Below are 72,089 nucleotides of genomic sequence, written 5' to 3'. Positions count from 1 at the left end.
CAGCATTTTGTCAAACTGCACTTATTTAGAACCATTTTTAAAATAAAGTTTTAGTTCGCCTAACCAGTCTGCACTTATTCATTATGGTTTCCCTCACCTGCTATGCCTGTTTTTGGTGTCTGAAAAAACAGATATATTATTTTCCATATTTTATCCATTTTCCTAGATGTATATAGTGAAAAGAAAATTTTTTCTGCAAATATTCCATTTTGGTTGAATGCTATAATCAATAATATTTAAATATGCTAAATATATCTCCAGATTTTCTCAAGTAGCTATGCTTAAAACAAAGAAAATATCCTGAAATGAAAAACCATGGTCAGCTTCAAGAAAGCAAGAATAAAACCCAAGTATTTATCCTTAATGATGGCTTATAGATGATAAGTACAGAATAACCTCAAGATTTAAAGGAAAAAATAGTATTCAACCTGGTATTCTAAAATGAAGCAGATTGTCCATCAATGATAAATAAAAATAGATTTTCATAAATGATAAAAATCTAAAAAGCTATTTTCCATGCCTCATTTCAAAAAGAGTTACTCAATATAGAAGAAAAAAATTTTAAAAAAAGGGAGCAGACTTTGTGGACAGAAACAGTGGCTCTAACTGCAAAGCTCAAGAAAGTTATGCTGATTCTGCAGTAGACCTTGAAAATAGTTTTGTTAGCATACCTCAGTCCTACCTTTGAAATGATGGTTTAATAGAAATATTAGCTAGTGAGTAGTCAAGTGATTGAATGTAGCAAAAGTTAGAAGATTCTAGTGATCTATTTTTCTCATCACAAAAAAATGAATATTAGAAAATACAGGAAAAACAAAGTGATGAAAAAAGAAAGTAAAAATGCACTAAACACAAATAATGGAAAGCCAAGTTCTGTATATGAAACACAGTAAAATGGGCACTTTTTGTAAAATTTAATGGGATAGAAAAAAGTAGTATTGATTGTTCTTGATGGTAAGAACACCCCTCCATGAGCAGCATTCATGTCCTGATATTGGATGTCAGAAAGGCTAATAAATTAGAGAAAGAAATCATTCTTACTTCTGGTGTGTGTTTTGTGATGAAAAGTATCTTAAGGTCAAATTTGTGAAAATGCTTACGGGTTTTTAACCTTCATAAATTTTCTGTATACAAAGAATGCAACACATAATTATTTTTTAAAGAGAATAACTAACCAAGGAAGCATGAAAACAGGGACTTGTAACTATTAAAAAATAGAGTGGGGTGTGGTGGTCTGTACAGATGCTGATACTCAGAAATAATAAAGTGTCCAATGTAGATTAAGCAAGAAATCACAGAACACATACCGTAAAAGATAATCAATTAAACGCTAAATCCTTTTAATATTTGATTGATTCGGCCTGAAGAAAAAGAAGTGGCCCCATAAGTTAAATTGGTTTTCCTCCCTCTCTCAATGCAATTAGAAAAAGTAATGGGAATACCTAAAACATTGTATAGGGTCTTCTATTTAAATTTCAAGATTATGATCAATATAATCAGACAACTAGTAGTAGGTATGGCTAAATTTAGTTTCCTTTTAAAACTTTACATAGTTGCAGATAGAGTGTAGGCTGCTGATTTGGGTGTAAATGTTGGAAACTACTGTTTTATATGGCACTGGGGATTGAACTCGGGGTGCTTTATCACTCATATATATACAAAATTCTTTGATATTTTATTTTGAGACCTGGTCTCACTTAGTTACCAAGGCTGCCTTGAAGTTGTGATCCTTCTGCCTCAGCCTCTATGATATTTGGGATTACAGGTATGACATCAGGCCTGGACACTACTTTTTTTTTTTACATGCATCTAATAATCAAAAATATTTTAAATATTTTTGCATTTTCTTTGATATAAAATATTCAATACTATCTTACCAAATTGGTTTTGACCCTAATATTCTTTTCTTAAAAAGGCCAATATTCATGTTGAGTAGTTATACTTTTTTTTTCTTACCATAACAAGATTTACTCATTAGATTCTATCCTGAGTTAGCAAGTCAATCTTATCCATGTTTTAGAAAAACAAATTGCTATAAATTGTTCTGGTCATGGTTTTAATAGAAGTACCTTCCTCTTAATCAAAATAAAAAAAGATAGGAGAAAATTCAGTAAAGTCAAAAGCTAAGATCCAACAGTTGGCCAGTTCTTCTTTCAACCAGATGTTTATGATTTGATTGTTTCTATTTTAAATTTCTTCTTCTGATTACTCTGATGGCCTTTTCTATGATATTTAATAGTCAACTTCATTTAAAAGCACTACTTTATGTGAAAAGTGGATACTAAGGAAAATAAATATCTGGAACAAATTCATAGTACTCAATATGCTTCTCATGATTATATACAGTTTCCTCCCACAATTCTGGGATTGCAATTTATAGAGCTTTAAATGACTTCCATTCCTCACTATATTTCACTCTCAGCACATGCAGAAATAATTTCTCACCAAATTTATATTAAATAAGTAGCAATTTAGAGAAAACCAGATATAATTTACACCTGTAAAATTAAAACAATATATGTGGAAGTTTGCCAAAGAATACTTGGCATATTCAAAAAATAAAATGAAGAAAATTACCAGAATTGTTGCTTTCCTTTATGTGACAGGGCACAGTTTATTGACATGTTGTTTCAAAAAGACATTAATATTTTCCTTATGAAAAAATAGTTATTATTCTTTAACATAAATTTTACTTCATTTTTAAAAATTTTTACCCATTTATCTTGCACACTGAGAAGGTATTTGCTGGGGTAAAACACAGTGAGATACTGATCAATATATTGTATTTTTACTAATGTTGTAAAATGCATCTCTGACACATTTGTTTGTTTTCATTTTATATAATAGCATCATGCACAATCAGCATTAGAAGAGTTTGCTCATTAATTTTGGTATCAATAGTGGGTTAGGTTCATTGAAAAGATGTTGAGAAAATTACATCTATAATGGTGGAATCTCCCAATTCTTTGTTTTCATCTTTTCTGTGGTGCTTCTGCTCTTGATATTAGTATGTTAACTTTAATTTGCATTGTCCATATAGTTTCTTAAAACATAAGACACTTAGAATTGAGGAAATCACATACAGTAAGTTTATTTCATAAACTGATATAAGACTCAATGAAAGACTTCAGCATTATTAATGTACATTTTATCAAAATTCCACTATATCACAATGGTACATACAGTATTGAAATTTTATATAGCTAAAGTTTTTTTTAACAATGAATGATAGGCACCCTAAGCAAGTATGTAGTTCCAATTTTTCATTTACTGAGCTTCATTCATTCCTAATATAATAGTTGACAAAAACCACACATCAGAGTGTCTGTTTTTGAAAAAATTGGTGAATTAGGAACAATGCAGCATACAATTTCTATTTATTATTGGTTCATCAAACCCACATCTTACTCGCATAGTAAGATTGTTATAATATTCAATAAGTTGTAGCTAAAATCATGAAATACCACATATTATATTGTACAGATTATATAAATGCTCTTATTATTTCTTCATTCTTTTTCACAAATATTTATCAGGCACTTACTATATGCTAATTAGAAATAAGTTCATTATAATTATTTCAGATATTTTTAAAAAACTGTAAGACCTCATTTGAAAAAAGCAATATAGATTTCAGAAGTAACTACTGCTTCTCTAGTATGTGTATACAAATCTGCTAAGGTCTTGGGGTATGCAAATATATTTGAGATGCATCAGAGAGTATATATGAAAACACAGTACTATTTATTATGTTATTTAAATAAAATGAAATATCATAACAAAGGTTAAAAAATTAACTTTTGGGAAAAAAGCAAAAGGGTGGACTAGTATTTGAAATAATGTAATAATAATTTTTACTATAATAAGTTGTTTCTGAGTCTCAGTTCACTCTTAACTTTAATTATCTATCCATTGTGTTAAGAACTCCTATAGGTGTTAAACTATATAAGGTACATATATTGTGGTGTGAGGTGTTATTGGAAAATATTAGCATTCGGTGAATAATGCCATCAATTTTCTGTTTTGCAATATTAAAGAACTATTTCAGATTTATTGCAATGGATAGTTTTGTTTAAAGGTAACAGTAGTTTTTCAATGTAGAAATTACTAAGAAAAATTTACGTGTTCTCCAAAAGTCTGTAACAACCATATTTGATGAACTTTGTGTCATAATATATAAGAAAAGTTGCTTTCCTACCCCAAACCAGACATCATTGGAATAACCTTGTGTAGTATCAACACATATAAGTTTAGATGAGGACTTTTGCTTCTTTTCTCCTTTTACCTCCCACTTACAATATGGCTTATTTTTAATAAGCAATTTTCTATGCTTGTTAAACCTCTCACACATCTCAGAATTCTCTAGGAGAGATCCCTGACAATCTAGAAACAAACATATCTGGGATAGTGTATAGATTAACATATGAAAAAGTTCAAGAAAATATTGATTTGGCCATGAGATGGGGTGGTAAGTATATAGAAAGCTAAAAATTGAAATTGAAAGAAATATAATACTCCTGAGAATTACTATGAATCATGTAGTCTTTGGAAGCAGATATTTTAAGTAGGAAGCTGTTGAGACTGATGTCCACTGCATCTTTTATATGAATATTTGCTCTGGTTTTGAGGGCCACCAGATTTTAGCCAGTAAACTTTTGGCTTGATATAGCATAATCAGAAAGCCCAACATTCTCTTTTTATACCTAGGCATGGTTTACTAAACATTCATTGAGTTTTTGCACAAACTTTTCCCTTATTTTAATATACCTAGTCCATTAGTCTTGCCACATTCAAATTCATTCATTCTTCAAAAAGAAATTTAATTTAATTCCCTATTGTCTTTAAAATAAAATATCAACCTAAAATAATTTCTATACTCTAAAGCATTTTATTGTAGTATCTAGAATCTTTATAATTACTAAGAAATGACATTCTATGTCTCATTTTTACCATTGTCTCTCTCATATTACTTTCATTATGATTTGAGTATGTCCCCCAAATACTCATGTGTTTGGAACTTACTTTCAAAGGGAGAGAGTTGGAAAATAGTGGAATGTTTAAGAAGTGAGATCTAGTAAATTGTGGTTAGATCATTGGGGGAGATATTCTTGGAAAGGGTTAATATAAATTTCATGGGGCACATCATAGTTTTTATTAAAGCTGGGTGTTTCAAAAGAGCAAGCCTTTTTTATGTATTTCCTGACTTCCTGTCTCATTATGTTCTACCTCTCAAATGAGCCCTCACCATAATGCTACCTCATGTGTAATGCAGGTGAAGGAGCTGTCACAGGAGCTGAGAAGATTCTGGTAGAGTGCACTTAAATCTTCAGAACTATGTACTCAAAAATATTTTTATTTATTTACAAGTTGTAGTTGGACACAATACCTTTATTTTATTTATGTATTCATTTTTATGTGGTGCTGAGAATTGAACCCAGCTTCTTGCATGTGACAGGTGAGCACTTTACCACTGAGCCACAACCCCAGCCTCTCAGAAAATAATTTTTATGCATTTATATCTCTTTTTATACATTGGCCTGTTTCTGGTATTTTTCTATAACATTATAAAACAGACTAAAACAACCTGTGTCTTATTTCTAAAGAAGACAGGTGAGACTTTGCAATGTATTATCAAAAAATTCTGTAAAAGCTTTACAATAAGAACTGTTATGCATTCACTGAGTGACCTTTAGTGAGTGATTAAATATCTTTGAGTCTAAGGCATCTTACTATGAGAGTGAGTAGAACATCTAAGATTACATTTTAAAAGCTCTGGTATAGCTTAGATGGTAATGGCTTAGCATTTCTGATTCTTATTTTTATATTTCAAAGGTGATATCTTGTATTTCTTATATTCCTCATGGTGCTTAGTTTAATATATTGCCATTTACTTTGGGACTCAAATATGTGGAATTGATTTTGTTTAGTAAAGCAAAAGCAAGAATGGTTCCTTAGAATATAGCAAAGACTATATGAGAATGTTTTTTATTTTTAATGGGAAGAATTGTCTCATTGCTAATGATTATAGAGGGAATTCATATTTTGATGACACCCATTAATCAGAAATGGTCTGAACTGACTAGATCAAAACCACTTGGAAACCATGAATAAAGAAGCAGATTAAAAAAAATAGGTTTGGGGCTGGGGATGTGGCTCAAGCAGTAGCGCCCTCGCCTGGCATGCATGCAGCAAGGTTCAATCCTCAGCACCACATACAAATGAGGATGTTGTGCCCACCGAAAACTAAAAAATAAAATATTAAATAATTATCTCTCACTCTCTCTGTCTCTCACCCTCTCTTAAAAAAATAGGTTTGTCTAGCACCATTTTGAGTCTCCTATTAGAGTACAAATTATAGTATTTTACCAGTGAAAGGACTCAAATACATGTAGCTGCATTTAAAGCCTCCTGTAATCACACAAGTCACCATCAATTATAATACCATTGTAGGAAGATAAATGTAGATCTTCACAGGCAGAAAAATCAAATACAAAAATTGCAATTTGCCTTATGCAAAAAAGAGACCTCATTATTTATGTCATACTTCTTTTAGCTCGCAGGTTCCATCTATTTGAGCTCAAGATATTCAACCAGAAGAAAGTGGATTTGTTTTATGCTAGATGAGTTAAGAACTGATATAATTAGAATGTAGAGTAAACGTATTTTGATTTGGGGTTCAGTTGTTTTAAGTATGATGGCTTGCCCAGGAAAGCAATGCAGGAGATTTTGTCCTCCACTTCACCCAAATTGTATGGAAAAATTATTATTTGTTTAAATTAAAAGTGGAAGCCACAGGCAATCTAGAGCATGTATTGAAATGTCATGATGAGACATCAAACTGCAGTTTTTTTCCTCATGTTTTTGTATCATTGATTGCTGTGGAATTTGAATATTTGAAATATAAAAACTATATTTAAAAATAAACATTAATATTCTTTTGTATTTTAAGGTAATTTTAAGGCTCATAGCCTAAGGTCATAATATACAGTATAATTACCTCATATTTTTTCTAATGTAAACCCAAGACAAAGGAGTTGGAATCTATTTTTCATGAAAAAAAATATTTTTACTAAGTAAAATTACGTTGTTCCATGTATCATACTTTTCTATTAATAGAAGTGAATGCCTTGATGGGACTGCCAAAAGGTTTATATTATCTTGCCCTGTTGAATATTGTGGCAGAATATATGGATGATGAAACAGAAGATTTCTGAAATTGTGTATTTTTGTGGCTGGAAACTGTTGAAAGGTACATCATTGTTATTAATGAAAAAGACTGACTAAAAACAGCAATGTTGTTTAAGCGTACATACGTGAACAAATTCTTTGCTAAGCAAAAATGCCCTGTGCAGCCAGGGATGGCTGAAATACATTATAATTAGACTCTGGTAATCTCAGTTCTTTATTTTTTCACTCTAACTAGTAAATTTTTCTAGCTCAATAAATCTCTCTCTATTCCTTTTCTTGCTTTTAAAACCAGAGGGGCAATACTTGTCTTTTTTAACTTTCTGGATTGTTTCTCAATTTGACTGCAATAAAATATGCAGAAAATTTTTGGAAAATATTACAAAGCATACAAATGGAGGTGAATAATCTTTGCTTACTTTGTGACTCTTCTTCTTTCAAATGCTGTTGTAGTTCAAAGTGGGTAACTGATCTTTCTTCAATTACCTTTAACTGATTATATGTCCATTTTTCCCCTAGCATTTGGAAACCACACTTCATCCACTATTGGTCAGTTGCTTAAGTCTTTACAAGTTTTTATTTATATATTGTTGTGTGTTGATCCAATTGATTTTTCTTCTCATTTAGTGTAGTTTCATGTATAATTAAATTTGTATAAATATGTCTATATTGGAGAGTGTAAAATGTCCCTAGACCTTGTTCTTAGGCATATGTTGCTGTAAACTCAGGTCTTCATGAATTCTATGTAATCATGGTTAATAAAATTGTGAATGATGTTCAATATGATTTTTGTATGGATTCTGTGTATAATAAGCTTTTACCCTATTGTACCTGAAAAGCCAACATTTTATGATTAGAAACTTAATCTTTACATACAACCTTCTCAGTTTACCTCTTACTACTTGGTCCTCAGAAAATGAGACTATAAAACATAGCTCATTGATTATTTTGTCATAAGTATAAGGCCTCACTCAACTTTGACTCCACATCCATTTCTCCAATTCCTGCCCTGAAATAACACTACCTATAGAATAACAAAGATATCAGAATTTATTAATATACATGAAAACACTGATCATTGACCTCATTCACAGAAAAATGAAATGTCTCCAATGAGGATGAAGTCTAGAAGGCCATTATGCACACAAGAAAGATAAAGCTCTTCTCTCCTGTAAGAGCTACCCTTAAGTTTGTGGAAATTCAGTCTATTAAAATCACTAGGAAATGTTAAAAAGTTAAAATTTTAAAATTTATAAATCAAGATATGAAAACCTGGGGCTTATTTTCCTATATCTATATCCTTCTTATAACTCTTAATTTCACCATAAATACAAACAGAAAAAAATGTTCTGACTTATGCAAATTGTATTCCACATTAAGTTTGATTAAAATGTGTAAAAGTATTAACAGATGCTAGAGTATATTCACTCACCAGTATGTTTTACAGTTACATAGAACATTTAGTCAAGTGGAACACTATGATGTCTGTCATTTAACAACAGGATGCAATACATGAGTGTTAACATATAAACAAATATTCAGTTATAAAGACATATTGCATACATAAGGTAAATATAGGTTAAAAAATGCACTGTAAACCTGACATCATGGTCTATGCTTGTTATCCAAGCAAACTGGGAAGCTGAGTAATTTCATAAGTTTAAATTCAGCCTCAGCAACTTAGTGTGGTTTCAAGCAACTTAGCAATACAGTCTCAAAATTTGAAAAAAGTGGAGAGAGGGCTTAGGAATGTGGCTCAGTGTATAAAAATACCTAAACTTAAACTGAAATACAAAACAAATATTAGTTTAAAATATTACACTTCAGTGTTAAACATCAAAAATAGATTTCATATAATTCTTTTATCACTATTCAAAAGTGAAAATAGTAATTTTAATTTATAAAAACAATTATATTCTTTCAAAGATGAGGTTTCTTCACTATGCATTTGATATTTATGACTGATATTTCTACAAAATAACTTGATACTGCTTAATAAATTTAAGCAAAAGTTAAAGACATCTACTTATTTTCTAAACTTAAATGAGTTCTGTATTTTACTGATCCTCATATACATCAAGGTGTAATATATAGATAATAACTTTACTATACTCTCACATTTATTATAAATGTTTCATTGTTATATAAGGCATACATTTTGGACAAAATCTGTTCAATGTTCACTACTAGTATGAGTTTTCAGATGTTCAATGAATTTAAAATTTAAATACATTTTGGAAATGTTATTTAACTTTTTAGAGTTTCTGGGCACAATGAATTCTCCAAAAATAAGCAGTGTTTAAGAACATGTAGCTATATTTTTTCCATTTGTATTTTCTCTAACCAGTATGTATCCACAAGTGCTGAGTATTGGTGAATAAATTTTGGAGGCATTGTCACATTATCAATTTTCACATTTCAAAACTTTCTCTACACTATGGTTATTGTGGTGAGGATTAAACGTTGTCCCTTTCTTAGAGTAATGGTACAATGGTCTCATTTGTAGAGCTTTTCTCCAGTGTGTTTTCTCTCATGTCTAGTAATATATGATATAGAATTTAAAATTTTTTACATTCTCTACATTTAGATGTCTTCTTTCCAGAATAAATAGCCTAGTGGTGAAAAGAATTGATTTCTTATTAAAAGCTTTCCTGCATTGTTTCAATTTGTAGGGGTTCTTTTCTGTATAAATTCTGTTGTTAATAAGGTTTAGTCTTTCTTTTTTTAATGTTTATTTTTTAGTTGTAGTTGGACACAATACATTTATTTCACTTATTTATGTTTATGTGGTGCTGAGGATAAAACCCAGGATCTCACACATGCAAGGCTAGCACTCTACCACTGAACCACAACACCAGCCCCAAGGTTTAGTCTTTCTTTAAAAGTATTATCACTTTATTCACATTTCACAATCACCAGCATGTCTTCTGATGTGGTGAATAAAGTTTTATTTTTTATTAAAAGCTTTTCCACATTATTCACATTTGTAGGGCTATTCTCCAGCATGAGTTCTGTTGTGGTGAATAAGGCCTGTTTTATTGCTAAAAGCTTTGCAATAAATTGTAAGGCTTCTCTCCAGTGTAAATTATCCTGTGGCAAATAAGGGGTAAAATTTGAGTAAAATCTTTGTCACATACTTGCATTTGTGAGGCTTCTCTCCAGTGTGAGTTCTGTTGTGGCAAATAAGGTGTGATTTTTGACTGAACGCTTTGCCACATTCTTTACATTTGTAAGACTTCTCTCTAGTGTAAGTTCTGATGTGGCAAATAAAGCCTATTTTTTGAGTAAAAGCTTTGCCACATTCTTTACATTTGTAGGGCTTCTCTCCAGTGAGTTCTCCTGTGGTGAATAAGGTCTATTTTTTGACCAAAACCTTTGCCACATTCTTTATATTTGTAGGGCTTCTCTCCAGTGTGAGTTCTTCTGTGGTAAATAAGGTGTGATTTTTGACCAAAAGCTTTGCAAGAATCTTTACATTTCTAGGGCTTCTCTCCAGTGTGAGTTCTGATGTGGTGAATAAGGTATGATTTTTGACAAAAAGCTTTGCCACAATCTTTACATTTGTAGGGCTTCTGTCCAGTGTGAGTTCTGCTGTGGTAAATAAGGTGTGATTTTTGACTAAAAGCTTTGCCACAATCTTTACATTTGTAGGGCTTCTCTCCAGTGTGAGTTCTGATGTGGTGAATAAGGTATGATTTTTGACAAAAAGCTTTGCCACAATCTTTACATTTGTAGGGCTTCTCTCCAGTGTGAGTTCTGCTGTGGTAAATAAGGTGTGATTTTTGACCAAAAGTTTTGCCACAATCTTTACATTTGTAGGGCTTCTCTCCAGTGTGAGTTCTGATGTGGTGAATAAGGTATGATTTTTGACCAAAAGCTTCGCCACATTCTTTACATTTGTAGGGCTTCTCTCCAGTGTGAGTTCTGCTGTGGTAAGTAAGGTCTGATTTTTGACCAAAAGCTTTGCCACATTCTTTACATTTGTAGGGCTTCTCTCCAGTGTGAGTTCTGATGTGGCAAGTAAGGTATGATTTTTGACTGAATGCTTTGCCACATTCTGTACATTTGTAGGGCTTCTCTCCAGTGTGATTTCTGATGTGTCGAATAAGGTCTGATTTTTGACCAAAAGTTTTGTCACATTCTGTACATTTGTAGGGCTTCTCTCCAGTGTGAGTTCTTCTGTGGCAAATAAGGTGTGATTTGTGACCAAAAGCATTGCCACAATCTTTACATTTGTAGGGCTTCTCTCCAGTGTGAGTTCTTCTGTGGCAAATAAGGTGTGATTTTTGACCAAAAGCTTTGCCACAATCTTTACATTTGTAGGGCTTCTCTCCAGTGTGAGTTCTGATGTGGCAAGTAAGGTATGATTTTTGACTGAATGCTTTGCCACATTCTGTACATTTGTAGGGCTTCTCTCCAGTGTGATTTCTGATGTGTCGAATAAGGTCTGATTTTTGACCAAAAGTTTTGTCACATTCTGTACATTTGTAGGGCTTCTCTCCAGTGTGAGTTCTGATGTGGTGAATAAGGTCTGATTTTTGACCAAAAGTTTTGTCACATTCTGTACATTTGTAGGCCTTCTCTCCAGTGTGAGTTCTGATGTGACAAATAAGGTCTGATGTTTTACCAAATGCTTTGCCACATTCTGTACATTTGTAGGGCTTCTCTCCAGTGTGAGTTCTTCTGTGGTAAATAAGGTCTGATTTTTGACCGAAAGCTTTGCCACAATCTTTACGTTTGTAGGGCTTCTCTCCATTGTGAGTTCCTCTGTGGTAAATAAGACTTTTTTTTTTAATAAAAGCTTTGCAACATTCTTTATATTTGTAGGGCTTCTCTCCAGTATAAATTATCTGGTGATGGACAATGCCTGAGTTTTTATATGATTTCTGGTCTTCACTCTCACTTGTAGTTTTCCATATTTTCTTTTGTGGGAAATAGTCAAGATCACAACTTCTATATTTTGCACTTATCACTTCATGAAATATATGTTTTAGGCCCTTTTCTGGTGAATATTCTTGGATATGATTAGGAGTCATGGCTGAAATAAACAAAAATAAAAAAAAAAAAAACAATACTTATTAGTCAGGGATAAATATATTTTGCATACATAACATGAAATTAAGTTAAAATAAGTACATCAGGAGTGTAGCAGATTAGTAAGTCCAAAGTCACCATAATTCCAAAAAAATATATATTAGTTCAAAAAAAAAAGGAAAGAAAAAATTACCTTGAGAATATTATCCAAATTCTTGTAGAGACCACATTATCCAAGAGGACTACATCATTAAGAAAAGTAATACAATAAAGTGTAGAAAAGTATCATTAACAGCCTTTTGTCCTTCATAAGATAGTATTGTGTATTTGGGAAATATCTACCAGCTACCTTCACTGTCAGTAGAATCAGAGAAATGTAAAACATATATAAACATTTATGGTTTTTTCAAAGAGTGTCCAAAAATGCTTTTTGTCTACCATGACATGGAGACATGATAATAGCTAGTAGATTTTGAGTGATAATACCATAAATATTCAACAATGTTAAAGAGACAATGGACTCTTAAAAAGAAATAAACAAAAAATTTACTAAGAAATATACACATATGTCTATAAAATTTTTCATAAAAACATTTTAAAAGACAATAAACACCTTGCATACCCTATGGAAATAATATTTGGATGAATTCAACACATGACAGTCAAGTATAATAAATTGATTTTTATATTTTTACATTCATATGATGAGAATTTCCTTTATTGACAAATACAACTTTGTTTATTTATAAATATATCATGGTATTTTATACTATATATTCAAGGTAAAATGACTAAATAGAATTAATTAACAAAATCATTATTTCATATAATTATCAATTTTGTTCTTACAAGGTATTGTATTCCTTCTACTAGTATTTACGAAGAAAATAAAACACTCACTATGTGGTAAAATAAAACTCTTGACCCTATTATGCTCAATAAAATAAAAATATGGAGACTTTTACTATAATATCAACCCTACACAAAACACAGTACCTGGTAAGCAAAATTTTGCTCACTAAATTTCTGACTTCCACATGTGAATCAAATGCTCCTACAACTTAATATCTGCCTGCCACCTTTCACTGCATATATTTCTTATAACACTTTAAGAGACAAAATATTTTATAACTAAGTAATAATAGTATATAAGTACATATTTTTAAACATTTGACACTAATGGGCACACACTTTGAGTCCCTAGCTTTAATACTGAGAAAAAATTTGGCACTAAACACAAAAGTAGAGGTATCTCTTCGATTTTCTGATTTAATTGTTCATGGATACATATTTAGTACTGGCAATTCTGGATCTTTAGGTCATCCAACTTTTAGTGTTTCATATGTAATGCTTGAGATTACCCCAAAAATTCTATATCATGAACTACAACACAAGTCTTCTTAAAATTGTTTGAGCCATGCTGTTTCTAAATTTCTGTGACTTCTCTCAAATATGAAGTACTTTTGCATGGCCTCCCAATTAGCAAATATTACAAGGATGCAGCACTCTTCTTGCCTATTTTTATTTATTTAAGTCAATACTTTTTTTTCCTGAAAATGGACTATATAATCTACTGTTGGCTCTTTTAATGAACAAATAAAAAATAGTTCAGCAAATATAAACAAAGAGAAGCATGGCTAAATACAAGTTACACAAAAAGAAAAATAAAACATTAATAATTTAACATTAGGATAATGACAGTTATGAATTACTCAAAGAACACTAAATAACTATTTTTAAAAAGTTCAGAGACTGAAATTGAAAAATATTAACATTAATGAGCACAATGTTTATGTGAATAATTCTTTATGAAAAAATGAGAGGGCCATTCCTAGTGTGCAAATCTGAAATTCTACAAATATGGGAGAGGCTTATCAAGCAGTACTAAGTGTAAGACAAGTCTAAGCAACTTGTAAAATACTGTAAAAAATAAAAATCTATAGGATATATAAAGAGAAGTGGGATATATATATATATATATATATATATATATATATATATATATATATATATATATATATATGAAGTGTGAAAAGAATCCAAGCATGCCACATTAAAAAAACAATGATCCAGAAATTAAATCACTAATCAAAATTTAAAAAATAAAAAAAAATTAAAAAATTACAAAGTAGAAAGAAGTATAATGATTTATTCACTTCAAAATATTTATGATTACTAATGCATTATTGCAAAACACAAAACAAAAGAAAAAAATTACTAACAGAATTGAATCTAAAAAAGAAAATATCAAGTCAGTTCCAGCAGAGAGCATGGAAAGTAACCAAGCATGATCTGCTCCTAGAGGCCCTATTTGTTTAAAGATGGATAATGCTCCTGCCTTTACATCTCATCCTTTTGCACAATTTTTAATCAATGAGATATAGTTTTAAATCATGAAATTTCTCATTTCTCATAATTCTTTTGGACGAGCTTTTGTTGAGTGAGCAAATTGTATCCTAATACTTGCCTTTTAAAACAGAAACAAAGATCTAGCCTCTCTTTTATTAATATGCATTAAATATTGTTTTATTTACACTTAATGTGCTCAATATACAACATAAAGTTAATAGTCAAAATTGGTCATCTGCATTGAATAGACATTTTATTCTCAAACAGCCATTACCAATAAAATTATGTAATATATGAGGTTCCACCTGACCAGCATGCCAAGATCCTATGCCTTTGATCACGTGGAGAAAAGCATAGACTGCTACACTTATGCCAACATGTCCTGTTTGGACTCTAGCTTCATGCTTGAAAAATAGCAATTATAAATGTACATTAGGGACTTCACAAGCTGATTTCTAAGTTTCTTTTAACCCTGGAAGATAAGAGGTCATCCAAACAAGAGAATAATCATTCTCCTCAAAAGAGGAGAAACATTAAAAGAGGACCCGAAAATACTTGAATTCTAGTTACTTGGGGAGATATAAAACCATTAACAGCCTCAGCTCAAGAGGTGTTGGCTAAAATGGGGTTAGAATGTACTCTAGATAACTTTGTTACTGCTTTGATTGCTAAACTCACACAAAACTCTGTAAATGCTTTGGTCTTAATAACAATTTTGCTCTGTTTTTGTACACCACCTCTGGGAAATTCAGTCCTGTCAGATCCTGGACTTCTAGAACCCATTACAATATCTTGACTCACTTGCATAAAATTGTTATATACCTGCAAAAATGTCTCATAGTATTCATTGTTGTCTTAGGAGAATAATGTGTCCTTACCATCCACATAGTATTTAATAGGTCACCATCCTGTGCAATTTATTCATAAAAGATCTATTCCTCTTGATAAAAACTGTGATGATTCAGTGAAGCTTTTTTCTAAGGCATAATTTAATACTTTGACATTCTCCTTGGTTGGTTTACCTGGACTAGCTCTACCAGCTTATGAAATTACTATAAAACTCGCCTATGCTATCATAAACAGTATTATTCATGCCTCAATGGATGTAAATATGCTTAATGAAGAACAAAAAAAACATTGTAAAGCCATACTTGACAATCATGCTGCAATTGATTGTTATTGTTACATCATAAAGGATATCAGAAGTTTAGTACCATGTGTTCCTTCAATTTAAGTTATAAAACTGATTTTATTTCAAAAGACTTATATTACCTTAAAGATATAATTAATAAGGCTCAACAAGATGATGGATTTTGGACTTGTTGGATTGGTTAGCTTCATGTATACTTAATTTCATCTGGGCCAAAAATATTCATAGGTGGATGTTTACTGATGTTGGCACTTGCTGTTGTCTATGCCTGCCCTATTTTTTGCCCCCACCAGCATTAAGGAGATAAGTAATATTATTTATTCAAAAGGCCTTTAAAAAGAGAGGAGGTATTAGGTATTCTGACCATCAAATAGACAGGAAAATGTGGGGGTAATTGTAACTGGCACCCCGAGTCCCACAATTGTAATGCCCAGAAGTTTCTCCCTGAAGCTATTAAGACAACTCTACAGGTGCACTATCTAGTTTCTGTGGTAATGCCCTTAGGGAGAAGGGGCTCTATATTTGTATTAACTGTACATAATCTTTGTTAGCTAGCACTTGGGGTTAAAGAAACACTGGGTTAGAATGTAGTCATTGTATCAGAAGCTATGTAATTTTGGGGTAATATATGAACAGCTGTTAAGAGGGGTGGCCAGTTTTTCTTCTTTTTTTTTTTTCCTTTTCACTGTATGTGTGTGTCTCTCTCTTCTGTTTGCCCCTTTAGAGGTTTCCTCACAAGAAGATTTGAAACACATCATGCTGGTCCTCACAACAAAAGGTAGGTTTTGATGGTTAATCTGAATAAACTGGGACATCACTAAAGAAGAAAACAGAGAACAACAAGGAATTTGAAAAAGTGATAAATATAGGGCAGTATGTGTTAAATGATTACAATCAAAATTAATAAACCTAAGCTTCTAAAAATTTCTTCTGAAGGATAACTACTCTTTCAAAATTTTTTAGTTTGGTTTTCTCCTTGACATTTGAATGACTCAACTGTGTCCCCTGCTATGTGTAGTCTACAATAGTTTACATCACTAAATTATACTAGGTACTACTTATCTAAAGTTAAGGAGGATGTGTAACACACAAAGAAAGAGACAGATTAAGGAGTAAAATTATATATCTATAAATATATATATATATATATATATATATATATATATATATATACACACACACACACACACACACACACACACACAGAGAGAGAGAGAGAGATATCTGTACTAAAAATGCCCTTTTTCTTTGAAACATAAATCTGAAACTCATTTTTATAGAGAAGTTCCCAGAAGATACTCTGCAACAGAAGTAAATTAAATAATAGTTAGTAATTAATAATTTTAAAGGGAAATTAAACTTACCCAGGAAGGCCAAGTTTCTATAGTTCTCTAGCATCACATCTCTATATAAATTTTTCTGAGCAGGCTGAAGGCATTCCCACTCCTCTTCAGTAAAATCAATGGATATATCCATAAATGTTAACAGTTCCTAAAATAAGAATAGGTAAATAAATAACACATTGACTACAGGAATATTTGCACAGTCTGTAATGTAATTACAGTTGAAATTAGAGTTAGTAGACTATCATGTAGGTAGTGTTTTGTAACACAATGATACTATTATCTACTTCTGCAGAAAAAGTGATTTAATTTCACAAAAGTATACATACTCCACATTTATGAAACACAATATAAAACTCACGCATTATCACAAAAATGTATATTTTGTAATTTTTTATATCTTGATCTAAATTATACATATTTTTCAGATGAGAAAATCATGGTAATTAAGAAAGGGAATCCTCAAATTTTAAGTGTACAACCACTAATCAGAGATTTACTAATGTGTAGAATTTTATTTGTTATTTCTCTGATAGAACTGGCTATTCTGAATGTGTAGTGAGATCTCTAGTAATTCCAATATCAATGGTATAAGAGAAATTTTGAAATGTAACAAGGTAGACAGACCACTAAATGGAAATATTTAGTAGTTTATATAATTCAAACATTTTATGGTTTTTATGTATGTTATTAATATAAAAAAGCAACAATCCTCTTTAAATTTTCCTTTTTATAATTTTAACATTTTTCAACATACAAAATTGTGTATGTATATATATACAAACTTTGATCAATGTTTATATTGTATGCTATTTATAATGGAATATACATACAGCTCTTCAAACAAATATAATTTTATTTTTATTATTTTATTGGTTCTTTCTAATTCTACCTGACAGTAAAATAGATTTTATGGTATTATGCAAGCATGGGATATATCTTATCCTAATTAAAATCCTGTTCTTGTTGGTGGCTACGATGGTAGGATTCACTCACAGATATATATCTTTTATATTTCTATCCTTGTCTTTTATATTTATTTATTTATTTAGTTATTTTTGTTTACCATTGTGCAATCTACTGATCTTCTTTTCTTACCCTTCCCCACTTTATGAGCTTTAGATTTCACATATCAGCAATAACTTTCAACTTTTCATTTTATAGAAATTGTTTGTTTTACTTAGCATAAAATCTCCAGATTTATCCATTTCCTGGTAAATGTCCTAAAGTCATTCTTCTTTATGGCCGATTCATACTTTATTGTGTATATAAGCAACAGTTTTTTATCCTGTCATCATTAAATGGACCCATTCATCATTGAATGGTTGGTTTTATAGCTTAGCTATTGTGAATTGTGCTGCTGTAAACATTGTGAATTGTTCTGCTGTGGCTGTGTATGCTGATTTTATGTCATTTGGGCATATACAGTACAGTCAAAAACTGGGTAAAATTGTGGTTCCATTTCTTTAACAATATCCATAGAGGTTATTATGTTTCACTTAGACCTCCATACAGCTGGAAAAATTGGAATTCATCTATACCTGAGGTGAAAATAAAACATTCAAAAAATTAGTAAGCCAAAAAATGACTAGAATTTATTATCAAATTATCCATCCCAATAAAAAGTATAATTTAAAAACTAAAAATAAAGAAAGTCTTAAGCAAAAGAGCAAAATTAGAAGCTATTAAAGATAAACATAACAAAGAGTTACCAGTATCAATGTTGGTGCTTTTAAAAAGCAAATGAGCCCAGTCTAGTAATGGACAACTGTAGTTCCAGTGACTGAGGAGGATAAGAAAAAAGGATCATAAATTTTAATACAATATTATATATAATATTGTCATATATATATATATATATATATTTTTTATTGAGCAACTTAGTGAGGCACTTAGCAACTCAGCAATACTCTGTCTCTAAATAAAATATTGAAAAAGGACTGAGGATGTGGCTTTATTGTTAAGCACCCCTGGGTTTAATCTTCAGTACAAATTTTTTAAAAGCAGATACAACTTAAAAAGCACTAGCAAAATTGAAAATTCAACAAATAAAAATTATATCAATTATACAGTATATAATTACAAATATAGGCATATATAATGATTTCTCACTTGATGGAAATACACTATGGAAAATTTATCCTCAGAATCTTGTGCAATTTTCCAATTCTCTGAGTGCAATGACAGAATCTAGATGGTATAAACTCATACATGGATAAGATATTTGCTAGATACATGGTTGAACATAAAGTCTACTGCTGACCAAAATACCATGATGCCAAATGATTGATGCTATGAAGTAAAATGAATCAGAGTAAACCTCATAATAAAATAAATGGTGGAACTACAGAAAACACCAACAACAAAATTCTTAAAACATGCTAGGATATTCGGAAAAGAGTGTGATAATAAAATGCTATTTTATCCCTTCACTCATAAAACATAACAACATATTTTGACACATTAAATGCTGAATATAAGTTATTAATAAATAATACTTAAATATATAAGAAAGTAGAAAGCTCAAAAGTTTACATACAAAAGGTAGGGTTCATATGGTGGTGCACACCTGAAATATCTACTATTCTGGAGTCTAAGGCATGAAGTTCAAAATTTAAGGCCAACTGAAGAAATTGAGCCAACCCCATCTGGAAATAAAGTTTAAAACACAGCTGAGAATATGCTCAGCATTAAGACACTTTGGTTGAATCCCTAATATCACAATAGAAAAAAATATATTTTTTTTTTGTTTTCAAAATTACACAATATAATAGACTTAAACTTATGAATTACAAAATATTAATACAAAAAAATCTATTCATCAAATGATTACATTAAAAGCTGCAAAACTGACAAGTTAAAAAACCCTAATTTCCTCACATATATTCAAAGATATATAAGGAGAAAAAATACAACAGAATGCAAAAGAAAACCAGAAAATTCTTGAAGAATCACTTTAAAAAGGATATATCTAAGTGTTCAATAATCACAAAAACTCAAAATCTTTAGAAGTTAAGTAACATTGAATAAAATCACATCATATAGATGAATTAAATAGTACTGATGAAGATGTGGAATAAATGCATTCACAAAAAAGGAAAAATAATAATTTAAGCTTTTATTATCCATTTGTAGAAACTGTTTTGTAATCATATGTATATGATACACCCATACAGGAAACAGAGAGTAAAATTACAACAAATGTACATGAGAATACGGCCACATTCTTCCAGAGTTGAAACCAAGGGGCATGGCTAAAGAGGAAGAAGTAATTATTAAATTTTGTAAAATGTAAATTCTAGGAGCTAGAATTTTTGTTGATGTATTATATCTAGTTTGACAAATACTATAAAATACCATGTATGTTTTATGCTGATGTCACATGAATGTTGCATTTCATATGCAAGTATGTTTACAAAAGGAATATGCAGTATTTGAGAAAATAAAAATATAGAAAAGAACATAAAAGACTCAAATATTCAACATATTTAAAAAGGATAAAACTATTATAAAAATGATCATTTTTTCCCAAGGTACCCTTCAATAATAACTGGTCATAATTTTACCATTATTTACTTTTTGTTAAAGAAGAAATCAAAGCAAAAACTTCTAAAATTTTCCTGGAAAGATGAATGTATATAAAATTAGACAAGTACTCTCTCATACATAAGAGCAAATGTACTAGTGATCATTACCTGACACTAATGCAAGTTATAATACTACAACAATGTAGTAATTTTAAGATAAAGAAATCACAATAGAGAAAACTACATAGGACAGTTCATATGTATGCAAATATCTTTTTATTGTTAACAATTATAAGTATATAAATCAAAACATATCAATAAAATATTTAATGTGAATGAATGCTACAATCCAACCTCAAGGTAGATGTTAGAATAAAAGGCGTAGGGCTGGAGATGTGGCTCAAGCGGTAGCGCGCTCGCCTGGCATGCGTGCGGCCTGGGTTCGATCCTCAGCACCACATACAAGAATAAAAGGCATAGATTACAAAAGCGACTTGTGTGCAGAATGTGTGTGACACTGGAATTATACACAAGCATCAACCAAAGAGCAGATATAAAGAAAGATAATTTTAAAAAATAAAATAAAAATAAATAAAAGCAGAATATAAGCCTCCCTCCATTTATGAATACACCAAATAAATATATACTCCTGTTTTGAGTCCTTCTAAAAACTGTAAAGGAAATAGAGGCACACAAATTGGAAAACTGAAAAAAAAATATATCGACCAAGAGATAAGTAGAATGCACTTGAAGATTTTGCTGATTTGAGCAATATGCAAAATTACTGGAACAAAATGTCCAAATCCAGTGTTAATATAAATAAACGAAGATTGGTTTGGGTTTGAAATATATTATTTAACTCTAAATTGCCTGTAGTTTAAATGCTAATTTATCTGTACACACAGAGGAAGGAATAAGATATAAATCAGTATTTACTCCAGGGGGGAAAAATAAGTGGTTTTCTATGGCCATGTAAGATCCATGGGCTTTATCCCATTAGACCAGAGTGAATGAGGTGTTAAATCTTAAGGTAATCCCTTAATCCCTTAGAGGGATTTGCCAATATTCTCTAAAAATGCAAATAGCTGTTGCTGACAGTTGAACTTTTATCTAGACAGTACCAAAAAATTAACAGGGAAATATAGGCCACCACTGAAAGCCAAAGTGGCAGTTTAGCACTTCCTGAGCTCTCTCACCCAGCTCACTTTGCTAATAACACAAGACCTAACCAATTCTTTCTGTAAGTAATTTGTCCCAATATTAATTTTTCCATTCAATGGACTACATCTGAAACCTCAAAGCATTGAAAGCACTGGTAACTGTGCAGGTGCAAATCTCCATAGAACAAAAAGGAGTGTTTTCACATTGGTGTGCAAACACTATAATGGGCTAAAATCTCGAATATTAGTGAAGAAAAATTGTTACAATCACAGATCCCTCTTTGTTTCTAAAATAGATGCACATCAATATTTTTCCAGTGAGCATAAGGCACACGGGAATCTAAAAAGCTTGCATCAGAATTTTAGTGGACCATCCAACTATAAGATTTTCTGCATGAAGGGATTAAGGGGTTACCTTAAGATTTAACACCTCATTCTAACAGCTGTTAGAATGGCTACTCTCAAAAAGTGGAATGGTAAGTAGTACTCCAATTATATGAATATGGAAGAAAGAAACACTGTGCTAGACTATAAAATTAGTGAAGACATTTAAAAAAATGGAAGTTGAGAGTTCTCTTAGTTATTTCTTGGAGAAACTAAGCTCTCTACATTTATACTGCTCTTGAACAAGAAAAGCCCCAAGTACTGATCTGGATTTATGAGAGGCATTAGATGTGCCAGCTGTTGAATCCTCATATTACATAGTTCTGAAAAACACTTCCAGGAAAATACCAGAGTAGGGAATGAGAATGCTCTCATATACATTCCACAAAAGAAAATCTGAGCATAAAGACATTCTGACAGGTTGTCTGCCTTTGGAGACACAAAGGAAGAATAGAAACATATGATTTTTCCAAGATAAAGTGATTCTTCTTTACTTTTCAATCATATAAAATGCTCATAAACAACAACAACAACAAATTTTGCTTTTGATTTTTTTCTATGGTAGTGGGGATTTGAAACAGCAGCATGTTAATTCTGGGCTACATACCCAGCCATGTTTTAAAATTTTGAGACAGGTTTTTCTAATTGTCTAATTAGTCTACATAAATTCCTGATATTTATCCTGAAATTGCACTCTTACTGACTTAGCCACTTGAGTCTCTGGAATTAATATGCATGTATCATTGCACCCAGAGAGAAAAAAATACTTTAAAGTCTCATCCGGTTTTTGGTATAACAATTGAAAATACCATGTTCATTTGAAATACAATATGGGTAAAGTAACTGATAATACTGAAAAAATGTAACTGATAATACTGGAAAAGGGGGAAGTTGTCATTGAACAGGAAGCTAAAATTTTATATATAAATACAACTCACAATACTGGAACATAAATTTAAAATTACACTCAGCAACTGTTTGAAGATAAAAAAAATTAAAAAGTACCAGGTATGTAGCTAAGTGGTACAGTACCTCTGGCTAAATCCAGAATACCACAGTCTCCAAAAAGAAGGAGAATGAATTCAGGAGGAAAGAAAAACTGAGATATGTATAGAGTATCTCACCCCCCTCCTGGAGGAAAAAATACATGGAGTTGTGATTGTGATGATCTCCTCACTCCAGAATCCACAACACAATCTGAGAAGATTCACAAATATTGCCACAAATGTTCTCACATAGAATTTAAGGTAGGGACTGAAGATATTCTATAGGATACTATAGAACTTCCAGTGTCTACTGTTAATATATGGTCCAGTTGACTGGCTCATCAAAATTAAGGGCTGACCTTTCTCAGAAAAAGATACAGGACTGCAGAAACCAAAAATTACACCAGGGATTCTAGCCAACAATTGCCAGTTCCCACCATAGTCAGTGCAGCCAGTTTCAACCAGACTCACCATCCAGTCTCAGGATTTCACTGCACACTCATCATTTACTGTATTTTTGGAACCATGTGTCCTGTCTATAAATCACAAAGTACCTATACAGGAGAAAAAATCAGGTTCACTGAACATAAGTGAGGAAGCCTAGAAATGGATACCCACTCTGGCAGACTTCACACTAGATGGTCAAAACTTCTCTTTACTGAATATGAGTAGATTGGACAATAAGGGGTCCTGATTAGACACAACTTATGTCTTCATATGCTCAATCTGAGCCTAGTGATTTTTTTGAGAGTCAGGAGATAACTTCAAATCTAGAAACAAACGATGTCACAATTGTAGGGTCTTTTCTGTACATTTATTTATTTATTTATTCATTTATTTATTTTTCTTTTGAGGCTCTGGGAATTGAAATCCAGATCCTCAGGCTGCAGCAAATTTAAGGCAAGGTATCCTTGGAGAAGTAAAATAAAGCCAAACCAGAAAAGCATTTGCATTTAAACTTGCATATGAGGCCTTTTGAATTTGTAGATTATATATGTAAATATATTATTTATTGATGGAAATAATAGTGACAATCCTGTAAAATTTCAGTTAACTTCTCTGGTATGGAAATAGATTAAACATTAAAATTGTATGAGGTGGAAAGATAATTTTTTTTTAGAATTCATATAAAAATAGTAAAAATTGAATTTTATAGTATAACCCATAATTTCCACTATGTGAAAATTACCATTATGTATTTAAAATATTACTAATAAAGTATATGTATTTTTGGAACAGCACCCTCAAAACCATGTCAAGAGTCAAGAAAATCTCAGTTCACAGAGCCATATTTGAGAGTTGTGCTTGTCCTGAGTTCAGGAAGATGAAGGATTGATCACTTCTTTTTATGCTACAGGTGAAAGATACATTTATTTTTTAACCAATATTTCTCCTGAGATATAAAAAAAAAAAAAAACTAGAGAGAAACTGCCTGAGTGAGGGCAAGAAGATTTAACCAGAAAGTGTATGTTGTGTGTGTGTGTGTGTGTGTGTGTGTGTGTGTGTGTGTGTATGTTTTTCCCCAGATCCAAAGATTTGAGTCTATTATTTAAATTGATTAATGGTATATTCCTTATTTGATGCCATGGCCTTCGACCCAATGGCCTGTCTATAACATTTTCTTTTTCTTCCTAGGATGAAACCCTCTTAAGAAAGTGGGCTTGAAATGAAGATGAATTGTGTGGCTATCATGATGTCATACACCTGTAATCCCAGGTAGGGGATTTGAAATTTTGCTTCTTTAAGAATATTACTAAAGCACAAGAAATAGAAACAAGAGTCACTAGATGGGATGAATTCAAACTGAAAATATTCTTCTCAGCAAAAGAAACAATCAGTGAGGTGAAAAGTGATAACAGAGAATAGGAGCAAATTTTTACCACATGCACATCAAATAGAAACCTAATTTCCAGGATATATAAAGAACTTAAAAAAAACTTAATACCAAAAAACAAATTTCCCAATCATTAAATGAAATGGGCTAAGAAACTGAAGAGACACACTTCTTAGAATATAAACAATCAATCGATAAAAAAAAAATGTTCAACATCTCTAGCAATTAAAGAATTGCAAATCAAAACTACTCCAATAAGAATGGCAATTAATAAAAATACAAGCAAAAATATATGTTGGTGAGGATGTGAGGAAAAAGGCCCACTGTTACACTGTTGGTAGGACTTTAAATTGGTGACACCAATCTGGAGAAGAATAAGGAGATTCCTTAGAAAACTTGGAAAGAAACCAAAATTTACCCAGCTATCCCACTCCTCAGTTTAGACCAACAAGAGCTAAAAACAGCATAATACAGAGGCATATCCACATCAATGCTCATAGCAAAACAATTAACAATAGGTAAACTATAGAACCAATCTATATGCTCTTCAATAGATGAATGGATAAAGAAAATATGGTCTATTTACACAGTGGAATATTACTGAGCATTAAAAGAGAATAAAATTATGGAATTGGGAAGTAAATGGATGGAGTTAGAGAATATCATGTTAAGGCAAGTTAGCCAATCCTCCTAATCCAAAGACCTAAGGTTTTCTCTGCTAAGTGGATGGTGACCCACAACAAGGGAAGTGGGAGGTAGCATGGAAGAAATGAAGAAACATTGAATAAGACAAAGGGGAGGGAGGTGATGGGAGATGATATAGAGGTAGGTTAGATGGTGGAATGAGATGAAAATCTTGTTGTACAGAAAATAGTGTTACATGGGTTTTGTAACTATACTTTCTGTACAACAAGAGAAATAAAATTTTGTGCTCCATTTGTGTGCTATGAAGTGAAATGCATTCTGCTCTATTATCAAGTTAGAACAATTTAATAAATTAATTAATTTTTAAAAATTCAGGAAAGAGACTTGCCTTTCCCTAGATCTATATATAAACATATATATATATATATATAACATGCACATATTTAATGTATATAATTTATGAACAAATTTTTTTCATATTTCTATCGAGTTTTTTAAAGAAATGACAACAGAAGAATTACAAACCTTATTTCATGTATAGAACACAATTTTTCATATCTCTGGTTGTATATAAAGTATGGTGATACAAATTTGTGTCTTTGTACATGTACTTTTGATGATGGTCTCTATCACATTCTACTATTCCTACTAATCCCCTGCCCCTTTCTTTTCCTCCCACCCCTCTTCTTTATTGAGAATCCATCTATTTCTCTCATGATCACCCTCCCTACCCAATTATGAGTCAGGCTCTTATATTTGTTTTTTTTTTTTTTTTTTGAATTGGCTAGCATCACTTAGCATTATCTTCTCCAATGCTATCCATTTACCTGCAAATGCCAGATATGATTATATACCTAGAAGACTCAAAAAGCTCCACCAGAAAACTTCTAGAACTAGTAAATAAATTTAACAAAGTAGCAGGATATAAAATCAACACCCATAAATCAAAGGCATTTTGTATATCAGTGAAAAATCTTCTGGTAAAGAAATGAAGATACCTACCCCATTTACAATAACTTCAAAAAAATAAGATACTTGGGAAGTAACTTAATGAAAAAGGTGAAAGATATACACAAGAAAAACTACAGAACCCTAAAGAAAAAAATCAAAAAAGAACTTATAAAATGGAAAGATCTACCTTGATCATGAATAGGCAGAATTAATATTATCAAAATGACAATGCTACCAAGGTACTATACAGATTTACTGCAATTCTGATCAAAATCCTAATGGCATTCCTCATAGAAATAGAAATAGCAACCATGAAATTTATCTGGAAAAATAAGAGACCAAGAATAGCAAAAGTAATCCTTAGCAGAAAGAGTGAAGCAGGTGTCATCACTATAGCAGTCCTTAAACCATACTACAGAGCAATGGTAACAAAAACAGCATTACATTTACAAAAAAACAGACTGCAGATGAATGGTACAGAATAGAGGTCACAGAGACTAACCCACAAAATTATAATTATTATATATTAAACAAAGGTGTCAAAACATGCACTGGAGAAAAGATAGCCTCTTGAACAAAACACTATCTCTCACCAAGCACAAAACTCAACTCTAAGTGTATCAAGAACCTAGGAATTAAACCAGATACTCTGTGTCCAATGGAATAAAATACAGGCTCTAATCTTCATCAGGTGGGATTAGGCCCCGATTTCTTTAATAAGACACTGATAGCACCAGAATTAACACAAATAATCAATAAATGGGGTGGAATCAAACTAAAAAGTTTATTCTCAGCAAAAGAAACAATCTGTGAGGTAAAGACAGAGCCTACATTTTAGGAGGAATATTTTACCCCTCACATATCAGATAGAGCACTAATCTCTAGGGTATATAAAGAACTCAAAAAACTAAGCAAATAATAATAATAGTGATGATGGTGATGATGATGATGAGGAGGAGGAGGAGGAGGAGAAGGAGGAGAATAATAATAATAATAATAATAATAATAATAATAATAATAACCCAATCAAGAAATGGGCCAAGGATCTGAACAGAGAGTTCATAGAAGAGAATATACAATCAATCAACATATTTTTTTATATACCTGATTGGTTATGGTCCTCCCTTTTCAGGACCAAGAACAGTTCTGGGTCAGTTTCTAAGGAAGGGAAACACGAGCAAGAATTATTCTCAACTCTCCTTTATAAATTATCAAATACAATTATCTATGTCATTTTCTAGGTTTGGAGCAGAGAACATTTTTATTAGAAACACAGTGTAAAAGAAAGAAAATAAAAACATAATTATTTGTACCACATTGAACCAAAGAGAAACGAAACCTGGAATTCAGAAAAGAAAGATTCAAACTTTTATACCTGGGAATGTGGATGACATGGATGCCTAAAGTGAAAAAGTTATTACAAGCTTTTGAAAGGAAATTCATGTGAGTGGCAGATAATGGTTAACCAAATAGAATCTGCACAGTGTATTCCAGGGGACTTGTCAGCTGTGCACTACAGAACATTCAGGTATTCATAGCCTCCATGAAGAGCATTATTCATTTGTGCTCTCTAAAATTATTCCCCTAGTACAGATGAAAAATCATGGGTATCTGGATACTAAATGGCAATTTAGCAGCCCACAGAAAACTACCCAGAGACAGAACTGTATGAAATTTCTTCAAAGACCATCAGTGTATTGTTAGCTCCTGACACAGGGATGTCAGTCTGGGGAAATATTATTTTCTCTCCATTTTGAAGAGAGTGCATTGATAATACATTTCAGGGGCAATATAAATAATTTTTTTTTCATGTTAAAAAACTCTTCAGAAACAGAGCTCACAAGACAGATTTCTTAGAAGGGTAAATGCCTGGAGATTACAAAAAAAAAAAAAAAAAAAAAAAAAAAAAACACATCAGTGGCCCTGAGTGACTCAGTAAGGAAATAAATCTAAAAGGCTTACTAGAAACTTAAAAGCAAAAAAGTAACTATTTCTAAAAATAAATATGTTCACTAGTTGCTATCTCCACAACATGTCATTAAGTAAACAACAAATTATGTATGAATATATCTAGGATTGGCTAAATTTTATTCCACATGATTTTATATTAAAACCCAAAATCCAGATAATAGAATTCATGATTCACTGCCAAAATATTACAGAAAAAAATTTTTAAGGAGTGGCTGTTTAGTAAGTATGTCATTTAACAATTTTATTACCATATGATTTTAAAGAAAATTATTCATTTTCCTGCAGCCAGAGTGTAGAGAAATTTCTTATTTCTTTTTCCTGTAGTAACTAACAAAGATAATCCCTAGAATCCTATTTAAATAATCTACCCTTATAATCATACAAGAAACCTATAATAAATGATGAGTAAAGAAAAAAAATAAATTTAAAAAAATAATTTAAACCTTTTTCTTTGTTTTGAAATCAAATTCTAGCTGCATTTTTGGATCCTTTTTTCATCTTGTAAGCCAAAAATATATAAAAGCCAGAAGATTGAACTTCAAATTTATACATGAGATATGTTTATTAACTATAAAATTTCAAACTCTTTAGAAAGTTAAGAAATACAAAATAAAAACCCATCATGGGAAAAATTAAGTAATACTGATGAACATTTAAAAAATTAATAATCATTGATTCAAAAGGAGTTTAAATTAGTATCTATTTGTGGAAACTATTTTGCTATTGAATATACATGATACGCCCCATCACAGAGACTTACTGAAATTAGAGCATATGTGATCATGATAACATGTAAGTATGCAATGGTATTCACCCAAACACTTGAAGCCCAGGGGCATGGCTCAATACAATATACATCTTGGAAGAGATAAATAATAATCTGTAGGAAAAATGGTCACTGGGGCCAGTCACATTTCATAATATATCCAGTTTAAAAAAGAGCATAAAACACTATGTATATATTTTACATAGGTGCCTTATGCAAGTGGTATTTCACATGTGTACATTTTTAGAAACAAAATATGTAGAACTTATGAGAAAATAAAAGTCACAAAAAAGCACATAAAAGACTGAATTATACATCCCATGTAAATAATAAAACTCATCATTACAAAGGTGATAATTTTCCCCCAAATTAACCAACAATATATCTCACCAAAACTACTATGTACAAATATGAATATATCACAATGAAGTCTACTTTTATGTGTATTCTATAAAGCAATAATTTTTAAAAAACTATAAATAAATATACGATAGAAAAAAGTAGGAGAAAAGGGAAAGGGGAACTACTGGATACTTAAGGGGAGCAAATTATATTTCATGTTTTATGGCTATGTCAAAATAAACCTGACTATTAAATACAACAATAATGCAATAATAAAAAATCAGCAAGCTTTACTTTACATGAAGTAAGAAACCAAAGCATAAATTTTTAAAATTCTTCTACAAAGTTATATGTAACTTTAGCCAAAAACCTTTTCAATTATAAGAGCAAAAAAAGAACTTATCATGGCCTATTATTCATATATATTGTGAAAATATAATATTACAATAATAAAGAATCACAATATAAATAAGATCCCCATGTGAATACATATGTATGTAAAAACAGTATGCTTTATTGCAATAGCAAATTATAGATAAATCAAATCATAACAAAAATAATCTCAGCAACTTAGCTAGGGCCTTTCTCAAAATAAATTTAAACCTGTTAGGGCTGTTTACAGGTGAAGATTCCTTGCTTCCCCAATGCTGAAATAAAACACCAGAGAAGTGTGCCAAGGCACGTTTAGAGTGGAAAGTAGAAGCTTTATTAAAGGACAGTAGAAAAGATTTCTCCCCAGAAGAAAAAGGGGACCAAAGATGTAGAATCCATGAAAGGGATTTTTTTAAACTAAGTTTTTTTTAGCTTTTTTATAGCTAAGGTCTTCCTTCAGCTATCCCACATTCCTGTCACATTGCTGTCCTTTGTTATGTTATCTTGCAGTGTTGGAATGTAGGCGGGAAGACCCAAAGTGTGGAGAACAGTTGGGCTGAAGGAGTATTCTGGGCAGGAAGGGCTTTTGGATTAGCATCTCCATGTTTGCTGTGAGCTGCTTCATTAAAATTTCCTTGGGATGGGCTCAGGGCCTTCGGGACATTTTCATTTCCCCTTATCCTGGACTCCATCCTCAATATGGTGTTTATTCTTGATTTTACTGGATATTAGACCCAATTTACCTAAGTACACTAACTATCTATCTGTAAATCTGGCTCCACTACCAAGGATATGGCTAAGTACTATAGTATCCCTGAGTTCACCTAACTTTAACAAAATAATAATAATGAAGGAAGTAAAAATAAAAGAATGTCAAAATGAAAATTAGCTAGCTAAAAAGGAATTTAGGTACCCAAAAATGACAGCTCCTCTCCTGCAGGAAAATGGACCTTGGAGATTTGATTTTGATAATTATTCCACCTGTCAATCTCCAGCATCTGGTAAGACACTGGGCTGCAGGAACACTCCTGCCACATAGTATTTTAGCAGATTCTGAGGATGCCCGTTGAGCATAAGGAAGGCAGCAAAGAGTCTCTGCCACTGACATGTTCCCCACCTGGTTGGCCAGCAAGACTGAGCACATAGTGGCCAAGTGGAGGAGTAAAGCCTACAGACTCCAGAGACTGCCCAGAGTCCCAATGTGCTAGCTCCTGTTTTCAACACAGCCAGTCTTGTGGTTCCAATAGTCTTCCTCCCCCAGCCTCTCTTGCTAGGCCAATGCACACTCGCCATTTCCTGGATCTCAGGAGTGGGGCTACTTGGGATCCTCAGTTCCTGCACACCAGAACCTGTGACTCTGAAGTATGAGACTACAGATGGCAAAAATGGAGGACTCAGGAGATAAGAAGTGAAAGTCCACCCTCCTCCTCCCTGATGACACACGATTGGACAGTTCCCACAAAATGCTTTTGATTGAAAGGGGCTTCAGATCATGAACATTGAATCTGAGAGAAGTGAGCCCTTTTTTGAGTGACAGGGAATATTATCCAATCCAGGCATGAATAAGGACTAGAATCTCAGGTCCTTGAGTGCTGTTTTTTTTTTTTTGTTTGTTTGTTTGTTTTTTTTTAACTGAGAAATGTACCCCAGAGTCTCAGGCTGCTATTATTTTGAGGCAAGGTTGTTTTCCCATTAGTGGGAACTAACCCAACCAACAGAACATTTTCATTTAACCTTACATATAAAATCATTTGAGTTTATGGGTTATATATGCTTGTATATTATTAAGGAATTAATATAAAATAATGACAATAATTATCGAATTTTATTTATTTATTTTTGGATCTCTGTTCTTTTTAGGTTACAGATTGAACTTTGAACTGGGAAGAAAACCCCTAAAGTAAAAATGCCCAACAAAAACAACACGTAAGGGGCTGGGATTGTGGCTCAGCAGTAGAGTGCTCACCTCGCATGTGCAAGACCCTGGGTTCAATCCTCAGTACCACATAAAAATAAATAAGTGAAATAAAGGTATTGTGTCCAGCTACATCTAAAATATATATATATATATATAACATAAGGTACAAGGTGAGAAACCAGCCTCTACCTCAGAGCAAAGACTGTCCAAGGAAGGGGGCATGACTCTTGTCCTTGGAAAGACACACAGAGCACTCCTAGGCTCATACCCAACCTGCTGAGTTGTTTATCTACAAATAACAGGAGAGATCTGCTGTGCCTGGTGTCCCAGACTCAGTCAGGCTAGGTGGGGATCCATAGCAACCCCCTAGCAGCCACCAATCAGCATGAGACTGGGAAAATTCCTGGGATTCCAAATGAAACTTCCAGTAGTTTATGGTGATTGATAAAATTTTGGGAAACCATATAGTTAAGCATATAATCCCCTCATGGCCTAAACCAATCTGTTCAAATGAATTCCCATCTTGTACTAACCAATCATGCTTACCCAACTTGTTCCCAACAGTGAATGTGCTAATCATGTTTTAGAGTTGTTTATGATTTTCCCAAGGTGTGTGATGATTTTCTAAGAGATGCTATGATGTACTGTGGAGTTCCTGCCTTCCCCAAAGTGTTATAAAACTGCCGCAAACCCCAGGCTCAGGGCCTCTAAGCCACCAGTTTCTGTGTGCGTGGAGGACAGAGCTAGCTTGGAATAAACACCTCTTTGGTGCTTACATGGATATTGGTCTCTAGTGGTCTTTTGGTGGTCCCGCATTTGAGCATAACAGTCTCTCCTGAAACCCATGGAAAAAGAATTCAGCACTCCAGTTCTCTAGGACTGTAGTTTTATAGCACAAAATGTTACAAAAGGGGGGTGACTTGAGAACTTACACGAATAACAGGATTTTCACAAGCATAATACAAAGACACGTAGTAGGTTAATGCTCTAAATGGTTTAGCACTTAGGGAGTAAATTTAGATCAAAACATCAGAATTTATGATCCACCACTAAAGTTTCAGAGTGAGTTTTTATTTGGTCAGGGAAAGCCAGAATTTATAAGTCATCACTAAAGTTTCAGGGAGGGTTGTTAAATCATCAGGGAAAACCAGACATGGGTGAGTTCAAGGCACTGGTAGGCATTTCAAGCAAATCACAGTAATTTATAATGAAGCAGAAATTAACTTTTCATGCCTTTGTGATGAGATGGCTCCCAATCTTAAAAGGAAATTAGGCTGGATTTTTCACTTGCTATAGCCATAGCTTTTAAAGTATATGTTTCATACTTTCACAAGTATGAGAATTAAATTATTAGTATTAATTACTACTATTTTTTTAAAAGACTGAATAAAATAGGAAATTAGATATTTGTTATTAAATGCATAAAAATTTTATTAATATATTGATAATATGAACATGGAAATTTTTGACAATGATAAAAAGACATTTAATATAAGGGATTCAATATTATAAGTCCGTCATGTTCAGTGGGTCAGTCCTTCAATATTTTTTTTATTTTTTTAGGTCATTTTGAATTACACTTTTGCAAATGTTTGTTAAGTATACAAATTTAAGATTTTGTATTTTGTAAAGTAGAAAAATGGCAGATTTGAGCCCCTTTAAGGATTTTAAAACTTATAAGCCATTTGGGGCATCTTAGCACTTTTTTTTTTCATATTTGCACACAGTCCAATTATAGAGAAGAATGAGTTGGAGATATAGTCTACTGTTCTGAGCAAAAGAGAAATTGCATTAGGATATTTCTAAAGCTTTTAACTTTTCTAACTTTTCAGAATTTTTGGTGATTTGAAAAAAAAATTTTTATTTTAAGAAATGAATTGTTTGAAATTAATTATTTATCTTTCCTGCATTATTTTTCAGTTTCATTGATTTTTTTAGAAGAACTAACAGAACAGAATTCCAAAAGAGTTCCATGTAAATTTAAAGGTATGTTTCTGATAATCAAGATAGAAAGCAGAAGCAAAACATCATCTAGTTTGGTGGTTCTGCCTCAAACTAAAGAGTTACTTATTTATTTCTGCTATTATTCACTAGGTTCCTGAGGTTGCAGAAATCACCAACCAACACACATAAAAGTCTTGTTAGTTTGATTCTCACAACCAATTCAAGCTAAAATACACTAGTATCACTGTAGTTTCAGACCAAAGTGTGTTTCTAAATAATTAAAATATGTATACATAAATATATAAATAAATATAAAATAAAATATAATATTAGATAGATTTTTTTCCTGAATAATCATTTTTACAATATCCCTTTAGACACAGTTCTGGGAACAAAGTGTCACAAACAAGACATAAATCCTACATTGCTACACAGAGTAATTAAGGCACATACTAAGAGCTTGGTATAAAACTTGGCAGAGTGACATAAATAACTAGAGAACATCATAGAGACTTATACCTAAGTGCTAAGTAGCAAATTCATAGTCTTTAAGTACATGAAGAGACAAGTGATCATAGCAAATTTTATAACTCAGTTGCTGCTAATATACAGAGATAGATATATTTATTAAGAGATGGTTTATGCAGATTTTTGGTTTAAAAAGGGAAAGATCAAATAATGGAGGTGATTTAAACATGAGCAATAATGTTTTTCTGCATTCAGTACCTTTTTTGCAGATATATGAATTATAATTAATTCCAACCAGAAAAATGCAGAAATAGTGTAAAGATTATTCACTAGGAGTAAAACTACTTAAAAAGAGAACCAAAACTTCCATTCCTGTCCAAATGTTTATTCCTGACAAAAAGACTGCTTCTTTTGAACCATTTCTGTAGATATGATTTTTTGTAATAAATATTTTGATGATTTTTTTGCATATTACTTAATATATTTATGCTTCACATTTTCTCTCTTGTCCTATTTTACTACCTATATTCTGAAAGAAAAAAATTTCTAACTCCTAAACTCACTTGATATTTGAGATATCTTTTAATTAATTTTTAAGCTTATATCATTTCTATAATGAATATTGTGTTTTCAGTAAAGAATGACTATTTTTATGTACCTGGCCCATTTACAGGAGTTTTGTTGTGTTCTTTGATTTTATTTACAGTGACATTTAAAAAAAGGTTAATGTTAAACCAAAACACAAAAGACCACCAACTCAAATTTTAAATCAAATTAAATCAAGAGTGTATTGTGTACACAAAAGCTGGCCAGGACTGTCTCTTACAAGATTCCATACTAGAGATCATCCACCTGATCATCAGGAAAACGTTTTTACAGCACAAAAAGTTACAAAGGAGGTGGGTGTCTAAGGTACTTACAGCTAACAAGATTTTGACAATCATAATACAAAGGCAAATAGCAGGTTAAGGATCTACGTGGCTAACATTTCAAGGTGGAAAATAAATTCAGTTCCAGACATTAGAATTTATAAGTTGCCACTGAGATTTAGAGAGAATTGTTATTTGGTCAGCAGGAGCCAGAATTTATGAGGCACCAGTAAGGTTTTAGAGAGGGTTGTTATCTGGTAAGGGATAGCCAGGCATAGGTGAATTCAAAACACAGGTAGAAATTACAAGCAAGTTTAAAACATCAAAATATTTTAGGCCAAAGAGAAATTTTAGTTTCCTTACACAAAACAGAAATATACTTTTTACCTCTAAAAGCTCTAAGAGAAGATTTTATTTATTTTTGTATTTTCTCATATCTAATGGCTTCTGTCATTCCTTTGTTTGTGACTATAAATGCTTCTCTTCTGTGTTTATGGGGCTTCCAAAAAAATATATATATATATATATATATATATATATATATATATATATATATATATAGATAGATAGATATAGATATATAGATAGATATAGATATATAGATAGATATAGATAAGCCCTTCTCATAGGGAAGATTTTTCAATCATAGCAAGTAACTACCCTTTAACCCACAGGGTCTGACAACCATATTATAGGATATGAAAGACGCTCCAATATGCTTGTTCTTCCAACCATTGTTTGCAAAGATTGACAAAAGTCAATTCATTGCACAGATTGAGTGAAGTGAGTCTCTGCTCTGCAGTCCAGAACAGGATGTAAAAGAGCCCCCAAAGTGAGTTTAAGACAGGGCTTTACATGACATAGCTGACAAAATCCTAAAAACAAAAGAAAACATAAATTCAGAGAGAACCATACCCACATAATCTCATTTGACAGAATCAAACTCATAAGAGGAACAGAGGACAGAGGTAAATCTAAAGGGATTTAACTATATTTTCTTTTTCTAAATTGCTATTAATGTCTCCCAGGATTATAGAGTTCTGGATCTCCTCAGTTACTACTTTATCATTACTTTCAACCTACAATGCATGAGGCACACTGAATTTACCCTCATACTCATGTACTTATCACTTATTTTTTTCTATAGAAAAGCATATATATATTAATATATATTTTTCCCACATTTCCAAGATTCTACCCTGAAAATTTCTGTGATATCACTTCCCTGAAATGCATTTTCATTATTTCATGTCAGTTCATCTAAGTATTCTATATCATGTGTTTGAAAAGTTGAGACAACTCAAAGGCCCTTTTTATTTGACTATTTATAAACTATAATTAAACGTCAACCTCAGTACCTCCAAAGAACTTAAGTCTCATTCACCTTTCTCATTCATAGTACTTTATTTTTTAAGTAGGTAGCAGAAATTTTATTTTGAAGAAGAGTAAGTGATTTAAAGCCATTCAGTGTACTTTAGAGGATCCCAAAAACCTATGGTTGTGGTTCTTAAACAACCTTACCACTGAAAGATCCAGATTACACTCCAGGTTGGACACTGATACTGTGCTTCCATGCGAAATGGTTTCTTAGTTGTGAATATTGTCTTTCCCTTTCCCCTATACGCTTGGAAATGTGTGCATTGTGTGAAGTTTTAAAATCTCTATTTTCAACACACTTAGCATGGACCCATTTGATAATAGAAGGAATCTATATTCTGAAAAATAAAACCCTTCACCAAGGCCTAAAGAAGTGATAAAATAATAACTTTGGGTATATATGTAAAAAATTTGGAATCCTTTTGATAAATATATTGCCACACATCTATTTTTATTGTACCTTTATTCACAGTATCTAATAAAAGGAAACAAATAAAGTACCTTTTAGATAGAAAGTATATCAGAAAATGCCTTCCAGTTGCAAAGCATCCAATTAGTCCATCCCTTCAGAAGCTACACACTTAAAATTCAAACTGATCCCTAGAAGACAAGACTCAGAGAGTGGTGTTTTCTAAATACACCAAAAAATTTGGAATCTCTGGGAACCTTGTTTCAGATATTCTAAAACTAGGTCATATGGGAGGTCAGAATGAGAACACAAGACATAGTAAATTCTTTAATGGGGAATCTTAACTCAGACACTGACATAACCAAATGCAGAGTTTCAGATAAAAAATAGATTCTGTTTCACTGATTTCTGGGTTATGGATTCAAATCAAATATATGTTAGAAAAAAAGTTAAGGCTACTGGTTAAAATCTACATAAAACAGGTATTAAAAATGTACCAGGTGCTGGGTGTGTTAGTGCAAGCCTGTAATCCCAGTTGCTGAAGAGGCTGAGGAAGAATTATCAAAATTTCAAAGCCAGCCTTAGCAGAAGTGAGGTGCTAAGAAACACAGTGAAATCATGTCTCTAAATAAAGTAAAAAAAAAATAATCCTGGGGATTTGTCTTAGTAGTCAAATGTTCGTGAGTTCAATCTCCAATATCCCCCATGAAAAATGTACCAGGGGGCTGGGGCTGGGGCTCAGTGGAGCTCACTTCTCTGGCACATGTGAGGCACTGGAATATAAGGTCTATCAACAACATTATATATATAGTACCAAGATATTGACATGGACTTTGATCTAAATTGCGTGTAATTTAGCCCTTAAGATTGAAGTTGGTTGGGGCTGGGGATGTGGCTCAAGTGGTGGTGGGCTTGCCTGGCATGCGTGCAGCCTGGGTTCGATCCTCAGCACCACATACAAACAAAGATGTTGTGTCCACCCAAAACTGAAAAATAAATATTAAATTTAAAAAAATATATATCTCTCTGTCCCTCTCTCTCTCTCACACACACACTCTCTCTTTAAAAAAAAAAAGATTGAAGTTGGCCAGGCATGGTGGTGCATGCCTGTAATATCAGCTGTTTACAAGACTGAGACATAAGGATCATGAATTCAAAACCAGTCTCATTAATGGTGAGGCACTAAGCAACTCAGTGAAACCCTGTCTCTAAGTAAAATACAAAATAAAGGTACGGATGTGGCTCAGTGGTAGAGTGCCCCTGACTTCAATCCCCAGTCTCCCCCCCCCCAAAAAAAAAATGGGGCTGAGTAAATAGCTCAGCTTGTAGAGTGCTTGCCTTCTAAGCATGAGGCCCTGGGTTCAATCCCCAGTACAGAGAGAGAGAGAGAGAGAGAGAGAGAGAGAGAGATTGAAATTGCATGTAATTTAAATTCAAGTTAGTCCCACTTTTATTTTTTCCTGCCACACCAGAATAAAAGAGTTTCCTGAAATATTTGGAATGTTTGTGTGGGTTATTTATTTATTTATTTTTTATTTACTTATTTTTATGTGGTGCTGAGGATTGAACCCAGGACCTTGCACGTACTAGGTGAGTGCTCTACCACTGAGCCGCAACCCCAGATTGCCTGAACATAAATAAATAAACAAACAAATTAATAAATAAATAAACCCTCAATTGATGACCCAGTACAATTTCTAAAAATCCTTAATTGGGACACATAAACCTCATTTAGGACAGATTCATTATTTTTAATGTCACCTACTTTTATTCTGCTTTCTTCTCAAATGAAAATCTCAGAATGATAAATTAAAATCTTTTAGGGCTGGGGATGTGGCTCAAGCAGTAGCACGCTCACCTGGCATGCGTGTGGCCCGGGTTCGATCCTCAGCACCACATACAAACAGTGATGTTGGGTCCACCAAAAACTGAAAAATAAATATTAAAATTCTCTCTCTTCTCTCTCTCTCTCAAAAAAATTAAAATCTTTTAAAAATGCCCTCCAGTTCTTGAAGAAAAACATTATAAATGGTGCATACATTTGAAATAAAACATGGGAAAATGATTAATAATGCTGAAAGTGGAGTTTTGAGATTAACCAAAATTTCTCAGTTTGCAAATTGAATCTGGGTGCTTGTCTCATAAATTTTGAAGGAAAAAAATCTATTTAAGCAAGAAGAAATAGAATGCCCACCAGGTGGTATGAGGAATGATACCAGAAAAAAAAAAAAAACTCATTTTTGTGTGCCATCTTAGAAGTTTACTGATGGTTTTGGGCAGAACAGGAAGCATAATGCATTTAGAATAGGCTTTGGAAAAGGCATCCTGACTACCATATGGGTTCACTTTCATTCTTTCTATGACCCATCTTTTTTTCTTCAAATTCAATCAGGAATCACCCCTGGGACAAAGGACTTTGTTGAAGGTGTTCCCATAAGTGGGCTTCAAGGTCTTTTACATTTGAAATAAGCCTTAATTGTGCTCATTAACATCTTTAGGTTAGCCACCAGGTGTGTATGAGTGAGGCCCATTATCCACATTACATGGTCATTATACTATCTATTCTATTTTATACTTATTTTCTGTGAACAGAGAACCCTAGTTTTGGATATGTGAACATAGAGCTAGAAAACTAGGGGTTTATTCTAAGACCTATGGAGAGCTAAACTGAAGTTCTAGAATTCAGATTTTTGTTTTGGATTTGAGATACTGCTTCTGCTACATTTAAAAATCTCAGGACTGATGAAGAGAATGAGTTAAAAGCCAGCATCATCAAACTTGTGAGGCCCTAAGAAATTCAAAGGGACCCTGTCTCTAAATAAAAATATTAAAAAGGGGTGGGAATGTGAATCTGTGGATGAACACCTCTGGGTTGAATTTCTGGTACCAAAAAGAAGACAACATACACATAATAATAATAATAATAATAATAATAATAATAATAATAATAATAATAATAATAAACAAACAAGCAAGCAAACAAACCCTCATGAGTAACAAGCCCTAAAATTAACAGCCTCTCTCATGCATGAATACAATAAATGGATTTGTAGTTCTCTCCTGGTAATTATCTCAGTCTTCACTATGAAATCTGGAGACATGCTGGACTCATGGCACATGGAAGCCCACAAAGGGCTTTAGAAAGAAGCTGAAAACACCATACAATTATGGAATAAAATGCCCAGGTTTTCAACTGCTGATCTAAACCTCACTAGATTAGTCAGAGGGAGGTGAAGGCTAAGCTACCACAGAGAGACCCTCTGGCCACAAGACTCTGGAGAGGACCACGAGGAGTCCCTAGCCATGACTGCCAGTTTCCACCATTGCCACTCCTGTCAGCTTTAAGCCCCCTTCCTACACAGACTCAATATAACAAGGCACACTTACCATTTCCTGGCTCTCAGTGTTCTCAGCGTTCTCCCTGTGGTTTGTTTTCAGATTCTGCATAGCACAGACACCTGGGCTCCGGATCCAGAACAGAAGCCTACAAAAAGATTTTTAAAATGGCGGGTTCCAGACACCAAGGGAAGAGAAGTTCGTGGAAGCCCTCCCCCTCATCACTGGCTGCGTGAGGATTGGACAGTTCTCACCTAAGGGAGTGATTGGTCAAGGCTTCAGGCACTGCCTCCAATCTGAGGCAAGTGGGCACAGAATCAATGTCTGAATGACAGGCTGGCTGCTCCATTGTCATTGTTAACCGACTACAGATCAGGGCTGAGAATATAGCTTAGTCAGTAAAGTGCTTGTTTTGCTTATATAAGGCCATGGATTCAATCCCCTCACTACACACATACACTCCCGCCAAATAAATACATTAAGCAATGGACTTTGGGGACTAGGGTTATGGATCAGTGGTAGAGAACTTCCCTAGCATGTATGAGGTACTGGGTTGAACACGAAGCACCGCATTAAAAAGCCACCCAAGAGAGGGATGTGGCTCGAGCAGTAGCACACTCGCCTGGCATGCGGGCAGCCCAGGTTCGATCCTCAGCACCACATACAAACAAAGAAGTTGTGTCCGCCAAAAACTAAAACTAAATATTAAAAAAAGCCAACAAAGAAACTACTAATGATACTGTGTCCATCTACATCAAAAAATATTCAACAACAAAAAAAAAGACTTTGTGTTGGACTTGTGCACCCTCACTACAGAACTCATAAACACTTTTTATAAATAATATATACATATATGTCTTCAGAAAATGTATAAAATTCTCCTGTGATGTCTTTTCCAGTAACTTATATTACAGGTATGCTTCACAACCTGAAATCCTCCCCACCTCACTTCTTCTTCTTCTTCTTCTTCTTCTTCTTCTTCTTCTTCTTCTTCTTCTTCTTCTTCTTATTATTATTATTATTATTATTATTATTATTATTATTATTGGCCTGTTAATTGCATTAAATGCCTCTGTATGGGGTTATTTTAAGGCAAAGTTTTCTTCCAATAATAGGACCTCATCCAGAGAGAAATGTATTGACACTTATGACTGTTTATAAGGTTAAAGCAATTTGTGAATAAATGTGTATATATATTTTTATGAAAATGATATCACAATTACTTTAATATATATATATATTTAATTATTCTATTCTTTGTCTCATAAAAAAATACAGTTTGAACTTTAAACTCTTTAGCAATGTTCTTATATCCCTTCCCCCAAAAACGTGACTCACAAGTATAATTCAAATTATTGAGACTCATAAATTTTTGATCCTTTATTTTAACTAGTGAAGTCTAAAGATTTTCTTTTTATTTTCACCTTTAAATGAATTCCACTTTTTATAGCTTTCTTGTTGTGTAACTGACCTTTAATATTCTGCAATTTTTACCCCCATTCTGATCACTTTGGACTATTCATGTTTTCATGGAGGGGATCTCAAAGTGTTCATGCACAAGGTAGGAAATTGATATAGTAAGATATAAGACTGGTGATTGCTGAGTATGTAGATTTTGCTATACAAAATAAGTATTGGTGGATGATATGGGGGTAGGGAGAAAAAGAGCAATGAAAAAAAGAAGAAAATCTTGAACAGTAGAGGGGTTCACATGCTACAAGTCTATAATGATAGCGTGAATATTGAGGGTAGTGTTCTTGGAAGCAGCAATAAAATTTGAGCTAAAGAAAAAGGTAATTTTTTGCACAGTTCCCAAGTGAGAGAGCCAGGTGAGTGGGTTCTATGTTCAACTCTTCCCACCTAGGAGTGGAATTTATAGTTCATAGGGTATGTCTCAGTAAGTAGTAAAACACCATTTCTATGTACCTTTACACTTTTTCATGGCTACAAGCTGACTTTGACAATTCCAGTCACATTACATCTTTGCACTTGTTAGCTATTCATTAATTAATGCATTCATTACATTATTTATTTGTTTTTTATTAATTCAATTTTTCTTTAGTTGTCATTGTTTTTACATTACTGGTGATTACATAACTGCATAAATATTCTGAAGGTTGACATTTGGTTAAATATTGTTTTATGTGTTTATTCATATATTTACTTTCCATTGAAATGTTTTTCCTTTACCAAGCCTGATTTATATTAGACCTCAATCTTCATTTATGAAGACTAGATAAAATCACATTATTCCAAATAACTCAAGTATTTATCATCTTTGCAGAACCCTAATCACCTGCTAAAGTTGATCCAGTCTGGGTCATCTAAAAGCTGTGTCAAAACTCCTCTTTTTTCTTATATACATTTTAATAAAGCATTTCTCTCTCACTTTTATATTTTGGAGAGTAGACTAACTTCCCTAGCAGTAGTTAGTAACCTAGATGAGTTTTCCAACTAGCTCACTATTACTTTTAAATTATTTACATCCTTGACACTAACTGCTGAGAGCCATAGCTAAGTAAGAATGACTCATGGAAATTTCCTTGTCAGCCTACCCCATGTTGCTTAGACGAGGACTCTCCATTGTGGAAATGGGCTTGCCTTGGACCCAGGTCATTTGCAGTGACATTGCATGTATGTTTGAGTAAATTGACCCTGGTCAAGGACAAGGATGGATCCGGGTTTAGGGAGGATCCTGCTGGATTAGGGTGGGTCCAGGTTTAGGGTGTATCCTTCTGGGATTAGCGAGTATCCTGCTTCCTCAGGCGCCTGCTCCTTGGGTTTAGGGCAGTTCCAGGTTTAAGGAGGACCCTGCTGGGACTAGGGTGTATCCTGCTGCCTCAGGTGCCCGATGGCTCCTTGAGTTCCCTTTGAGTTCTCGCGGGATTCAGAGAGTATTTTGGGATGCAGAGCCCAGTGGAAGTGCTTTTTCCCAAGAACATGTGTGTAGAGTGCTGGTGACAGTTCGGGAATAAAGAATTGCTGTTTGAATCTACAAGGCTGTGAGTGGCTCGTGATTTTGTGCCCAGCCAGACTGCGGCAACTAACAGTGTCACTGATTACTTTTTTTAATTTTTGCAAGATCTTTCTCTCTCTCTCTCTCTCATATGACAAATTGAAATCAGGTATGCTTTTTTACTAAGAAACACTCTCAGCCTTTAATAAAATATTCTATAAAGAAAAAGGGTTTCGCTGATTTTCTTAGAGCCTCACTAAATTGCTGAGGCTGGCTGAATTTAATCTAATGTTATAGAAGTTTGCAATATATATATATATATATATATATATATATATATATATATAGAGAGAGAGAGAGAGAGAGAGAGAGAGAGAGAGAGAGAGAGAGAGAGAGAGAGAAGTGTTCATTTGACTCTTTCTCTTGGGGACTGTGCCAGAGTTACCTTTTTCTTTCATTTCTACCTTATTTCTGCCTCCAAAGAAACTACCCTTTACCCTCATACTACCATTGATCCACCATTAGACTTTTTAAATCTGAACTCTTGAGCTGGTCATTCTTTCCCTCTTTCCTTCACAGCACTTTTTTCTCTACCCATACCTATTCCACCAATACTTTTTCATAAATACTCACTACTACATACTCAGTATCCACCAAGGTCACATCTTGATCCATCCCTGTTCTGCCTTTTCCATGGATCACTTTGAGATCCCCTCCACCCAGATATCAATAGTCCAGAGTAAGGTCAGGTAAGGGTGTTATATATGCAGGTTTTTAAAAGTCATTTACATAACAATAAGCCTATTAAAATTGGGATGTATTTTGTCTTAGGTTAAAAAAGAAAATCTACAGACTGCACTGTTATACTGAATTGTTTAAAATTTATTAATCTCAATAATTTGGAAAAAGAAATTCTATAAAAAGGAGAATAAAGGAAAGAACATAACACATAAAATTGACAAATTTGAGGACACACCAAGTGTACATATCAAAGAGTGTCATATATCAGTGCTTTCAAAAGACAAATTAATTTGAAATAAATGTAGTTAATGTGAGATGTAGTAATCATTTATTAATTATATATAATGGTAGTGTACATGTATATGTACAAAATGCATTTCATATAATCATGAGTATACATTGAAAAAAATGAACTCTACAGTATTTATTTAATTTTTCTGACAACACTATAAATACCTACATCTAGGTTTATGTATTACCAAATGTTCAGGATACATTTTGTACTTCATAAAGTTTACAACTCACCAACGGACATTTTTTTTCAATTTTTCATTTCTCTGGTTTTATACAAATTATATTTACATGAATTCACTTCTTCATACATATACTTTATATAACAATATACATCATATTCCACCATCATTTTTAACCCCATGATCCCTCCCCTCACCTCCCAACCCCCAAAAGGTCATTTTGATACACAATGATGCATGCTATAAAGTTATAGAAAAAGAGTATAATATGAAGAGATAAAGTTTTGTAACTAATACATAGCATAATAATAATAATAATAATAATAATAATAATAATAATAAACTTGCCATTTAGACATTAATAAATTATACACCTAGCACTATTGACATCTTTTCCAAAAAAAATTGACATCTTTTCCAAAAAAAATGGGGAGTTATTTGTGGGGAAAATGGTATTCTATGCTTTCTTAATATCAAGAATAAATTATTTTCAGAAGTAATATATATTTCAATATAAAAATAAAATAGAACCAGGTTCCATGGCACACATCTCTAATCCCAATGGATTGTGAGGCTAAGGCAAGATAATCCTGAGTTTAAAGCCAGCCTCAGAATCATAGCAAGGCCCAAAGCAACTATGTGTGACCCAGTCTCTGTGTGCCCCTGATTTAAATTTCAAGTAAGAAACAACAACAACAAAAAGAATACAATGTATTGATGAGGACACAGAACAAATTATCATGAACTAAAGATGGAGTAGAAATTGCTGTTATTTCATCATGAAAACTGTATATATATATATACTTCTCACCGAGCAGCTTAGACCTGTAGAAATTATAGTATGTGTGTAAAATGACAGTGTACAAGTATGTGATAGCATAAGACTAGAGCTATACTTGTCAATACAGTAGAAATGTGCGGCCTAGGAGGAAAGAGGAGGTGATTCAGAAAAATAAAAATAATAAAGTTTGAGAAAAAATGGTTCTGGATCCCAGAAAGATTTTTGGTCTAATTACAGTACAAAATACCACATAAGTATTATACTGAAGTTACATCTGTTAAATACATCACATGTATAATGGATTTCAAGGAAAATATGTGGAACTTATCTCAAACAAAATAAAAATGTACAAAAGCACATAAAATAGCATGTGTGTAAATAAAACTAATCATTAAAAAGACAACTATTTTAACTCAATTTAATATATAATATTTTCCTATCAAAATTTTAGCATGTTTTTCTTTAAATTCAAGAACAGAGCTGGACCTGTTGGTGCACAATTGTAATCCCAGTGCCTTGGGAGGTGTATTGTGAGCTCAAATCCAGCATCAAAAAAAGTGAGGCCCTAAGCAATTCAGTGAGATACCGTGTCTAAATGTCATACAAAATATGTTTGGGGATGTGGCTCAATTCCCCTGAGTTTAATTCCAAGTACCAAATAAAAGAAAAGAAAAGAAGGGAGTGAAAAAATTATCTTAGAAATAAAATATATGTAAAATACCCCAAAACCTTTAATAAAAAAAAAAAACAAATAATATAGTTATTGTTATGAGACACATTTAATGTATATTGTGAAACTATATTGCAATAATACAGACCAATATATTATAATATAAATCAAATCTGAAACCATATGTAGATCAATAGTATTGTTAAGAGCAATAGAAAGGCATATGTAAAATGGACCATATGAAAAATAATATTAGACGTGAATGAATGTATCTATCCAACCTAAAGTTAGAATTGGGACATAGAGGCAAAGTTCACTGTTAGAGTGTGTGTGCAGAATGTGCAAGATAGTCAGTTCCAAACTTAGCAACACTATAAAAAGCAAATATTAACAGGGAATGATGTTGAAAATAAAGCAGAATATTAAATGAGACACTCTCCCTCCATCTATAGATAAATTTAAGGAAAAAAAAAAAAAAAACTACTGTGAGTATCTCTTTGGCAAAATCATGAATGAGTAGAGAGATTTAGATACACTGGATATTAGTCCGGTCTTAAGAAATGTACCACATTTGGGACAAAATTCCCAATTACCATCATCACCTCTAGTGAACTGAAATGTGAGAGAGGGGCTGAGGATGTTGCTCAGTTTTTAGAGTGCTTGCCTTGTATGCACAAGGCCCTGGGTTCAATCTCTAGCACCACAAAAAAAAAGAGAAAAAAAAAAAAAAAGAAGGAAATATGAAAGAAATGATACAAAAAAAAAAATGGTGATACCTAGGAGCCATAAAATTTTTCACAAGTGTTTCATCAGCTGTGACCAAGACACAAAAATACCCAAATATCAAAGCTGTCAATTTATCTCAAAAAAAATCTGCCAGCATATTTTCCCAATTGCTGTTGCTGACAGATGAAGTTCACTCTAGCTTGTATTATAGGTGAAATAGGGAGGAATCCAGTAAACTACTCTAAGCATGAGTGAGATTTTAGCACTTCCTGAATCCTGCCCAACACTGATACACTAGTAATAAGGCCAGAACTACCAATTCCTCCTAGAAAAAGTTTTTTTTTTTTTTTTTTTTTTTTTTTTATTTATTTTTTTTTTGTGGGTGTGTGTATGTGTGTATTGAATGTTTCACATTTAACATATTTTGTTTATGTTACTATGTCCCTGATACACTAGTAATAATGCCAAAACTAACAATTGCTCCTAGAAAGTTTTTTTTTTTGTGTGTGTGTGTATGGGTGTGTCAATGTGTGTACTGAATATCTCAACTTTAACATATTTTATTTACCTTACTATGTCCTGAAGTTCCAAACTCTAGAACAAAAGGTGATTGAGCTTATGTAAATCTCTGTAGATTTCAAACAAATGAATTTACATCCTTTTCCCAGCACTTTTATGAACTATGACACCAAAAAGCTGTTCAGAAAGGAGCTTAAAAAACAATGATCCCTGTTTATTCCAACAAATCTTTACAGAATAGTCCTACATTGGCTACTTCATATAAACTTTCCTCAGTGATAAAATGCATCAGTCAAAGAGATTTTCTGTAGCCTGGGCAGTATTGTTGAAAAGATTATTATAGTAATCTAAAAGAGCGAGGTGTGGTGACAAATATACTAGAGGCTGGAGAGGCAAGTCAGGAGGATTGTGATTTGAAAGACAGCCTTAACAACATAGAAAGGCTGTAAGAAACTTATTGAGATATTAGTGATATATCACCTGTCTCAAAAAAAAAAAAAAGGACTGGAGACATAACTCAGTGGTAAGCACCCACGGAGTTCAATTCCTAGCACCAAACCACACAAAACAAAACAAATATCTGAAAGATAGTAGGGACTCCAGAGTATAGGTGTATATGCATAGATAAAAATTTTGGTTACAATATAAAGTTAATAAAGATACTTTTGAAAAAAATTTCATGGTTCTTTTTTTTAAAGAGAGAGAGAGAGAGAGAGAGAGAGAGAGAGAGAGAGAGAGAGAGAGAGAGAGAATTTTAATATTTATTTATTCATTTTAGTTTTCGGCAGACACAACATTTTTATTTGTGTGTGGTGCTGAGGATAAAACCCAGTGCCACATGAATGCCAGGCAAGTGCACTACCGCTTGAGCCACATTCCCAGCCCCTATAATGGTTCTTAAGAGCTCAAAATAAAAATGCCATATAATCCACTAATAATATTTTTTTAAGCAGGGTATCATTGTGAATGTCTGTACTCTCAGTGGCTTGGGAGGATGAAACAGGAGGAACTTATATGCAAGACCAGCCTCAGAAACTTGGCAATGGCCTAAGTGACTCAGTGATATCCTGTCTTATTAAAAAAAATAGGGATATAACACAGTGGTAAAGTGCCTAAATAAGTAAAAATAAATAACAATAACAATTCTTGGTTTAAAAAATGCCCTATAACCCAGTAATTATAATTCTGGGTAAATATCTAAAGAAATTGGAACACTTTTGTTAAAGATATTACTTCACTTCCATTTTTATTGTAGGTTTATTCACAGTATCTAATAAAAGGAATCAAATGAAGTGCCTTTTAGATGCAAGGTATTGATGAAAAGGTTTCTTCCAGCTGCAGATCATCCATCTACTTGCCTTAAAGTCTGCATACGTATAATTCAAACTGCTCCCTAAAAGGCAAGGCTCAGATATGGATTCTTCTGAGTACTCCAAGAAATTTTGGTACCTCCAGAAAAATTCAATAAGACTTTTCCAAAATTAAGGAATAGGTAAATTTTGGAGTTTGGAATGTGGACAACATACAGTAAATTCTTCAAGGGAGAATCTTAATTCAGACACTGTGATAAGGTGTCTGGTCTGGGGAAGAAAGAGGAAGTAAAATCAGAGTTTGAGATAAAACTAGACTTTGCTTCACTGATTTCTAGGTTATTGATTTAATCCAAACAGATATTGGAAAAGGGTTAAAGCTACTAATTAAAATTTATGTAAAACAGGTATTTAAAAAGTACCAGGAAAGAGCTGAAGGTGTGGCTCAGTGGTACAGTGCTTGCCTAGCATATATGAGGCCGTGAGCTTAATTCTCAGTGCCCCATATAAATAAATTAAATATAAAAAAAATATTTAAAAAAACACCAGGTAAGGATTTAGGGTTGTTGCTCAGTAGTAGAGTACTTGGCTAGTATGCATGAGGCAGTCTGTTTGATACCGGACCCACATTAATAACAATAATAATAATAATAATAATAATAATAATAATAAGAAGAAGAAGAAGAAGAAGAAGAAGAAGAAGAAGAAGAAGAAGAAGAAAGATATTTTGTTCATCCACAACTAAGAAAAAAATTATTTTAAACAAGTACAACAGCGCTATGGCCTGTAACCTTCTAATTATCTGTGTTCTAATTAAGCCCTTGCAATTCAACTTTCTTGTTATTTAAATTAAAGTCCAGTTCCACTTTTATTTCCTGCCACACCAGGACAAAGGAGTTTGCTTGAATATTAGGAATGCTTCTAAATGTCATTTTAATAAAGTTGTTTTACATATTTAAAAACTCAGTTGAAAGCAAACTTTGTGGCACAGGCCATAACCCCTGTGGCACAGAAGAATTATACATGAGTATCATGAGTTCAAAGCTACCATCAGCAAAAACAAGGCACTAAGCAACTAAGTGAGACCCCCTCTCTAAATAAATACAAAAAAAAAAAAAAAAAAAAAAAAAAAGACTGGGGATGTATCTCAGTGCCCCTGAGTTAAATACCTGGTACAAAAAAAAAAAAAAAAGAAGAAAAATGAAAAAAATTCACTTGAGGACAAATACATTAAAGAAACAAACAAACAAACAAAAAACGCCTTAATTTTGGACAAATTAACTACACTATTGTGAGGATGGCCTTAGGCCTGGCCTAAAAAAACTCCATTTTAAAAACTTCAGTTTGAAACATGCAGTCTCACCAGGCATGCCTAAAGAAGCCCTGAAGTATTGCCTTCAGACATAAACAAATCACTTCCCCTCACCATAAACAGAGTGAGGCCTCTGGCAGGTTGTCCTCACCTAATAAGAGAGAAGGGTGAGAAGACCAAGGTGCAGACCACCAGACCAGATGTTTCTGGCCCCAGAGTAAATGATGTCATGGAAAAATCTGGTGGTAACTAACAAGGATTGAAAAGAGGGTAAAAAAGCTGCAAAATTTAGTATAAAGAGTAGAGCAAATGAACAGACGTTCAGCCAGCTCAATAAAAAATGCACTTGAGCTGGGGAGGCTGATGAGGACTTGGAATGACATCTCATCACTTCTCATCATTTGTATTATCCTCACCACTCTTAAACTCTACAGCCACACCTCAGTGAGAGGGGGGAAAAGTAAAAGACTATATTGTAAGGGTCCCACGAAACGTCGGAGAAAGAGACCACCAAGTGACCACTCATGCAATTGGCAGAAGGGGGATTTATTGAACCAGCATGCTGGGGCTCCGTGCCCACTCAAGAAGGGAAAGCAGCCCAGAGCCCCGAACATGGGCTGAGCACTGCTTAAGTACACTTTTTGGGGAGGGCAGAGGGCTTTGTATACATCAGAACAAATCATTATGAGGCGCGGGAAAATTGAACAACAACTCCCAAACATGATTAGTTCATTCATTGGCGGGAACAGGTCAGGCTGGAGTGATAGGTCATTCCTAAGGAGGGGGTTACATTTAAACTGATTGGTCCAGGCCCTGCAATGCCTACATGCGACCACACAGAGCCCTTATTAAACAACCAAATAGTCAGGGGAAATATTTACTGGGCAGTTCCAAGCATTGTCTTAACAGCTATAGAAATTTCAGGTTTTGCAGGTAGCATAGAAACCTAGCAATACCTAATCCTTTACATTTTAACTCAGACCTTGCAGCTTAGAAACTTTACAACACCCGGTCTTTTACCCTTTAACTTTTACGCTTTAACTTCAATTTCTTTTACCCTTACATATATGATGCTCTTCTCATGTGATGAAAACTTAATTTCAGTGGGGAGAAACCCAATGGGGAAAATAAAACCAAGAGGCAAGATCTCCCACACACCCAAAATATATACTTCTATGAATAAAAATTTTATCAAAATTACTTTAAAATTTCATTTAACTTTTGTGCTGTCTGGTCTTATGAGAAAGCAAATTTTATTTTAAACTTCTAAGCAATGTCCTAAGGCATTAATATTTTCCCAGAGGAAAAAACAATATAATGCATTAGTATAATTTAAAAATTTCTAGTATTCATAATAAAAATTAAGAAGGAGAGCTTAAATCAATTTAATAACTTAAACCACTATATCCAAATAAAAATACAGAAAAGAACATAAAAGACTCAAATATTCAACATATTTACAAAGGATAGAACTATTATAAAAATGATCATTTTTCCCAAGGTACCCTTTAATAATAAATGGTCATAATTTTACTATTCTTTACTTTTTGTTAAAGAAGAAATCAAAGCAGAAACTTCTAAAATTTTCATGGAATGATGAATGTATATAAAATTAGACAAGTACTCTCTCACATGTAAGAACAAATGTACTAGTGATCATTACCTGACACTAATGCATGTGATAATGTTACAACAGCGTAGTAATTTTAAGATAAAGAAATCACAATACAGAAAACTACATAGGGCATTTCATTTGTATGCAAATATCTTTTTATTGTTAATAATTATAAGTATATAAATCAAAACATATCAATAAAATATTTAATGTTAATGAATGCTAAAATCCAACTTCAAGGTAGATGTTAGAATAAAAGGCATAGATTACAAAAGTGACTTGTGTGCAGAATGTGTGTGACACTGGAATTATACACAAGCATCCACCAAAGAGCAGATATAAAGAGAGATAATTTTTAAAAATAAAATAAAAGTAAATAAAAGCAGAATATAAGCCTACCTCCATTTATGGATACACCAAATAAATATATACTCCTGTTTTGAGTCCTTCTGAAAACTGTAAAGGAATTAGAGGCACACAAATTGGAAAACTGAAAAAAAAATCTACCAAGAGGAGATAAGTAGAATGCACTTGAAGATTTTTCTGATTTGAGCAATATGCAAAATTACTGGGACAAAATGCTCAAATCCAGTGTTAATATAAAAAAAGGAAGATTGATTTGCGTTTGAAATATATTATTTAACTCTAAATTGCCTGCAGTTTAAATGCTAATTTATCTGTACACACAGAGGAAAGAATAAGATATACATGGGTATTTACTCCAGGGGGGAAAAATAATTGGTTTTCTATGGCCATGCAAGATCCATGGACTTTATTCCATTAGGCCAGAGTGTAAGAGGTGTTAAATCTTAAGGTAATCCCTTAATCCCTTAGAGGGATATGCCAACATTCTCTAAAAATGCAAATAGCTGTTGCTGACAGTTGAACTTTTATCTAGACAGTACCAAAAAATTAACAGGGAAATGCAGACCACCATTGAAAGCCAAAGTGGCAGTTTAGCACTTCCTGATCTCTCTCACCCAGCTCACTTTACTAATAACAACAGACCTAACCAATTCTTTCTGTAAATATTTTGTCCCGATATTAACTTTTTCCATCCAATGGACTACATCTGAAACCTCAAAGGATTGAAAGCATTGCTAACTCTGCAGGTGCAAATCTCCCTAGATAAAAATGTAGTGTTTTCACGTTGGTGTGAAAACATTGTAATGGGCTAAAATCTCAAATATTAGTGAAGAAAAATGGTTAGAATCACAGATCCCTCTTTGTTTCTAAAATAGGTGCACATCAATTTTTTTTCCAGTGAGCATAAGGCACCCTGGAATCTAAAAAGCTTGCATCAGAATTTTAGTGCACCATCCAACTATAAGATCTTCTGCATGAGCACAGCTGTTAGAATGGCTACTCTCAAAAAGTGGAATAGTAAGTAGTACTCCAATTATATGAATATGGAAGAAAGAAACACTGTGCTAGACTATAAAATTAGTGAAGACATTTTAAAAAATGGAAATTGAGAGTTCTCTCAGTTATTTCTTTGAGAAACTAAGCTCTCTACATTTATATTGCTCTTGAACAACAAAAGCCCCAAGAACTGGTCTGGACTTATGAGAGGCATTAGATGTGCCAGCTGTGGGATCCTCATATTACATAGTTCTGAAACACAGTTCCAGGAGAATACCAGAGTAGGGAATGAGAATGCTCTCATATACATTCCACAAAAGGAAATCTGAGCATAAAGACACTCTGACAGGTTGTCTGCCTTTGGAGACACAAAGGAATAATAGAAACACATGATTTTTCCAAGATCAAGTGATTCTTCTTTAGTTTTCAATCATGTAAAATGCTCATGAACAACAACAAAACTTTTGCTTTTGATATTTTTCTATGGTACTGGGGATTTGAAACAGCAGCATATTAATTCTGGGCTACATACCCAGCCATGTTTTAAAATTTTGAGACAGGTTTTTCTAATTGTCTAATTAGTCAACCTAAGTTCCTGATGTTTACCTTGAAATTACAATCTTACTGACTTAGCCACTTGAGTCTCTGTAATTAATATGCATGTATCATTGCACCCAGAGAGAAAAAAAAAATACTTTAAAGTCTCATCCAGTTTATGGTATAACAATTGAAAATACCATGTTCATTTGAAACATAATATGGGTAAAATAACTGATAATACTGCAAATGTAACTGATAATACTGGGAAAGGGGGAAGTTGTCATTGTATAAATACAACTCAAAATACTGGAGCATAAATTTAAAATCACACTCAGCAACTGTTTGAAGATTAAAAAAAATAAAAAGTACCAGGTATGTAGCTAAGTGGTACAGTACCTCTGGCTCAATCTACAATACCACAATCTCCAAAAAGAAGGAGAATGAATTCAGGAATAAAGAAAAACTGAGATACCTATAGAGTATCTCACCCCACTCCTGGAGGAAAAAATACATGGAGTTGTGATTGGGATGATCTCCTTACTCCAGAATCCACAAACAATCTGAGAAGATTCGGAAATATTGCCACAAGTGTTCTCACATAAAATTTAAGGTAGGGGCTGAAGATATTCTATAGGATACTATAGGACTTCCAGTGTCTACTGTTAATATATGGTCCAGTTGACTGGCCAGTGGAAATTCATGGCTGACCTTTCTCAAGAGAAGACACAGGACTGCAGAAACCAAAGATTACACCAGGGATTCTAGACAACCATAGCCAGTTCCCACCATAGTCAGTGCAGCCAGTTTCAACCAGACTCACCATCCAGTCTCAGGATTTCACTGCACACTCATCATTTACTGTATTTTTAGGAACCACGTGTCCTCTCTATAAATCACAAAGTACCTATACAGGAGAAAAAATCATGTTCACTGAACATAATGAGGAAGCCTAGAAATGGATACCCACTCTGGCAGACTTCACACCAGATGGTCACAACTTGCTTCTCTTTACTGAATATGTGGAGACTGAACAATGCTTATATAAGGGGTCCTGATTAGACACAACTTATGTCTTCATATGCTCAATCTGAGCCTAGTAATTTTTTGAGAGTCAGGAGATAACCTCAAATCCCGAAATAAATGAGGTCCAATGGTAGGGTCTTGTCTGTACATTTATTCATTTATTTATTTTTTTTTGAGGCTCTGGGAATTGAAATCCAGATCCTCAGGCTGCATCAAATTTAAGGCAAGGTATCCTTGGAGAAGTAAAATCCAGCCAACCCAGAAAAGCATTTGCATTTAAACTTGCATATGAGGCCTTTTGAATTTGAAGATTATATATGTAAATATATTATTTATTGATGGAAATAATACAGTGAAAATCTTGTAAAATTTCAGTTAACTTCTCTTGTATGGAAACAGATTGAACATTAAAATTATATGAGGTGGAAAGATAATTGTTTTTTAGAATTCATATAAAATAGTAAAAATTGAATTTTATAGTATAACCCATAATTTCCACTATGTGAAAATTACCATTATGTATTTAAGATATTACTAATAAAGTATATGTATTTTTTGGAACAGCACCCTCAAAACTATGTCAAGACTCCAGAAAATCTCAGTTCACAGAGCCATATTTGAGAGTTATGCTTGTCCTGAGTTCAGGAAGATGAAGGACATGATCACTTCTTTTATGCTACAGGTGAAAGATACATTTTTTTTTACCAATATTTCTCCTGAGATATAAAAAACTAGAGAGAATCTTCCCTGAGTGAGGGCAAGGAGATTTAACCAGAAAGTGTATGGTGTGTGTGTGTGTGTGTGTGTGTATGTTTTTCCCCAGATCCAAAGATTTGAGTATATTATTTAAATTGATTAATGGTATATTCCTTATTTTATGCCATGGCCTTAGACCCAGTGGCCTATTTATAACATTTTCTTTTTCTTCCTAGGATGAAATCCCCTTAAGAAAGTGGGCTTGAAATGAAGATGAATTGTGTTGCTATCATAATGTCATACACATGTAATCCCAATTAGGGGATTTGAAATTTTGCTTCTTTAAGAATAGTACTAAAGCACAAGAAATAGAAACAAGAGTCACTAGATGGGATGAATTTAAACTGAAAAGATTCTTCTCAGCAAAGGAAACACTCAGTGAGGCAAAAAGTGATACCAGAGAATAGGAGCAAATTTTTACCACATGCACATCAAATAGAAACCTAATTTCCGGGATATATAAAGAAGTTAAAAAACTTAATAACAAAAAACAAAGAAAACTTGGAAAGAAACCAAAATTTACCCAGCTATCCCACTCCTCAGTTTAGACCAACAAGAGGTAAAATCAGCATAATACAGAGGCATATCCACATCAATGCTCATAGCAAAACAATTCACAATTGGTAAACTATAGAACCAATCGATATGCTCTTCCCTAGATGAATGGATAAAAAAAATATGGTCTATTTACACAGTGGAATATTACTGAGCATTAAAAGAGAATAAAATTATGGAATTGGGAAGTAAATGGATGGAGTTGGAGAATATCATGTTAAGGCAAGTAAGCCAATCCTAAACCAAAGACAATAATGTTTTCTCTGCTAAGTGGATGCTGATCCACAATGAGGGAAATGGGAGGTATCATGGAAGAAATGAAGAAACTTTGAATAAAACAAAGGGGAGGGAGGTGATGGTAGATGGTATAGAGGTAGGTAAGATGGTGGAATGAGATGAAAATCTTGTTGTACACAAAGTAGAGTTACATGGGTTTTGTAACTATACTTTCTGAACAACAAGAGAAATAAAATCTTGTGCTCCATTTGTGTGCTACGAAGTGAAATGCATTCTGCTCTATTAGCAAGCAAGTTAGAACAAATTAATAAATTAATTGATTTTTAAAATTCAGGAAAGAGACTTGCCTTTACCTATATCTATATATAAACATATATGCATGTGTGTGTGTGTGTGTATATATATTCTATATATAACATATTTAATGTATATAATTTATGAACAATTTTTTTCATATTTCTATCAATTTTTTTAAAAAAATGACAACAGAAGCATTACAATTCTTATTTCATGTATAGAACACAATTTTTCATATCTCTCATTGTATATAAAGTATGGTGATACAAATTTGTGTCTTCGTGCATGTACTTTTGATGATGGTCTCTATCACATTCCACCATTCTTGCTAATCCCCTGCCCCCTTTGTTATCCTCCCACCCCTCTTCTTTCTTGAGAATCCATCTATTTCTCTCATGCTCCCCCTCCCTACCCCATTATGAGTCAGCCTCCTTATATTTGGCTTTTTTTTTTTTTAACTGGATAACATCACTTAGCATTCTCTTCTCCAATGCTACCTATTTACCTTCAAATACCAGATATGATTATATACCTAGAAGACTCAAAAAACTCCACCAGAAAACTTCTAGAACTAGTAAATAAATTTAGCAAAGTAGCAGAATATAAAATCAACACCCATAAATCAAAGGCATTACTGTATATCAGTGAAAAATCTTTTGAGAAAAAAATGAAGATAACTACCCCATTTACAATAACTTCAAAAAAATAAGATACTTGGGAAGCAACTTAATGAAAAAGGTGAAAGATCTAAACAAGAACAACTACATAACCCTAAAGAAAAAAATCAGAAAAGACCTTAGAAGATGGAAAGATCTACCTTGATCATGAATAGGCAGAATTAATATTATCAAAATGACAATGCTACCAAAGCACTCTACAGATTTACTGCAATTCTGATCAAAATCCAAATGGTATTCCTCATAGAAATAGAAAAAGCAACCATGAAATTTATGTGGAAAAATAAGAGAACAAGAATAGCTAAAGTAATCCTTAGCAGAAAGAGTGAAGCAGGTGGCATCACTATACCAGATCTTATACCATACTACAGAACAATGGTAACAAAAACAGCACTGCATTTGCAAAAAAAAAAAAAAAAAAAAAAAAAAAAAAAAAAAAAAAACAGACTGCAGACGAATGGTACAGAATAGAGGTCACAGAGACTAACCCACAAAATTATAATTATTATATATTAGACAAAGTGTCAAAACATGCACTGGAGAAAAGATAGCCTCTTCAACAAACCACTATCTCTCACCATGCACAAAATTCAACTCCAAGTGTATCAAGATCCTAGGAATTCAACCAGATACTCTGTGTCCAAAGGAAAAAAAATAGACATTCTTATCTTCATCATGTGGGATTAGGCCCCAATTTCTTTAATAAGACACTGAAAGCACAAGAATTAAAACAAATAATCAATAAATGGGATAGAATCAAACTAAAAAGTTTATTCTCAGCAAAAGCAACAATCTGTGAGGTGAAGACAGAGCCTACATTTTAGGAGGAATATTTTACCCTTCACATTTCAGATAGAGCACCAATCTCTAGGGTACATAAAAAACTAAAAAAAAACCTAAACAAATAATAATAATAGTGATGTTGATGATGATGATGATGATGATAATAATAATAATAATAATAATAATAATAATAATAATAATAACCCAATCAAGAAATGGGCCAAGGATCTGAACAGAGAGTTCTTAGAAGAGAATATACAATCGATCAACATTTTTTTAAAATATATCTGATTGGTTATGGTCCTCCCTTTTCAGGACCAAGAACAGTTCTGGTTCAGTTTCTAAGGAAGGGAAACAAGAGCAAGAATTATTCTCAACTCTCCTTTATAAATTATCAAATAAATTATCTCTGTCATTTTCTAAACATAGCTGGACATGGGAAATATAGATTTGGAGGAGAGAACATTTTTATTAGAAACACAGTGTAAAAGAAAGAAAAAAAAAATAGTTATTTGTACCACATTGAACCACAAGAGAAACGGAACCTGGAATTCAGAAAAGTTCAAACTTTTATACTTGGGAATGTGGATGACATGGATGCCTAAAGTGAAAAGATTATTACAAGCTTTTGAAAGAAAATTCATGTGAGTGGCAGATAATGGTTAACCAAATAGAATCTGCACAGTGTATTCCAGGGGCTTTGTCAGCTGTGCACTACAGAACATACAGGTATTCATAGCCTCATGAAGAGCATTATTCATCTGTGCCCTCTAAAATTATGCCCATTGTACAGATGAAAAACCATGGGTATCTGGATATTAAATGGCAATTCAGCATCCCACAGAAAACTACCCAAAGACAGAACTGTATGAAATTTCTTCAAAGACCATCAGTGTATTGTTAGCTCCTGACACAGGGATGTCAGTCTGGGGAAATATTTTTTTCTCTCCATTTTGAAGAGAGTGCATTGAGAATATATTTCAGGGGAAACATAAAAACTTTTTTTTTCTTTCATGTTAAGGAACTCTTCAGAAATAGAGCTCACAAGACAGATTTCTTAGAAGGGTAAATGCCTGGAGATTACAAAATTAAAAAAAAAAAAAAAAAAAAAACATTAGTGGGCCTGAGTGACTCAGGAAGGAAATAAATCTAAAAGGCTTACCAGAAACTGAAAAGCAAAAAAAGTAACTATTTCTAAAAATAAATATGTTCATTATTTGCTATCTCCACAACATGTCATTAAGTAAACAACAAATTATGTATGAATATTTCTAGGATTGGCCAAATTTTATTCCATATTATTTTATATTAAATCCCAAAATCCAGATAATAGAATTCATGATTCACTGCCAAAAATATTACAGAAAAAATTTTTTTAAGGAGTGGATGTTTAGTAATTATGCCATTTAACAATTTTAATACCATATGATTTTAAAGAAATTTATTCATTTTCCTGCAGCCATAGTGTAGAGAAATTTCTTATTTATTTTTCCTGTAGTAATTAACAAAGATAAGCCCTAGAATCCACTTTAAATAACCTACCCTTACAATCATACAAGAAACCTAAAATAAATGATGAGTAAAGAAAAAAGTCAGTTTTAAAAAATAATTTAAACATTTTTTTTGAAATCAATCTCTAGCTGCATTTTTCTATCCTTTTGTCATCTTTTAAGCCAAAAATATATAAAAGACAGAAGTCTGAACTTCAAATTTATACATGAGATATGTTTATTAATTATAAAAATTCAAAATATTTAGAAATTTAAGAAATACAAAATAAAAACCCATCATGGGAAAAATTAAGTAATATTGATTAACATTTAAAACAAATTAATAATCATTAACTCAAAATGAGTTTAAATTAGTATCTATTTGTGGAAACTATTTTGCTATTGAATATACATGATAATCCCCATCACAGGGACTTACTGAAATTAGAGCATATGTGATCATGATAACATATAAGTATGCAATGGTACTCATCCAAACACTTGAAGCCCAAGGGCATGGCTCAATACAAATACATCTTGGAAGAGATAAATAATAATCTGTAGGAAAAATGGTCACTGGGGCCAGTCACATTTCATAATATATCCAGTTTAAAAAAGAGCATAAAACATTATGTATAAATTTTACATAGGTGCCTTATGCAAGTGGTATTTCACATGGGTACATTTTTAGAAACGAAATATGTAGAACTTATGAGAAAATAAAAGTCACAAAAAGCACATAAAAGACTGAATTATACATCCCATGTAAATAATAAAACTCATCATTACAAAGGTGATCATTTTCCCCAAAATTAACCGACAATGTATCTCACCAAAACTGCTATGTACAAATATGAATATATCACAGTGAAGTCTACTTTTATGTGCATTTTACAAAGCAATAATTTTAAAAAAGTATAAATAAATATACAATAGAAGAAACTTGGAGAATAGGGAAAGGGGAACTACTGGATACTGAAGGGGAGCAAATTATATTTCATGTTTTATGGTTATGTCAAAATAAACCTGACTATTAAATACAACAATAATGTAATAATAAAAAAAGTCATCAAGCTTTACTTTAAATGAAGTAGGAAACCAAAGCATAAATTTTTCAAATTCATCTACAAAGTTATATGTAACTTTAGCCAAAAACCTTTTCAATTATAAGAGCAAAAAAAGAACTTATCATGGCCTACTATTCATATATATTGTGAAAACATAATATTACAATAATAAAGAATCACAACATAAATAAAATTCCCATATGAATACATATGTATGTAAAAACACTATGCTTTATTGCAATAGCAAATTATAGATAAATCAAATCATAACAAAAATAATCTCAGCACCTTAGCTAGGACCTTTCTCAAAATAAATTTAAACCTGTTAGGGATGTTTACTGGTGAAGAGTCCTTGCTTCCCCAATGCTGAAGTATAACACCAGAGAAGTGTGCCAAGGAAAGTTTAGAGTGGAAAATAGAAGCTTTATTAAAGGACAGTAGAAAAGACTGAAAGAAGAAAAAGGGGACCAAAGAGGTAGAATCCATGAAAGGGATTTTTTTGAAACTAAGTTCTTTTTAGCTTTTTGATAGCTAAGGTCTTCCTTCAGCTATCCTGCATTCCTGTCACATTGCTGTCCTTTGTTCTGTTTTCTTGCAGTGTTTGAATATAGGTGGAAAGGCCCAAAGTGGGGAGGACAGGTGGGCTGAAGGAGTATTCTGGGCAGGAAGGGCTTTTGGATTAGCATCTCCATGTTTGCTGTGAGCTGCTTCATTAAAATTTCCTTGGGATGGGCTCAGGGAATTCGGGACATTTTCATTTCCCCTTATCCTGGACTCCATCCTCAATATGGTGTTTATTCTTGATTTTACTGGATATTAGACCCAATTTACCTAAGTACACTAACTATCTATCTGTAAATCTGGCTCCACTACCAAGGATATGGCTAAGTACTATAGTATCCCTGAGTTCACCTAACTTTAACAAAATAATAATAATGAAGAAAGTAAAAATAAAAGAATGTCAAAATGAAAATTAGCTAGCTAAAAAGGAATTTAGGTACCCAAAAATGACAGCTCCTGTCCTGCAGAAAAATGGACCTTGGAGATTTGATTTTGATAATTATTCCAACTGTCAATCTCCAGCATCTGGTAAGACACTGGGCTGTAGGAACACACCTGCCACATAGTATTTTATGCAGATTCTGAGGATGCCCTTTGAGCATAAGGAAGACAGCAAAGAGTCTCTGCCACTGACATGTTCCCCACCTGGTTGGCCAGTAGGACTGAGGACATAGTGGTCAAGTGGAGGAGTTAAGCCTGCAGACTCCAGAGACAGCCCAGAGTCCCAATGTGCTAGCTCCTGTTTTCAACACAGCCAGTCTTGTGGTTCCAATAGTGTTCCTCCCCCAGCCTGCTAGGCCAATGCACATTCACCATTTTCTGATTCTCAGGAGTAGGGCTACTTGGGATCCTCAGTTCCTGCACAGCAGAACAACCTGTGACTCTGAAGTGTGAGACTACAGATGGCAAAAATGGAGGACTCAGGAGATAAGAAGTGAAAGCCCACCCTCCTCCTCCCTGATGACACATGATTGGACAGTTCCCACAAAATGCTTTTGATTGAAAGGGGCTTCAGATCATGAACATTGAATCTGAGAGAAGTGAGCCCTTTTTTTGAGTGACAGAGAATATTATCCAATCCAGGCATGAATAAGGGCTAGAATCTCAGGTCGTTGAGTGCTGTTTTTTTGTTTTGTTTTGTTTTGTTTTAAACTGAGAAATGTACCCCAGAGTCTCAGGCTGCTATTGTTTTAAGGCAAGGTTGTTTTCCCATTAGTGGGAACTAACCCAACCAACAGAACACTTTCATATGAAGTCATTTCAGTTTATGGATTATATATGCTTGTATATTATTCAGGAATTAATATAAAATAATGACAATAATTATCAAATTTTATTTATTTATTTTTTGATCTCTGTTCTTTTTAGGTTACAGATTGAACTTTGAACTGGGAAGAAAACCCCTAAAGTAAAAATGCCCAACAAAAACAACACATAAGGGGCTGGGATTGTGGCTCAGCAGTAGAGTGCTCACCTCCCATGTGCAAGATCCTGGTATCTATCCTCAGTACCACATAAAAATAAATAAGTGAAATAAAGGTATTGTGTCCAGCTACAGCTAAAAAATACATAAAAAAATAAGGTACAAGGTGAGAAACCAGCCTCTACCTCAGAGCAAAGACTGTCCAAGGAAGGGGGCATGAGTCTTGTCCTTGGAAAGACACACAGAGCACTCCTAGGCTCATACCCAAACTGCTGAGTTGTTCATCTACAAATAACAGGAGAGATCTGCTGTGCCTGGTGTCCCAGACTCAGTCAGGCTAGGTGGGGATCCATAGCAACCCCCTAGCAGCCACCAATCAGCATGAGAAAGGAAAAATTCCTGGGATTCCAAATGAAACTTCCAGTAGTTTATAGTTAGTTGATAAAATTTTGGGAAACCATATAGTTCAGCATATAATCCCCTCATGGCCTAAGTCAATCTGTTCAAATGAATCCCCATCTTGTACTAACCAATCATGCTTACCCAACTTGTTCCCAACAGTGAATGTGCTAATCATGTTTTAGAGTTGTTTATGATTTTCCCAAGGTGTGTCATGATTTGCTAAGAGATGCTATGATGTATGTGGGGTTCCTGCCTTCCCCAAAGAGTTATTAAACTGCTGCAAACCCCAGGCTCAGGGCCTCTAAGACACAAGTTTCTGTGTGCGTGGAGGATTGAGCTAGCTTGCATTAAACACCTCTTTGGTGCTTACATCGATATTGGTCTCTAGTGGTCTTTTGGTGGTCCCGCATTTGAGCATAACAGTCTCTCCTGAAACCCATGGAAAAAGAATTCAGCACTCCAGTTCTCTAGGACTGTAGTTTTATAGCACAAAATGTTACAAAAGGGGGGTGACTTGAGAACTTACACGAATAACAGGATTTTCACAAGCATAATACAAAGACATGTAGTAGGTTAATGCTCTAAATGGTTTAGCACTTAGGGAGTAAATTTAGATCTAAACATCAGAATTTATGATGCACCACTAAAGTTTCAGAGTGTGTTTTTATTTGGTCAGGGAAAGCCAGAATTTATGAGTCATCACTAAAGTTTCAGGAAGGGTTGTTATCTCATCAGGAAAAACCAGACATGGGTGAGTTCAAGGCACTGGTAGGCATTTCAAGCAAATCACAGTAATTTGTTTATTTATTTTTTAAAAAAATATTTATTTATTTATTTTTTTAGTTTTCAGTGGACACAACATCTTTGTATGTGGTGCTGAGGATCGAACCCGGGCTGCACGCATGCAAAGCAAGCACGCTACCGCTTGAGCCACATCCCAGCCCCATCACAGTAATTTATAATGAAGCAGAAATTAACTTTTCATGCCTTTGTGATGAGATGGCTCCCAATCTTAAAAGGAAATTAGGCTGGATTTTTCATTTGCTATAGCCATAGCTTTTAAAGTATATGTTTCATAGTTTAACATGTATGAGAATTAAATTATTAATATTAATTACTACTAATTTTTTAAAAGACTGAATAAAATAGGAAATTAGATGTTTGTTATTAAATGCATAAAAATTTTGATTAATATATTGATAATATAAACAGAAAATTTTGACAATGATAAAAAGACATTTAATATAAGGGATTCAATATTATAAGTCCCTCATGTTCAGTGGGTCAGTCCTTCAATGATATTTTTCATTTTTTTTAGGTCATTTTGAATTACACTTCTGCAAATGTTTGTTAAGTATAAAAATTTAAGATTTTGTATTTTGTAAAATAGAAAAATGTCAGATTTGAGCTCCTTTCAGGATTTTAAAACTTATAAGCCATTTGGGGCATCTTAGCACTTTTTTTTTTCATATTTGCACACAGTCCAATTATAGAGAAGAATGAGTTGGAGATATAGTCTACTGTTCTGAGCAAAAGAGAAATTGCCTTAGGATATTTCTAAAGCTTTTAACTTTTCAGAATTTTTGGTGATTTGAAAAAAAAAATATTTATTTTAAGAAATGAATTTTTTGAAATTAATTATTATTTAATTAATTATATTCATCTTTCCTGAATTGTTTTTCAGTTTCATTGATTTTTTAGAAGAACTAACAGAACAGAATTTGAAAAGCGTTCCATGTAAATTTAAAGGTATGTTTCTAATAATCAAAATGGAAAGCAGAAGCAAAACATCATATAGTTTGGTGGTTCTACCTCAAACTAAAGAGTTATTTATTTATTTCTGCTATTATTCACTAGGTTCCTGAGGTTGCAGAAATCACCAACCTACACAGATAAAAGTCTTATTAGTTTTATTCTCACAACCAATTCAAGCTAAAATACACTAGTATCACTGTAGTTTCTGACCAAAGGGTGTTTCTAAATAATAAAAATATGTATACATAAATATATAAATAAATATAAAATAAAATATAATATTAGATAGACTTTTTTTCCTGGATAATCATTTTGTACATATTTCCCTTTAGACACAGTTCTGGGAACAAAGTGTCACAAATAAGACATAAATTCTACATTGGTGCACAGAGTAATTAAGGCACATACTAACAGCTTGGTATAAAACTTGGCATAGATACATAAATAACTAGAGAACATCATAGAGAATTATACCTAAGTTCTAAGTAGCAAATTCATAGTCTTTAAGTACATGAAGAGACAAGTGATCATAGCAAATTTTATAACTCAGTTGCTGCTAATATACAGAGATAGAGATATTTATTAAGAGATGGTTTATGCAGATTTTTGGTTTAAAAAGGGAAAGATCAAATAATGGAGGTGATTTAAACATGAGCAATAATATTTTTCTGCATTCAGTGCCTTTTTTGCAAATATATGAATTATAATTAATTCCAACCAGTAAAATGCAGAAATAGTGTAAAGATTATTCACTAGGAGTAAAACTACTTAAAAAGAGTACCAAAACTTCCATTCCTGTCCAAATGTTTATTCCTGACAAAAAGACTGCTTCTTTTGAATCATTTCTGTACATATGAGTTTTTTGTAATAAATATTTTGGTGATTTTTTGCATATTACTTAATATATTTATGCTTCACATTTTCTCTTTTGTCCTATTTTACTACCTATATTCTGAAAGAAAAAATTTCTAACTCCTAAACTCACTTGATATTTGAGATATCTTTTATTTTTTAAGCTTATATCATTTCTATAATGAATACTGTGCTTTCAGTAAAGAATGACTATTTGCATGCACCTGGCTCATTTACAGGAATTTTGTTGTGTTCTTTCGTTTTATTTACAGTGAAGTTAAAAAAAAAAAAGGTTAATGTTAAACCAAAACACAAACGATCACCAACTCAAATCTTAAATCAAATTAAATCTAGATTGTATTGTGTACACAAAAGCTGGCCAGGACTGTCTCTTACAAGATTCCATGCTAGAGATCATCCCCCTGATCTTCAGATAAAGGTTTTTACAGCACAAAAAGTTACAAAGGAGGTGGGTGTCTAAGGTACTTACAGCTAACAAGATTTTGACAATCATAATACAAAGGCAAATAGCAGGTTAAGGATATACGTGGCTAACATTTCAAGGTGGAAAATAAATTCAGTTCCAGACATTAGAATTTATAAGTTGCCACTGAGATTTAGAGAGAATTGTTATTTGGTCAGCAGGAGCCGGAATTTATGAGGCACCAGTAAGGTTTTAGAGAGGGTTGTTATCTGGTAAGGGATAGCCAAGCATAGGTGAATTCAAAACACAGGTAGAAATTACAAGCAAGCTTAAAACATCAAAATATTGTCAGGCCAAAGAGAAATTTTAGTTTTCTTACACAAAACAGAAATAAACTTTTTACTTCTAAAACCTCTAAGAGAAGATTTTACTTATTTTTTTATTTTCTCATATCTAATGGCTTCTGGCATTCCTTTGTTTGTGACTATAAATGCTTCTCTTCTGTGTTTATGAGGCTTCCAAAACAAAATAATATATATATAGATAAGTCCTTCTAATAGGGAAGAAATTTCACACATAGCAAGTAACTACCCTTTAACCCGCAGGGTCTGACAACCATATTATAGGATATGAAAGACGCTCCAATATGCTTGTTCATCCAACCATTGTTTGCAAAGGTTGACAAAAGTCAATTCATTGCACAGAATGAGTGAGGTGAGTCTCTGCTCTGCAGTCCAGAAAAGGATGTAAAAGAGCCCCCAAAGTGAGTTTAAGACAGGGCTTTACATGACATAGCTGACAAAATCCTAAAAACAAAAGAAAACATAAATTCAGAAAGAACCATACCCACATAATCTCATTTGACAGAATCAAATTCATAAGAGGAACAGAGGACAGATGTAAATCTAAAGGGATTTAAATATATTTTCTTTTTCTAAATTCTATTAATGTCTCCCAGGGTTATAGAATTCTGGATCTCCTCAGTTACTACTGTTATCATTACCTTCAACCTACAATGCATGAGGCACACTGAATTTACCCTCATACTCATGTACTTATCACTTATTTTTTTCTATAGAAATATATATGTATATTAATATATTTTTCCCACATTTCCAAGATTCTACCCTGAAAATTTCTGTGATATCACTTCCCTGAAATGCATTTTCATTATTTCATGTCAGTTCATCTAAGTATTCTATATCATGTGTTGGAAAAGTTGAGACAACTCAAAGGCCCTTCTTATTTGACTATTTATAAACTATAATTAAACATCAACCTCAGTACCTCCAAAGAACTTAAGTCTTATTCACCTTTTTCATTCATAGTACTTTATTTTTTAAGTAGGTAGCAGAAATTTTATTTTGAAGAAGAGTAAGTGATTTAAAGCCATTCAGTGTACTTTAGAGGATCCCAAAAACCTATGGTTGTGGTTCTTAAACAACCTTACCACTGAAAGATCTAGATTACACTCCAGGTTGGACACTGATACTATGCTTCCATGGGAAATAGTTTCTTGGTTGTGAATTTTATCTTTCCCTTTCCCCTATAGTCTTGCAAATGTGTGGATTGTGTGAAGTTTTAGAATCACCTTTTTCAACACAGTTAGCATGGACCCATTTGATAATAGAAGAAATCTATATTCTGAAAAAAAAGACCCTTCACCAAGGCCTAAAGAAATGATAAAATAATCTCTGGAAAAAAATAAGAGTCATCCATTAGATTATTTTTTAAAAAAATACTAAGAATAAGTTTACTTAGTAATACATTACCATACTAGGAAAAGTGATATAAATGCAATTTTAATTTTTAAAGTTGTTTCTGATTACTACAAAGAGAGTATAAAAAGTTGGGTACATGGGCTGAAGTTGTGTCTCAGTTGTGACTACTTTGCTAGAATGTGCAAAGCACTGAGTTTGATTCTCAGTAATACATATAAAGATTTTTTTGTTGTTTTATTTTTTAAATACATGACAGTGGAATGCATCGCAATTCTTATTACACATATAGAACAATTTTTCATACCTCTGTTTGTATATAAAGTATATTCACATCAATTCCTGTCTTCATATATGTACTTTATTTTTTTGAGAGAGAGAGAGAGAGAGAGAAAATTTTATTATTTTTATTTTTTAGTGTTCTGCGGACACAACATATTTGTTTGTATGTAGTGCTGAGGATAGATCGGCCGCACGCATGCCAGGCAAGTGCATTACTACTTGAGCCACATCCCCAGCCCCATATATGTACTTTAGATAATAATGTCTATCACATTCCACAATCCTTGCTAATTTTTACACAACACTCCTACACTGGCTACTTCACATAAGCTTGCCTCAGGGATTCAATGCATTAATCAAATAGATTTTATTCAGCCTATGCAGTGCTGTTGGAATGGCTGTTATGAAAATCTAAAATTGTCATGTGTGGCAGCATATGCCTGAAATTCTAGAAGCTATGGAAAATGACACAGGAGAATTGTTAGTACAAAGACAGCCTCAGTAACATAATAAGGCTACAATCAACTTAATGAGAGCCTGTCTCAAAATATAACATAAAAAAGAATGTGGATGTATCTCAGTGGTATGCAACTCTGGGTTCAATACCCAGCACCAAACCATACAAATATCTGCAAATATCTCATAATTAATAGAGATTCAAGGGTACACAAATATGTAAAAATTTTGGTGACAATATAAATTTAATAAATATATTTTTATAAAAGTGTTAAGGTTCTTTAAAAGCCCAAAATAAAAATGCCACATAATCCACTAGTAATAATTTGGGGTAGCAGTGCAAAATCGTACATGCCTGTACTCCTAGGGGCTTAGGAGAATAAGAGGTAGAAAAGTAGAGATTTATTCTCAAGTTAAAGACCAGCCTCAAGAACTTGGCAAGGTCCTAAGAAACTCAGTAAAACCCTCTCTCTAAAATAAATAAATAAATAAAAGTGTTGGAGACTGGGTATGTAGCACACTGGTAAAGTGCCCTGGGGTTAATCTCCAGTATTTAAATAAATGAATGAATAAATAAATAAATAAATACATACATACATACATAAATAAATGTCGGTAAAAAAAAATGCCATACAATCCAGTAATAATAACTTTGGGTATATATGTAAAAAATTTGGAAGCCTTTTGCTAAATATATTGCCACACATCTATTTTTTATTGTACCCTTATTCACGGTATCTAATAAAAGGAAACAAATAAAGTACCTTTTAGATAGAAAGTATATCAGAAAATGCCTTCCAGCTGCAAAGCATCCAATTAGTCCCTTCAGAAGCTACACACTTAAAATTCAAACTGGTCCCTAGAAGACAAGACTCAGAGAGTGGTGTTTTCTAAATACACCAAAAAATTTGGAATCTCTGGGAACCTTGTTTCAGATATTCTAAAACTCAGAACTAGGTCCTATGGGTGGTCAGAATGAGAACACAAGACATAGTAAATTCTTTAAAGGGGAATCTTAACTCAGACACTGACATAACCAAATGCAGAGTTGTAGATAAAAATAGATTCTGTTTCACTGATTTCTGGGTTATGGATTCAAATCAAATATATATTAAAAAAAAAGTTAAGGGTACTGGTTAAAATCTACATAAAACAGGTATTAAAAATGTACCAGGTGCTGGGTGTGTTAGTGCAAGCCTGTAATCCCAGTTGCTGAAGAGGCTGAGGAAGAATTATCAAAATTTCAAAGCCAGCCTTAGCAGAAGTGAGGTGCTAAGAAACACAGTGAGATTCTGTCTCTAAATAAAGTAAAAAAAAAAATCCTGGTGATTTGTCTTAGTAGTCAAGTGTTCGTGAGTTCAATCTTCAATATCCCCCATAAAAAATGTACCAGGTGGCTGGGGCTGGGGCTCAGTGGAGCTCACTTGTCTGGCACATGTGAGGCACTGGAATATAAAGTCTATCAACAACTTTATATATATAGTACCAAGATATTGACATGGAGTTTGATCTAAATTGCGTGTACTTTAGCCCTTAAGATTGAAGTTGGTTGGGGCTGGGGATGTGGCTCAAGCGGTGGCGGGCTCACCTGGCATGCAGGCTCCCCGGGCATGTGTGCAGCCCGGGTTCGATCCTCAGCACCACATACAAACAAAGATGTTGTGTCCACCCAAAACTGAAAAATAAATATTAAATTTAAAAAAATATCTCACTCTCTCCCTCTCTCTCTCTCTCTCTCTCTCTCTCTCTCTCTCTCTCTCTCACACACACACACACACACACACACACACACACACACACTGTCTCTTAAAAAAAAATAAAAAAGACTGAAGTTGGCCAGGCATGGTGGTGCATGCCTGTAATATCAGCTATTTACAAGACTGAGACATAAGGATCATGAATTCAAAATCAGTCTCATCAATGGTGAGGCTGTAGCAACTCAGTGAAACTCTGTCTCTAAGTAAAATACAAAATAGGGGTAGGGATGTGGCTCAGTGATAGAGTGCCCCTGACTTCAATCCCTGGTCTCCCCCGCAAAAAATGGGGCTGAGTAAATAGCTCAGTTTGTAGAGTGCTTGCCTTCTAAGCATGAGGCCCTGGGGTCAATTCCCAGTACAGAGAGAGAGAGAGAGAGAGAGAGAGAGAGAGAGAGAGAGAGATTGAAATTGCATGTAATTTAAATTCAAGTTAGTCCCACATTTATTTTTTCCTGCCACACCAGAATAAAAGAGTTTCCTGAAATATTTGGAGTGTTTGTGTGGGTTATTTATTTATTCATTTTTTATTTACTTATTTTTATGTGTTGCTGAGGATCAAACCCAGGGCATTGCACGTGCTAGGTGAGTGCTCTATCACTGAGCCACAACCCCAGATTGTCTGACCATAAATAAATAAACAAACAAACAAATTAATAAATAAATAAACCCTCAATTGATGACCCATTACAGTTTTTAAAAATCCTTAATTGGGACACATAAACCTCATTTAGGAGAGATTCATTCTTTTTAATGTCACCTAATTTTATTCTGCTTTCTTCTCATGTGAAAAATCTCGGAATGATAAATTAAAATCTTTTAAAAATGCCCTCCAGTTCTTGAAAAAAAACATTATAAATGATGCATAAAGGGGCTGGGGATGTGGCTTAAGCGGTAGTGCGCTCGCCTGGCATGGGTGCGTCACGGGTTCAATCCTCAGCACCACATACATACAAACAAAGATGTTGTGTTCGCCAAATACTAAAAAATAAATATTAAAATTCTCTCTCTCTCTCTCTCTCTCTCTCTCCCTCTCTCTTTAAAAAAAAAAGATGCATACATTTGAAATAAAACATGGGAAAATGATTAATAATGCTGAAAGTGGAGTTTTGAGATTAACCAAAATTTCTCAGTTTGCAAATTGAATCTGGGTGCTTGTCATAAATTTTGAAGAAAAAAAAAATCTATTTAAGCAAAAAGAAATAGAATGCCCACCATGTGGTATGAGGAATGATACCAGAAAAAAAAAAAAAAAAAACACATTTTTGTGTGCCATCTTAGAAGTTTGCTGATGGTTTTGGGCAGAACAGGAAGCATAATGCATTTATAACAGGCTTTGGAAAAGGCATCCTGACTACCATATGGGTTCACATTCATTCTTTCTATGACCATCCTTTTTTCTTCAAATTCAATCAGGAATCACCCCTGGGACAAAGGACTTTGTTGAAGGTGTTCCCATAAGTGGGCTTCAAGGTCTTTTACATTTGAAATAGGCCTTAATGGTGCTCATTAACATCTTTTGGTTAGCCGCCAGGTGTGTTTGAGTGAGGCCCATTATCCACATTACATGGTCATTATACTATCTATTCTATTTTATACTTATTTTCTGTGAACAGAGAACCCTAGTTTTGGATATGTGAACATAGAGCTAGAAAACTAGGGGTTTATTCTAAGACCTATGGAGAGCTAAACTGAAGTTCTAGAATTCAGATTTTTGTTTTGGATTTGAGATACTGCTTCTGCTACATTTAAAAATCTCAGGACTGATGAAGAGAATGAGTTAAAAGCCAGCATCATCACACTTGTGAGGCCCTAAGAAATTCAAAGGGACCCTGTCTCTAAATAAAAATATTAAAAAGGGGTGGGAATGTGAATCTGTGGAGGAACACCTCTGGGTTGAATTTCTGGTACCAAAAAGAAAACAACATACACATAATAGTAATAATAATGAAGGACCTCAAGGCCCCAGGCCCAACATTAGGAAATCTAACCCCTGGGCCCTGAAGCTGCAAGATGCTCCCTTATACAACCCCCATGCCAAGACCCCTCCAGCAGCACGTAGCATTTCAAGTCCTGCACAATGCTACCACAAGATGTTTCATATAGATAACCCTAACGGTCAAACTTGAGGATGCAGGTTTAAAAACAGGAACTAAAAGAATAGGATGCAAGTTTAAAATAGGAATTAAAAAAGGAGACAGGATGCCATTCTATGGTTTTCCCGAGAACAATAAGTTGAAAAACAAGTTTAC

Source organism: Marmota flaviventris, unplaced genomic scaffold (genome assembly GCF_047511675.1).
Source record: "Marmota flaviventris isolate mMarFla1 unplaced genomic scaffold, mMarFla1.hap1 Scaffold_55, whole genome shotgun sequence".
Classification (NCBI taxonomy): Eukaryota; Metazoa; Chordata; class Mammalia; order Rodentia; family Sciuridae; genus Marmota; species Marmota flaviventris.
The sequence above is the reverse complement of the archived record's forward strand: the minus strand, read 5'-3'. Positions refer to the sequence as shown.